The following is a 52,048-nucleotide window of genomic DNA, read 5'->3' as shown; positions in this document are numbered from 1 at the left end:
ATTTTTCAGTGTGAACACACTACTATTTAGGTTTTTCTCACCGACATTCAATGGGAATAACAATTGAACACTTTTTAGTGAGAAATTTCAGTAGAAAAATAGTAATTTTTAGTAGCGAGTAATTGATTTAATAAAGTGAAAATATGAAGCAGTTAGCCATAGATAAATGGTAGAAATTTATATACAAACACATATGATGTATCTATTCATCAATTCATTTGAAGTGAACGGTCGATAAAGGCAACTTTTTACCCTTAAGACTGAGGTTAATGCAGTACCCTCCAAGATAAACAGTTCCTTGCTGAGGCAGTAAACTACTGAGCAACAGGACATAAGCATACTGACAAAGATTCCAATATACGGAAGTTTAATTAATTACTATACCATATTACTACCATATAAGAACATGGAAAAGGTGACAATATTACCTTTGTCTTCCCATCTTGAATCTCATATTTCAAAAGGATTCAAGTGTATGTAAAAAATAATTCCTACTCCTACCGTTAAGCATTTTATAATGTGATAGTAGATTAATTATCTATTTTTAATTTATTAGATTATCAATCCATGATTGTTAGTATATAAAGTGAGTTTATGTTCTTTGCATTGATGTGGTAAATAAATTTTAGATAATTACCCTATAATAACAGGTAACTTTTTTATATCAAGCTTAATAATAAATTTAAAATTAGTGAAATACTAACGTGTAATAATCGGTTAGATTAAGTTAATAGTATAAGAAAATTTTTACATTGCCTTCGCACACTACTAGAAAAAGTGGATTTTCCCACCAACATTCAATGAGAAATTTGTGCTATAAAACATTATTTTCGCACCTCATTCCCACCGAACAATCACACTGGGAAAATGCATGGTGGGAAAAAAGTTCTCATTGAAACTCTGGAAAACTTCATAATTTTTCCATGTAAAAATTCTAATTACTATTTATGTTTTTCCTTCTGACAGTCAGTGGAAAATAGCCAATGAAAGTTTTTCAGTGGGAAAATAGTGATTTTTTAGTAGTGGCATATAAGTTAAACTCATATAAATATATTTGTAATTACCTTATGATTTTCACGACCCAAGCACATGACACGTATTGTCCAATTTGGCCTAACAGATCTCACAGATTTGTCTCCTATGCAAAACCATCATCAAGCTCATAAGCATGCGTACCATGTGAACTTGTGTTATATATAAACCTTATAAAACTCTTCAATTTTTCTTTCCCATTTCGATGTGGATTCGCCTAATTAAGATATTTTCAGTGCGCCTCTTCTTTAGAAGCTTCTCAACATAAAAGTTTGTCAGTCCTTCTTTGTAACTCGCTCTTGTCGGCCAGCCCTCCATCATGAACGTCACGATAATTAGCGACCCGTTATGTAAATATATTTAGTACATAAAACATAAAATCACAAAAAAACAAAAACATAGAAGTGTTCTTGGGAAAAAAGTTGGGGATTGTTTTCCATGATGAGAAAGAGTAGTACTCAAAGGGTTTCTTATTTGGATCTTAGTGAAATTATAATCTCAAGCCTTTGGGAATATCATTTTTTGGGGATATTATTGTTTTTGTTACTTGCGAAAGTGATCAAGAAGAGTTGTATTGCTTCTTTTGCAACTCCATTGGGCATCTACTGTGAAAAAAACAACGACGTGGAATTATTACCTCGAGAAGCAACAGAAAGAGGAAATATTACGGGAATGGTTACGTAGAGATCTAAAATGCATTATAATAAATTGAAGGAAATCGACCAACGAAGGAGTCATGTGAAGAATATAATTTAGTAAAAGGACATTTAAGGAAGTATTAGGAGTACAGGACCATTTTAACATTCGAGGACGCATGTTCTAAAGGGGGGAAGAATGTTATACCCCGTATTTTTGCACGTCGGATTATTCGTAAGCTAATCGACATAAGTTCAAGACAAGATTATTTTTGGGATATGAGACAAGGGCTTTTAATCCCCGATTTTTAATAAGTGCACGATGGCTTGTAAAATTCAATTGGTGTAGAAATATTAGTGGAGATTAGGGATTAACTAACCATGATTAGATTATTAAGCGGGGATTTATGATTAATTAAGTTAATTACACCTTGAGTGGGCCCCACCCGATTTATTTTTTAAAAAAAAATAGCATGAATGAGGACATGCCAAGTGGAGGGGGTATGTGTCAATATGTTAAGCTACCTATATAAGTCAAGTTGATGACTAATTCATCAACAAAACCTCATTTCATCTTCACACAAATTAAGCTAGAGAGAGAGAGAGAGAGTTCGGCCATGGCTATGGGAGCTCATGAAGCTCACGGCCATGGCAGCTTTTGGAGCAAGCTTACGGCCAGCCCCTCTACATAGATGAATTGATAATTTCTCAAGTTCAATTGGAGAAAGAAATAGAGATTACAACAGCCATGGTAGTTCTTGATCAACTCAAGCTTGCTAAGGTAAGATTTAATTCTCTCCTACATGTTTTAGAGGTGATTTGGACCTTGTATAATTTGGTAGATGTGAAATGGTGTATGTTGATGCTAAGTTGTTGTTTGGGCCGTGTGGGGGCTGTTGTAACTTAAAAATGGTGAATTAATTGTGATTAGGGTGGTCGTTATTGTTGTCATGGGTTATGTGATGAAGGTGAAGGAATTTGATATTTAAAATTGAAGTTGTATTTGTTTTATGGGCTGTTAGGGGCGTGTTGTAGTTCTTGTTTGAATTGGAGGATTAAGTGTAGTTGAGATTATGCGTTGTGTGGTTGTAACGGTTGAACTATTATAAAGTCGTTTCGATAAAGTGTTATGGCCATAGATTATTAAGAGTAACTCGAATATGTCGTAGCCGTCATGTTATCGGTTATTGAATATTGTGATGTGTGGACTGATTGGAATGTTATGCAGGCTATTCGGAGTATTATTGAATCATGTCGTAGCTAGTCTTGATATAGTATTTGAACGTGTGGTTGTTGATGTTGACTTGGTCGTTTATTAGTTGGCTTGAAAGGGAGGGAAGTGAACAATATAAGGGAAATTCCGCCCAATCGTCTAGAAATAAGCTACTAACGTTGAAGTACGTTTTATGTCTTTGCATAGCTTAACCATAGTCTTGACGTTTTAATATAGGTTGAGACACTTCGGGCAGCGTATACGTATTGTATCGTGGATAAGCGTTAAAGGTATGTAAAGCTAACCCTTCCTTCTTTTTGGCATGATCTTTATAAAACAAACAGACGACGTATATATGACTCCAAAGAAGCTCCTATTCTTAGATCCACTAGGATGGCTAATGTTCTTGATTTTCAGAAGCTATTTCATGGTGTCTCAATACGTGTCTATGATTCCAGAAGTTCTATTTTGATATAATCCATTGTGACATTCGAAGAGTACTTGATATGATTATTGTCTTGATTTTCAAATGATAGTTCATCTTGATTATTCTATCGAGTCTCAGATATGACTTAGTTTGCATATGATTGCTCACTACTCTGCTCGTGCATGCCTCAATATATCTTTCACCGAGTCCCGGGCCGGGTATGTTTTCGTGCACAGTTTCACTGCATTGTTCACCAAGTCCCTCACTAGAGGGCCGGGTACGATATATATATATATATATATATATATATATATATATATATATATATATATATATATATATAGATAGATAGATTATGGCACCAAGGATGACTTTATTCACCGAGTCCCATAATGGGCCGGGTATGATATATGATATTGATATGCATGATTTACATTTCATAAGGCAAATGTATTGGTATTTTGAATGTCATATTTGTCTCCTGTGACCTCTATTTCAGTTATGATCCTCTTTACTGTATCACATGCTTTATATACTCAGTACATATTCCGTACTGACCCCCTTTCTTCGGGGGGCTGCATTTCATGCCCGCAGGTATAGATACTCGATTTGGTGATCCTCCAGCTTAGGATTTCTACTCAGCTGTCTTGGAAAGCTCCATTGTTCCGGAGCCTAGACTTTTGGTACAGATCTTTCGATGGATATGTATATATGTTTATCCAGGGGTACGACGGGGCCCTGTCCCGTCATATTTCACCATTGATACTCTTAGAGGTCGGTAGACATGTGTGTGGGTTGCATATAAGTTTTGTTCAGCTATGTCTTTATGATGTGCTTTGAATATGTTCGGCTATAGTGGCAGCCTTGTCGGCTTGCGTATGGTATTGATATGTCGTGACAGCCTTGTCGGCTTGCGTATGGTATTGACATGTAATGGCAGCCTTGTCGGCTTGCGTATCATATTATAATTTGATTAGTTGTGACTCCTCAGGAGACAGGCTATCTGGATACATATATATGATGACGTTATCAACCTTTGGAGTTCTTTTGCAAGTTTCCATATTGTTCTTAAATTCAGTTGACTATATCTAACAGGTATGTATACGGGTGTCCAGCTTGGGCACTAGTCATGGCCCACGGGATTGGGTCGTGACACTCTTAGTACTTGATCCATATAGTACTCTCGGTATATGTAGAAATCGTTATGATATATTTCATGCTGTAGCAATAGCGCCAACGCTGATTTGAACCTTTGGTTCATTAAGCCCAATAAGGACTAACCATAAGTCATCTATGTTAAAGATTTTTCCAAAACACTTGTAGTGACCACAATAGGTCAAGTAAAACTGCTTCGATCTATTGAGTCAGACTTTTATTACCTTCTTAGGTAAAACATCATATACATCTCAAAGATACTGTTGGAATCTTGCAAATTGTGGGATTGTCTCAAGAGTCAAAACTCCACTCCGGCATCCGACGAACCATCATACATGTTGAACACACACTTCTTGATCGTTACTGAACTTTTGATAAAAGGAATAACCTTGCTCAAATGCAATTGTGCATTCACTTCCACATGAGGCTAAGCTTCGATCTGATGAAATCAAATTATTGATGCTCAACTTGACATTTGAGTTCGCTGGTCTTTCTCCAACTAGATTTATTAACACCCTCTTCCCATAGGCATGGTTTACCATAAGACACTTACCCACTTGGGCTGAAGCTATAACAACTCGTCTTACGACTCACTTTCTTTTTTCTTCCTCATAAAGTATCAGCTTTCTGACTATATTATCTTAAACTCGTGCGGAGCGAAGCATAATGCGTATTAGTCAACTATGCAAAAATAATTCATGTTCGATGTCGGTCACTTCACTACCTCCAAATGCAGTAAACATCCTCTATAACTTGACTTTTATCTTGTTAATGCAAAAATATTCCTAAACCCCACATCTTACTCAAACTGAATCGGCATTCATGCCCTGGTGCACTGAGTCTCATGCTCAATGTCTTACTTTATAATTTAAGGTGCTTTCGGCTATAATGAATCTCGCGCTCCACACTCTACCAGTCATAAGAGATAACTAACTGTGGTGGCATAACAACCCCACTATACTAAGCTTGACGCTTAACACAAATCTAACTGTAGTGGCAAAAATGTTAAGCGGCGCTCAGCGCAAATCTAACTGTGATGACAAAAGTGTCCTGTTATGCTGAGCTTGGTGCTCAGCACACTGATGACTATAAGGGAAAGTATGACCGCGCTCTGAAATATAAATCAAAATTAAAGAACCTAATTAGGTATTATATCACCTAACTTGGGTGTGTTCAACATACAAACTTAACAAGATGAAACTCCTTTTTAACACACCCTTTCAAAGTGCAAAATCCTTGAAAGCTTATAGTCACTACTGCTAAGTAGTCCGGAACTCTCCAAAACCCAAACTGCAATATGTTGTAGTAGTAGGTTAATCTGATTCAACCAATGTGCAAGTCATGAAGATTGAAATATCAACGCCGATTCTCCATATATAACATACTTGATAGCCTTACATAGACAACTGAATACGATGAATAGAACTAATTTTCCTCCTTGAGTTGTAGTAGTCAACTTTCATGAATGTGACATAAGAGCGTCATCTTAATTTGTAACTGTGCTAAAATTCCATTGTCTATTACTGTTTACACTTAAGGTACTTCACTTAATTATGCCCACATTCTCTCCCGTATAACATGTATCAACTGTAGTTCTCACTTTGCTCGTAGCCTTGCTATATGTGCCACTGATTGTGGTAGGCACAATTGTTGCTCCTCTGCTCCCACTTCAAGAAACATAAAGAGATCTATTTTTAAAACCCAACTCAAAATTTTAGAGTCTTCTAGATCTGTATAGTAACTCGTGAATACTTCTGCTAACCTTGTAAGCTAGTACTCAACTCCAATCGTCTTCAATATTTTAGCCCATCTTTTAGGCTTACCTCTAACCTTTTCGAACTTCTTTGTAACTCCCGGAGAAACATTCTTAGTCGCTAGCACCTGAATTAGTTGAATGTGTTCCCGCCACACGTGGGGTAGAACACGAAATGTATCACTGTCCATACTTCAAGCTTTATAGTACGAGGGAGGAATGAAAGAAAGGAAGTTTTCCTAAAATGCCCATGAGGTCCCTCAAAGATAAGTACAGGCGTCTCCGTACCGATCCGTAAGGCTCTACTAGACACTGTTCCATGACTCCAAGGAAATTGAAACCTAGTGCTCTGATACCAAGTTTGTCACGACCCAAATCTGGCACTCAGGATGTAACAGGGCACCTGACGAGCTTCTATCCATAAGGCGAACCCTCTAAGCTAATCATGCGAAAATTAAAGAATAAAATGAATAATACTACATGTCTTATAATATAAAGAAAAGTGCAAAAGCGAACTACAAATATTGAGTCTGCCCATAAACCCCATAAAATGTCTAAGTCATGGAACTACTAGTCTAAATACAAAAGCACGAGACATAGCTCGGAATACTACTAAGTCAACTAAAGAAGAAGAGGCTGACATGATCTAATGGTGGCTCACCTCAACTGAACTGGACTTAAGAAAGCTGGAATGATCAAGAATCAGCTACCTGGTCGCCGTTAACCACACCTGCACACATACAAACATCAACAAGCGTGAGCCTAAAAGACCTAGCAAGATCATCGACACTCTGAGCTTACCCTTGGGGCAAGTCCTTGAAATCCGTGATAATGCATAAAGCACTTAAATAGTACAATTATATTAAATATATGCAAACACTTAACCTGAAGATGAAGCTGGAATCATGAAGCATAAACAAGAAAGACATGAAATACACTGAATCTGAATCTATGTTCACGGGACACGGTACGTATTTGTCCATGTCTTACCCCGTCTTCTGGAGTGGGCATTATTTACCCACATCTTACCTGGGTCAATTATAATTCTAGCATCTACCTCTGACCCAATAGGGTCTGTCGGAGTATACCCCTCTCAAGATATGACAAAGTAGAACAAACATCCAATTAATACCAATTCAAAACTCTACATATCTAGCAATTATATATTAGGCGAAATTACGCTAAAGGACTCATACGGTCATTACTTTAGACACTTGAAAATAATCCAATTAGATCATGCTTGTCCACTCACATGAACTAAATGATTTAAATGCATACATACAACACAAACCATATGCTTTTTATGAAAAGCAAGTAAGCTAAGAGTTTAAGTCTCACTTGCCTTATAATCGGAACGTAGACCTCTCTTGAAACACCAAAATCTCTTCAAATGATCTCCAATAGCCTCAATCTATTCAATACCGTAATTAACGAGTCCAAATTAGTCTAAGGAAACTAATTTTATAATTTTAGGTTTAGAACTAAATCTCAACATTCTATACCTTGATTCCCTAATTCTTTTAAAAGTGAAAATTGATTTTCAATTCTCTTAGTAAACAGTTATACAAATATGTTATAGTCCCAAATAATAATCATAGTGTGTAACTAAAGAAATAAAAGAAACTAAAACAAAAGAAAATAAAAAATGAAAACAATAAAGTGACGGGGGTTGAAACAATTTGAGAAGTTGCTGTAGAGTAATTTCACACCTTGAGTACCTATTTTGTCTTATATCCTACCCTACCACTACAACTAGTCATCATTGCTATGATCATTGCCCTCCCTAATCATTAGGTGATCATTAGATCTTCTCTTCATTCTTTTGTTGCAATCACCAATATAATTATACATATCTCTATAAGACTACAATACCAATCTAGCTTTCATACTAAAAGTAGTAATAAACGTACCTGAATATTTGTATTTAACCCAAGAGAATCTTCACTGCAATGTTCTTTAGAGCAACAACGAGAACTGCCCTATGCCGTTCTCTTTTCAGTTTTTTTTCCCCTTATTTTTAAGGCTAAAAATAGAAGAATGCTCTTTTTGTGTCATCACATTAACCTAAAGACGTGATCAGTAGTGAAGTAGTGGGCCTGACCCACTAATATACTCTTAACTAATTCACCATCTCATATATTATATATTATATCATATAAATAATATTTTCAACAATAAATATACGCTCATATTATATGGATATAATTAGTAATCGCTACGATATGAAACTCATTAAAACTAGTAAGCTATAATTAAGTAACTCTAAAATTCACTTGGAATATACCGGGTTGTTACAAAGATATTATTGCATTGGCTAGAGATAACAAGACAAAGCATGAGTTGGCAAAATGAGCTTCATTGGTCCAGGGATCACTGTAGGATGACAATTGCTGCAACTATTTATGCTATGTGGCAGGAAATGAATTTGAGACTATTCCAAAAACAAACAGTGGATGATATCACTAGACAGATTGTGCAGGAGGTGGTTTGTAAAGTAGAAGCGGAGACAAGATTTTTTTCAAGGGGGTTTAAAAATTAAAGAAATTGGTGTCAATGAGACCCAAACCTGCATGCTCTACGTAAATTTGAACTCCCTTTACCACTAAGCTAAGGTTTTGGTTTGTGCTAAGGGGGTTCGACATTTAATACATACACAGGGACAAAAGTTTGACCCAATATACACATTGTAATTGCCCGACAAAGGGAGGTCAGATGAACTCCCGGGCTCAATGTAGATGTGCCCCTAATAAAAATGATGTCTGAAGCCTAGATTAGGAAGGAAGCTAGATTGAAGAGTGCCTGTGATAAATAATTATATATATATATGGGTGTAGTGTATTATGTTTAACCTGGGATGTTTTATAAACTTTTCATCTAAAGTACATAAAATTAAATTTATTTAGTTCATGATTTACGCTGATAGCTTGGCCCAGAGGGGTTTTGAGAATAATTCAACTGAGGACTAACGCTTAAACAACTTAATACATAGTACATGCATAACAATAGATACATAACATTAACAAGCACTGATACAATCACAATACATAGTGATCATGGATGTTTTACTATATCAACCTCTTATTTGCCTCACTCTTTGGCTAGTTTCCTCAATTTAGGAATGACAAAAAGTGAATCCGTCTTAAACATAGTGACATCCAGAGTCTCATCCATGTTAATCTTAGCCGGATCCATCTCATTTGGTAGAATCCAATCAAACTTATGGATCATAGAAGCAACAGCTAAGGGAATAAACCTGGAAGCCAAGGGTTCTCCAGCACATATTCTCCTTCCTGAACCGAACGGAATATACTCAAAATTTCGCCCTTTGTTGTCCATTTTTGAATTGATAAATCTTTCAGGTTTGAAGCTCAAAGGATCGTCCCAAATCTTAGGATCCCTTGCAATTGCCCACATATTGACCAACAATTGTGTGTCTTTCGGAATTCTATAACCCATGACTTCACAGGTTTGCACAGCGCGGTGAGGGAGCAACAACGGACCAGGAGGATGTAACCTTAGTGTCTCTTTAAAACAAGAGTCCAGGTATGGTAAATTCGGCAAGTCAGATTCCTTTATAATGTCCTTATCTCCTACTACTCCTGCAATTTCATCTCGGAGTTTTTTTAAGGCTTGTGGATCTCTAAGGAGTTCAACAAGCATCCATTCACTTGTAGCAGTTGTAGATTCTGTTCCAGCTCCAAATACTTCCTGAAAGATCCAAGAAATTGAAAATAATGTCTCGGTACTACAAAATGAGAGTCAATTTCTCAGATGGTCACTCAACTAATACTCGGTAATTATTATCTCAGAAAGTCAATTTCTTAGTTGAAGGAAACTATAATCAAGAAGACATGTGACTATTTGAGATGATAACTATTAGTTGGATGACCATTTGAGAAATCAACCCTACAAAACGAGTTAGCATGCATAGGGAGTATGGATAGAAATTAAAGCATACGACGCACCACAAGCAATGCATTGATATGTTTATCAGTGAAACTATTTTTAATCAAAGCATCTACAAAATCCACATTATCCTTAGAAGGTTGACAGTCTCTTTTTCTTCTGTCCTGAACATTGCCTGCCCAAACATTACAAAGATTATCAAAAAAAACCATGAGTTTCTTATACGTTCCCTGGAAATCCGAACTGCAAATACCCAATATAGGATACAAATCTGCTATTTCCAGTATTCCACCCGCCTCCGTAAATTTACGTAGGTACTCCCTCAGTCCTGCACCTATTCCTTTGCCTTCAAAGTCAATCAAATCCATTGAAAGAGTCAAATTACCCAATACGTTTAAAGCGGTCACAAAAATCACGAACTTGAATTTAATCACTTGGCCTTGTTTGTTAACCAAATGTTGCATCATTTCCGCGACTTTCATCTCCCTTAAACTTACCTGAGACTCCAGGGCTTTCGTCGAAAACAGGGCTCCCCTGTATATGGTTCGAACGCTTTTCCAATTTTCATCACACTCTTCTAAAAATGCTGTTGACACATTGTGAAGTCTCGAATCCTTGACTCGTATCGGATGTGAAACGAACCGGCCTGAAAGGTTACGGTCATGTGTTTTAAGAACTTCGGCAGCAGCAGCAGGTGATGAAGCAACAACAACGAGTCGTGCTCCGAATTTTATTGACATTAAATCAGGGCCATGAACTTGAGCTAGCTTTGCTAGTGTAGCATGAGGACGTTTTCGGCCTACTTGGAAAAGGTTACCAAAAATTGGCCATGGAAAAGGACCTGGAGGAAGTGGTAATTTTGTTTTTGATGGATATAAATACTTCAATGTGATTACAAAGATGAGAGAAAGTAGAATTGGAGTGAGTAAATAATCCATCAGCTCAATCATAATAATTGCAAGTTTTGTGATGAGTGCATTATGTGCACCTTAGGCTTGGGATATATAAAGGGCAAGGCATACTATGCTACTCTGTCGGTGGCAATAAATTTAGCACTATTTGACTGTACACTATTTATGAAAAGAACAAGACTATTGAAATATATAGTCTGAAATAGTTATTAGACATTTGTTTGGTTTGCCATTAGATTAAAAATGGCTTATCCTTCCGACAAGATGACGGATTATTTGGTAGCGGACTGCTATTGAAAAGATACGAAGATCTCTTAAATATTTGTTTGGTTTTCCATAATTGCGTGTTGCGTCTAATCCTTTTGCATATATCTTGTTTAAACAATACCTGCCCCTTAAGAATAATGGAAATTGTCGGAAAGAAAATTCATTATAGTAGCTGCAAAATCATATGTAGACGATAGTCAGGATACAAATGTTACTTGCAAGTTGCAATAAAGATTTGTGTGTTTCTCTTTTATAACCTGTGTACACCATATTAAGAAAAAGACGTTTACTTCCTAATCACAAGTTATAATGAGCAGCTGTAGGTTATAAACTGCCCATTTGTAGTCATTCAAATGAAGACATACGTTGTACATCTTCTACAAAAAAAATTACTTTCATTCGACGACAACAACTTTTTAATATATATGCGGCTGTAAAAAAACGAAATTTACAATTTCTTAAAGACAAGACACAAATTTTAAAAATGAAACATTTGTAACCACAATCATCCTTGCGCATGTTAACATTTAAACAAGGTGTTCTTGAAATATCAAGAACAACATAAGAAAATGTTTTACCAATTCGATGATTATATACTACAAAATATAGTAGTGATCGAATTAATAGAAAAATAATATTGGTAAAGAGACCTTTTTTTCTCCCTCGAAAAAAAAGGGTATCCTTCCAACTTTATGCGATAACATTTCTCAGTAAAATTGTATTTTACAATAACGATAAATATTGATTGTATAGGCTGTCCATTCACTCTTTTGAGCTTGTACCATTCCCTATCAAATTTCGTATAGCTCATCACACACTTATTCTAATATTATGTATATCATTTTAAGAAATTTGTACCGATTAACTTGAAATCCACACGCAACACACGTGTCAAAAGTTAAGGCTTATAACTGCGCAAATTATCTGTTTCTATTATAAATACATTAAATTGTGGACGTCCATTTAAGTACTCCTATAGTTTTCTGGGTAAGTTTGTTGTCAAGCTGGCAACTTGCAAGTAGCTCATGTAGGCAGCTTGCAAGTATCTCATGCAAACAACTTGTGAAAAACCTCTCAGCAACTTCCTGAAAATCCTCGGGCTTTCAATTCAGTTCATTTGTACATCAATTTAAAGAGCATCAATCTCTAAGCATGCCGACGTAGAAATAATTACGAAGTGACATTATGAATCTTGATAAGCGTAAAGCTTATTGGACTTGCAGTCCAAGCATCAGGTGATATCACGCCATTTAAATACTAAATGGTGTTGTCACAACCTATATGACTTATTTGACAAATTTTACATGATAATTTCTGAAGGATTCGAAATGCCTGAAACATATACAAGTTCTTGAAAAACTTGTTTATAATCCTTACGTGGATTAAATCAATCAAGGTTGATGTATTATAATCTCTTTAACGAATATTTAGGTAGGGTATAAAAATGAATTTGTTTACCCTAATGTCTTTATGAAAATCAGAATCTTTCACATTATTGTGCAAGTTGATTACTTGAATATTAGTTGAAACTCTTGAAGAATTTTCAAATGCAGTAGATTATCTACTAAAACGAGTTGAAATGAGAAAATTATATTGGTCTTGAAGTACCATATATTTATGCAACTGATGCATTTATTTATCTTGCCATAACTTTGGACATGATATAATTTCTCTCCTACAAAGAAAATTTTGAAGTAAGATCAATTACATGTTGCAACTAAAAGCCCTAATATGAATATGTTTATCCTAACAATGATTATCAACTTTTTTGGAAATACAAGCATTCATCTGATTGACATAAGTGTTCGATCCAGACATGTTATCTATTTCTATAATGGGTTAGTGCCATACCATATTGTACTACATGACAATCAAACGATACAAAAGAACAACAATTTATGAAGTAAGCCAGGAATGTACTTGGCGTGATTCCAACAATATTATATGACGCTGATGCAACTCTATCAAAGGAATGAAGATGCAGATGACCAACCAATTAGTCAAATGATCAATTGACAGATCTGATCACAAAGGCATTGCCAACCTCAACATATAATAAGTTGGTATACAATATTGGTGTACGTCATCTTTAAGATTTACGTGATTCTTTAATCAAGGGGAGTAAAATATGCATTCTATTTTTTTGCCTTAATCAAGATTTTATCCCATTTGGATTTTTCTAGTAAGGTTTTAAATGAGACAGCTAGTAATGTGTATTACTAAATATGTGTACTCTTTTTTCTTCTAGTATTTTTTCCCACTGAATTTTTCTCAGTAGAGTTTTAATGAGGGACATTATCTATTAATTAATGAACATCCAAGGAGGAGTGTTATAAATACATTGAATTGTTGATGCCCATTTAAGTACTCCTACAGTTTTCTGGATAGCTTGCAATCAAGGAGGCAACTTTCAAGTAGCTCATACAGGCAGCTTGCAAGTAGTTTATGCATGCTGCTTGTGAAAAACTTCGCAACAACTTCTTAAAAAGCCTCGCATCAACTTCTTTTCTTGTATAAATAGGAAGTCAATTCAGTTTATTTGTACATCAATTTGAAGGGGAAGTGTGGTGACAAGACTCCAAACAAGTTTTTTTTAGAAATCTGCACCTCAAGTTTTAGTTATTATGTGATAGGACCCCATTTAGAATTAAGGCTAATTAAGAAGAGGCAAGTTATTGGGGCGTCAAAATAACCCCCCAAGTTTAAAAAAAATACATTTTCGTCCAAGGATTTAAAAGATAAAATAATAAAATAACAAAATAAAAGTTATTCCAAGCTTTCAAACCAGCCCCCAAGGTTTAAAAATACCCTTTTGATCCAACGTAAGAACTAATAAAATAAACCAAAATAAAAATCTAAAATATATCTTTTACCTTATAAAAAATTATACCCCCCTCTCTCCATTCATTCCCAATTCTTGAGAAAATTACACCGTTGGTCACACTTTTAAATTTAAGCACGTAATTAGCATATCTTAAAAAAGATCATGTTTTATTACATTTATGACACACACAAAAAATCCTATACGAAAAGGATATCCTCTAAATTAGGGATTCACACACATTTTCCTTATTTATCTCTCTCTTCTTTAAATAACACCCCCTATTTTCCTTACTTCTCTATCCTCTTCAACCAATAAAACCCATTATTTTCTGGCTAACACTTGAATGTATTTTAATTTGTTATTTGTTTTAGTTTAAATATAAAAATTACATTATACCATTATTATTCAATTTATATAACATGTATTTTTAATTTATACTTTATAAAAACATGCTTAAATACAGATTATACGGGGTATAATTCATTTTCAGAGGTATAATATGTAGACTAATGTGTGTATTGAGGTATAATAATATATACTTGGTATAATATTTTCTTGAGAAATACTTTGTGTATAAAAGTAACAATATGCGTGATGTTTTATGTTGTCTAATGCTATTGACCCCCAATCAAAATAGAAAGGCTGAAGAGTATATAATGGAAAAACTGTGTAGGGAGGAAATGTTAGAATATATGGAGAAAGTGTAAACGAAAATATCCTAAAGAAAAACAGTTATAGAGTCCACAAAAAATGGGGAGCAGTTTCCTTATACAAAGCAATTTATTTTACTATAAAACTCTTAACCTGTCATGAAATGTTGATAGCATTTACCTGCTATGAATATGTTAATATTTTTATATTTTTGTCTACTTATGTTTTTTATCCCTTTTTTTTTTCCTCCTACATTTGAAATATACTCCATTGGCAACCATTGTTGGAGCTATGAGCTTCAAGCTTGACAAAATGAGTTTCCAATAGAGTGCTTCATTTCAAGTGGGTGTTGATTGGGGATCTTTTGATGAGTTTAAATCTCAAATTTTAGAGATTTTCGAGAAGACTTAAGGTGGTTTTGGATTGAATTTCATATTTGAGCTTGAGCTTCAAACTTGAAAAATTGATTTTATGAAGGAGTGATTTATTTCAAGTGGGTGTTGTTGGGTTTTGTTGGGGATCTTTTGAGGAGTCTAAATCTCAAATTTAAGGGAATTTGGAGAAAATTAAAGGTTGTTTTACATAAAATTTCAGATTTGAGCTTGAGGGAAAAAATGAACATTTCAAATTTGAACTTGAGGTTAAAGATGAACTCTTCAGATTTATAACTAAATTATAGACGAGACAATGTCTATGCATAGACCACTGAACTATTATAGCAGAATGGGGTCCTCAAAAGAGCTATGTCACCACACTTGCATACTCTGTTAATAAGTCAGCTACATGTTATTAGAATCTACAACCTGACACTTGCTTTTGTAACAAAAAAAAGATTTTTTTTTATAAGAACTGAACTAATTTAAGATTATAAAACTTATATTGGTAACAAAACAATATGTTATTACCGTGAAATTATTGAAACAACACTATAATAATCTAAAATAAAACACTAAAGAAAAAAATCTATTCAATTAGTAAAAACGGAGAGAGAGGGATTCAAACCCAGATAATTAATTAGTAATGTTAATAATGTGTTGAGGAAAAAGTTATGATGATCATAGCTATATGTAACAACTTGATATTGGTGACATAACTATATGTGAACATCACATATTTTTTTAGCCATGTTGCAAATGGTTACTATACTAAATATGATCCATATTGAAATTGATGACATAATTAAATGTGATCAATGTGAAATGTTCTTGTCTTTATTGAAATAAGTGAAATAATCATGCGACAAACTAGTAATGTTTAGATTAATAGCGAACGACTAGTATAATTTCATCTTTTGTGATAAAAAAAATATTTTTTTTAATAAGAAGTGAACTAATTTTAGATTATAAAACTTATATTTGTAACTAAATAATATGTTATCACCATGAAATTAGTGAAAAAACACTATAATAATCTAAAATAATGATAATTAATTAGTAATGTTAATAATGTGTTGAAGAAAAAGTTATGATGATCATAGCTATATGTAACAATTTAGAATTTGTGAGATAACTATATGTGAACAACACATATTTTTTTTTCAGCCATGTTGCAAATGGTTTCTGTACTACATATGATCTATATTGAAATTAATGACATAATTACATGCGATCAATGTGATATTTCTTGTCTTTATTGCAATAGGTGAAATAATTATGCGACCAACTTGTAATGTTTAGATTAACAGCGAACGACTTAGTATTTATGTCAATAATGACGTTATCATTTTGTTAATTATTCATTTAAATGCCAACATTGATAAGTTTCAAGAATTAATTCATCAACTTTCAAGATAATTTCATCTAAATTGTAGGGTCTTACAAAAATCACAGTCGTGTCTAATAATGATAGTCGCTTCTTAGTGGCTAAAATGTGACCCTTTTCAGTTCTCATATATATATATATATATATATATATATATATATATATATATAGTAGAAACTATAAAATGCTAACAAAACTTATGTTGCTACATTCCATATGACAACTGTTGTATATGTGCATTATATATATAAGATCTGATATGATTTCGGATCAAATTACAGCAGTTGTTCGTCCAAAAGAAAGAAGACGACACTGCCAGAAATACTCTAACTGAATCTTTACTCAGGTCTATAGTTTCTACTAAGCTTCTGCGTTGGCTATTATAGACCTGAGTAAAGATTCTGCTAGACTATTTCTGGCAGTGTTGTCTTCTTCCTTTTGGACGAACAACTGTTGTAATTTGATCCGAAATCATGTCAAATCTTAACCAAACTGCTGAAGCTCCCCTCCACGTTCTGCTTCTTCTGAGATATCACTCATATGAAATAGAGCTCAATTGCGGTAATCCAAAATTTGAACAATCATCTTTTTCAACCTTGAGAGTTGCTAAAAAATCGATCCAAAATCATGTCAAATCTCAACGAAATTGCTTCGAATTTCATATGTGAATTCTCCTCGATGTTTCATATTTTTTTTTAGGCATTGGCAGCTGCTACATTCCATATATAAATTGTTTTATATATGCATTATATATATATATATATATATATATAAGATTTGACATGATTTCGGCTCAAATTACAGCAGTTGTTCATCCTAAAGGAAGAAGACGACACTGCCAGAAATAGTCAAACATATAGACCTGAGTAAAGATTCTGCTATACTATTTCTGGCAGTGTCGTCTTCTTCCTTTGGACGAACAACTGTTGTAATTTGATCTGAAACCATGTTAAATCTTAACCAAACTGCTTCAAATTTTAGATATGAGCTCCCCTGCATGTTCCGGTTCTTTTGAGATATCACTCATGTGAAATAGAGCTTGATTGCAATAATCCAAAATCTGAACTATCATCTTTTTCAACCTTGAGAGTTGTTATAAAATTGATCCAAAATCATGTCAAATCTCAACGAAATTGCTTCAAATTTCATACATGAATCCTCCTCGATGTTCTGGTTTTTTTGAGGTATCACTCACTCAAAATGAAGCGCGTTTGCGGTAACCTACATTTTTGAATTAGAGCTTCGAAGGTTTGTTAAAGGTTGTATATGGCTTCCAGCTCCTTCTTCACGTTTTTCAGCAACCAAAATATATGTATACTTCAAGTTTAACTTCCAACGACGATTACACACATAGAAGATGAAGAAATGGAAGAATTTGGGAGTAAAGGAATGATTTTCGGGGAAGAAGAAAGAGAAAAATAAAGAGAAAGAGAAAAGTTTTTTTTTGCAAAGGTTAAAACTTAACCCTAAAAATTTTAAAAATACAAAAAGGCCTCCATGTGTTTGCTAATCTCATCATTAGTAATTTCTGGAGAAAAAAAATAGGGGATCTATCACTTAGAAAAATACTTCAGGGGTCCTGCCACCTTAATTGTCCCAGTTTGAAGAGCAATAAATCTCTCTCTCACCCAATTTTTTTGACTATATGTATCATTGCCTTATACTTTTATTATTATTTCATAACAGTTCCCTATTTCTTTCTCATTTTCTAATTCTAAGTATGAGACTTGCATGCTAAGATAACAAAACCATTCAACAAATAAAGTTGAAGCATATAATAATAAAGTGTGTAAGAACAAATTCATATTTGAAGTAATATTTTCAGATCAGTTGCATCATCAAAATGCTTATGAAGGTTGAAATGAAAAAGTGAAAACCTGAAAATCTTAGGGACATCAAGGAGATGTTTGGATTCTAATATGAAAATTAAACGCTACAATGGTCTTGCCATTTTTGTTCTTCAATCACCAGCCACAAAGATAGCAATGACCATGGGATATATATGGTCCAGGACAAAGCTCTTTATTTTCTTCTTCTTTATTGTTTTGGGGATATGAAGGGGCAAACTTTTGAGTAATTATTGCAGATTTCAATTTGTAACAGAAAAGACCACATTGTGGAATCATTAAAAATATAAAATACAAGTTAATATAATTATATGAGAGAAGGTAAATAATAAGAAGGAACCGTATATATGATTTTGCAGTAAAAGGAATATTGGTACAAATACTTCAGTAAAATCAATTTCGAGTCTAATCCTACCTGGAAAAAAAACCAAAGTTAGTAGAACCCTCATCTTTCGTTCAATCAATATCCATGGACATAAGTGTGAAGTTTGAATATGACAGGGATATTTTTATTAACTTTTACTAATGGAGGGTATATTTAACTAATAAAACAAAGTAGAGGGGTATATTTGACCCTTTTCCCTAATAACTAACCTTTTCTTCTTCATTTTCTAAAGGCCTTTTTCTTGATTAATATTTTGTTCCTTAGTAGTATGAATTGTTGACACTTATATTTCATATTAATAAAATAAAGACTAAAAAGGATAGGGAACAAAAAATGTTATAGAAAAGGAAAGGAAATCAAGAAAAAGGAAAAGATCAATGATTAATTAAATGTATTCTATCATTGATGCGATCAAATACACTCGTCTCTAATACTTTCTTTCCCTTTTCTTCATTTCGTTTGTAGATTTTCATTATTCCAATCTTAACTAAACCATCCAAAACTCCTGACTCGATGAGTATTGTAATCACTGAAGTCTTAAGTAATGAACATTCCTCAAAAGTTAAAATAACAAACTTAAATCTGTCACCTAAGTGTGATTAAGGAACTTAATAAACTCTGTTGGTTAATTTGATTTTCACTTAAATTTTTTAAATATACCACATAGTTCCTTAAACCTTGTTTTACTATAGCCTCTAGCGCCCTAGAAATATCTGAGTGGATGCTCTATATTGTTGGCATCAAAGAAAATCACATTTTTTATGTAACTTGATCTTAATTTTTCTTGGCATGACCATGACATTTGTGGTTTTGTCTATTCAACGAAAAATTACCCGCGCTTTGCGCGGTTTGATATAATATTGGTTAAGAATTCTATGTCATCATAAAATTTCCTATTTATCTAAAATTTCTTATAAGTTACATAAATTACCTGATGGCAATTATATTAGTCAAAACATATATATCAACTCCTGCATCACGAAAAACTTTTTTTATTTATATAAAAATTGTTCCAACACATATAAAGTACCAAGTGATAAAAGATGAAAAGTAGAAGAGGGCTAGAAAAAAAAAGCACCAATTACTCATAAGAACAATAACTCTAAAAATAAATTAAATGACATCATCAAAAAAGAAGACATGGCAGTCGCATATGATGCTTTCCTTCAAATAAGAAAATAATGGCTTAGCAAAAGGGTAAAAATCATTTGGCAATTCACAGGTTATAATTTCATATAATTAAAAAAAAAAAACTTGTTGTATATATTAATCAGAACTTTCATATCTCATTGTGAGTATTTGAGTTTCTATGATCACCCTTAAGCTAAAATTAAAAAAAATCCTTTTAGTAATGTTAGTAATATAAAAAGCATTATAGGAGACTTGCAAAAGTTAAAAAATTTAACGTCTCTAGTTAGCAACTTTGATCTGCTTGTAGTTTGAAAAAAGAAATACAAGAGAAAAAAAAAGTGTCACATAATATTTGTAAGCCGCAATTGAAAATTGGTTACTTCATTTACTTTGGATGGAGAAATGAAGCTACAACTCCCTACGTGGAATGTTGCCTGGGTGAAAGATGGTTACTCCATTTACTTTAAAGAGAATAATCATAAGTTCATATGTTTCAAGTCTTTTGGGGTCCAAATTAATTAGGAAAGAAATTAATGAGAATAAATTTTAGAGAAGAGTTACATATAATATCTTTAAAGTAACACAAAGGTGAAAAGATTGAAGAAGAGAATGCCAAAAAACTGTAAATTCTTGGCCAAAGAATTACTATCACTGTTACTCTCAGCACCTAACATGAAATATGTTCCCATTGATAACTTTTAGAAATATTGGACTTTCAATTGCAAATCAGACCAATCCATGATGATAAATCAATCATTTACATATTATCAGGAGCGGAGACACGATTTTCACTAAGGGGTTAAAAAATATAAAGAAGTAAACACATTAAAAAAGTCAATGAGATTCAACATCTACTGTATATACGTTAAAAAAAAAAACCTTATACCTACAGTGTAATATTTTGTCGAAGGGGTTCGGATGAACCCCCTTGTCTCTACCTAGGTCCGTCCCTGCATATTATAAAGTGTTCAGACATTTGAGGGAAAAGGAAAAAGGAACTTATATTACACAAGTACAAATAACAATATTTAGATGAATAAGTGACGTGTTTGAGATAAATGCTCACCATGCTTCAATGTTAATCTTGCATAAACATTAAATTGTCTCCAATAAATCAGAAACATCAATAGGAAAATAGAGTGTCTCTTTACAAAGAATTTCTAATCTATAATAAAAGCCAAAGTAAATTGAACACGTCAAACTAAAAAGCTATACTAATATCTCACTACTACTAATGGAAACAAAGCACAACATTGTTACCAAAAATCAAAAGATATATAAAAATACATCATATATATTAGACAAACAATATGATATGATTACAAATTATATTATGTGAGCCTTGAAAGTAATATCATTATTCCAAGAACAAATAATTGCCATTAACATTGCAAACCGGAGTCTTTTCTTTACTTTGTGTGATGCAAAGCCCTTTTACCCTAGAAGAATACATTTCAAAGTTAATCACCGAATTGGAAAACGTTTACTTCCATAAAAATGCACACTTTAAAGAAAACAAAGGAAAAAAATCAAAAGGAAGTTGTGACAGGAAATGTTGGCATTATCATATATAATATTAGTATCAAGGAGGAAGATAGTAGTAATTAATTACTATGAGATACCAAAGGACACAAACTGAAAACGGATAAAACTAAGATAAGAAAGGATCGAAACGCATATTGGCAGTAATGTATGAGACTTTAATTAGGGGCTGCTTTAATATTAGGTGACGTCGTGGCCTTGTTTTCTTTCCTGACTTGTGTTATTGGCCTTTTAGTATAACACATTAATTAATTTTAAAATGAGAAAAAAGATAAATAGGATTGGAGGCCATAGAGAGGTGTCACATCACCTTGTCTATGCCTAGCTTTATATTATATATAGATTAGATGTAGCTTCTAATAAAAACTTTTACAAAACATCTACCCCTCCTTCCTTTCTTCTTTTTGCTTCATCCCGTGATATGATACTTTAAACTGCTCACCAAATTTATGCCGAATCCGGCATAAACTTGTGAAAGAATTACCAAAGTTATGCCGGACCCGTCATACTTATGCCAAGTCTTCCCATAAGGCATAAGTATGCCGGGTCCGACATAACTTTGGTAATTCTTTCACAAGTGTATGCCGGTGGGGGCATAACGAAATTTAAACTCTGCCTTGCGATTTTTTTATAAAATTTTGACTGTGTGAGGGTTCAAACCTGGAACCCATGGGTTTTAGCCGAAGGGCAAAATTTAAAAATTTCAAATATGAGGGACAAAATTTAAAGGCCACCCCAAAAGCAGAATTGCCCCCAATGAGTTGGAATTTTTGCAGAACCCTTAAAACAGCTTTTTCCGTTTTCTTTTCTTTTTTATCATATGGTATCCGGAAACTTATAAAATTCACAAACAACCACTTTTCAGTTCTTATAATTAAAAAATAGCCATTATTATGATATTTCAAATTTCAAAGGTGAAATTATAAGATGAATTTTAAACTCATGATAGTGACTAATTTTCAATTACAAGGCCGAAAAGTGGCTAGCTAGCGCATGCTATTACTACTTCAAAGCTCAACAACATATCCACTGTAATCTCACAAATGTTGTTTGAGGAGTGTGGTGTGTACACAACCTTACCCCTACCTCGTAAGGGTAGAGAGGTTGTTTCCGGTAGACTTTCAGCTCAAGTATTACTACTTTGAAACCCACTAGCCCAATATCCTGGAATTCACCTCTAAAACATATAAGCTTCGTGACAATAACTATTTTTCAATTACAGGATCTAAAAATGGTTATTTGTGGATTTCACCCCTAAAATTAAAGAACAACAACTACTGCTACTATGCATCAGTCTCAAATAAATTGGGATCGGCTATATAAATTCTCACTTCTTCATTAAAACACATTTCGTATCATCATCATACTAAATAAAGTATAAGAAAATACAAAATGTGAATAAGCATAAAGGAATTAACAAAAAAAAAAATGGAACAACTAGAGAGGAGAAGAAAGGGAAGGGAACATACCAGCCAGTAATCCAAGCAGCAAATGGGCCAAATTTGTTTCCAGCCAATTTAGCACTCCAATAGTAAGGCCCAGCTGAAGTTGGATAAGCTGAACATATTTCAGCCATAGCAAGGCCCACAATAATTGTCATTAAACCAACTACAGGCCATCCACAAACAATGGTTACAGGCCCACCAAAAGTTAAGGCCTGATTATACAATGTAGATATGCCAGTTAGAACTGACACAATGGAGAATGTAAGTGAGAAGTTGGCAATGAACCTGTCCAAACAACACAAAACAGAAAGAGTGTGAGTTTCTTTTTCTTGGGATCTTTACACAAATAGTAGATCAAATTTTTCCGAGCCGGTATATATAGATTGCACACTGATTATACACGATCATACACATATTATACATGAATTATACAAATGTTATTTTAAGCGATTGGGTGGAGCCATGGAGGGCTATTTGGATTAATATTACTTCTCTTCTTTTCTTGAGGGTGGAAGAGGGAGTGCACAAGTATATTCTATTCCAGAGGCTAAAACATTTACATTTATAATGTTGGACTATAGGTTAAATTCAGTGCATAAGATAAAGAAGAAGCAAAAAATAAAAAAAGGTCAAAAAAGGAAAAAAAAGATAATTGTGTTTCTAAGTCATAAAAAGGTGTCACAACACCTTGTCTATGCATAGTTTTATATTATATATAGATTAGATGTAGCTTCTAATAAAAACTTTTACAAAACATCTACCCCTCCTTCCTTTCTTCTTTTTGCTTCATCCCGTGATATGATACTTTAAACTGCTCACCAAAAGCTTTCTGATTCCTTTTTGTTAAGTCCATTTGATTGACGTTTGTTGACTCGAAGAATGAATGAAGAGCTAATATGGTACAATGTTGATTCCTTGAAATTACCAATGGCTTGAATTGTTAATGCCTTGATTCTCTAGCTCTGTTCATGTCTGTATTATCTGACCGATTTTTGGCTAATGCATATTCCATAAGATTTGGATTTGATATGTGAAAAAGTGAGATGGTGAATGCATATGGTGTAATCTCATGAATATATATATATTTTACAAAAATTAGGTGAAAAGCCTAAAAAATCAGAAGAAAAAAAAAGATAAATAGTAAAACGGATCATAGAAAGGTGTCACATCGCTTTGCCTAATTTAATACTTCTTTAAGCATGATGCACGTATATTACCCCAGCCAATGTTACCAACCAAAATATTATATAAGTGCTAAATTAGAAGTATTGGATAAAAAAGGTTTGATGCCATAAAAGACAAGATAAATGAATGTTTTATTAATACAAAATAAATAACAATTACTCCAAAATTGTAGGGGAGAGTCTCAATTACCTTACTGAAGACGAAGCAACCACCAAAGGATGTGGTGCAGCGGATGGGGCTGCTCCTCCTTAATCAGAGGTTTCGGGTTCGAACCATGGGTATGGAAAAATCTTGGTAGGAAGCCCTTCCCCCGAATGAGGCCCTAGGCGCCGGGAATCCGAATATAATCAGGCTCTAATGCGGGTATCGGATACCGGGTGAAAAATCAAAAACATAACTAATAGTGTGTACAAAAGTAAATAATATTATACACGCACTCGCAGATTCCATCATGGCCTTCAAATTAAGAAAAATGCTTGCTAAATTTGGATTTATTTGACATCTTACGAATATGCAAACTTACCATCATAAACTACATAAATTCGCCGGTTGACAGAGTGTGAGAGAGAAATGAATCACACTTACGGAAACAAACATAAATGAATCACAAAATTATCGAGGTTCCACCATGGCCCAAAAGAGAAAATATTTGGGAGATGCTCCGATCTTGCAATGTCCTCATTGTTCCACTATGAAGAGGAAAATGCGTAAAGGATTGGTTGTGAAGAGGCAGTGTATTGCTTTGTTACTACTTTAATAGCTATCATTACATATTTACATTCAATGTTGTAACCTTCCAATAAGGCCATAATCAGGAAATTGCCCATTCAAATTGCGTCCGTTATTAGAATTAATTGTTGCAACTGATCCACTCTTTTGGAGGAACACGATATTTGACAACATAAATGTCAATCTTAAATGGAAGTTTTCTTTGATATATTAATATTTTTATTACAAAAAATAAGATAAAAAGCCAAAAAAACCACAAAAAAAGATAAATAGTAAAGTTGGTCATAGAGAGGTGTCACATCACCTTGTCTTTACTTAGCTTTATATTATATATAGATTGTGTTCTTAATAACTCCATGTCTTGTATTTCATGGGTTCTTGCATGCGTGTTTTTCAATAAAAATGATTAGTTCATGAATATCCTACATGTCTACAAGTTTTCATGCAACTATATTATATAATTACTTTCGTGCCATGATACAAGATACATACATGCTAAATACAAGCTATTTCATGAAACCATGTTTACAAGTTATTTTGTGAAATCATAACTACAAGTCAAGTACAAGTTAATTCACGAAAATCATGGGCTTCTTAGCCAATTATATCATGTTCATGTTTTTGGGAGTTGCATGAATTACCGAGAAGGCTCAGAGAGCCTGAAACTACGTAGCCACCGTAGGACAAGGATCACTCCGCCCATTTAGGATGATTCCTTAATTTTATACTGAATGGATCCATCAGACACGTTACCACCTTATACCTCGGCAAGGTATGGGGGTTCTGCTGGTCCGGCGAGGTACCAGACTCCACGAACCCACGTGGTGATATCATGTTGTCGGTTTATGAAGTGCTCTCCCTACTTACCATGTTTTACTCATGTTATGTATATATATGTATCCATGCTCATGCTCATGTTCATGTCCAGGTTTCAGTTCTTATCATGTTATCCCATGTCCCAGTTATTTCTTCAGTTGTTTTACATACCAGTACATTCAATGTGCTGACGTCCCCTTTTATTGCCCGAGGGCCTGCATTTCACGATGCAAGTACTGATTTACAGGACAACGCATCTGCTTAGTAGGACAGCATTCGTATCAGCTTATTGGTGAGCCCCATCTCATTCGGGGTTTAGTCAACTCTTTATTTTATGATTAGCTATGCATCTAAGGTATGCCGGGGCCTTGTCCCAGCGAGTATATTTTCCATGTTCAGACTTATGTTAGAGGTTTCATAGACTAGACAAGTCAGTTATGTTATGTCAGACTTTCAGAGTCGTATAGCCATTTTGGCTCATTAGCTTGTTATTTCCGCACTCATGTTTAAACAAGTATTTTGATTAAATATTTTGACTTATTGTGTTTTATAAAGGCTCATCATGCATTCACATTATATTCCGCTCATGTTATGCCTCATGATGATTCAGCAAGTCATGTGGTTCGCTCGGTCACATGCAGTGAGGCACCGAGTGTCGTGTTACGCCTAGGCCATGATTCAGGGCGTGACATCAACAGAGGCATAGTTGACCTAAAAACGTAACAGAGGATAAACTCAACCTATTTTAAACAAGTTCATAGATATTTTTGAACCTTTTTCCTATAAATAATATTGCAAGGTGAGTTGGATGCTTGGATGATCACTCAACTTTGGGTAATTGACCACCATAATCATTCAACTTTGTTTTGTCTTCCAAAAGTCACTCAACTTTGAGTTAGAAGCTTCAATGGTCACACAACTTTGGGCAATTGGTCACACAACTTTGGGCAATTGGTCACCCTAGTCACTCAACTTTTGTTTGTCTTTCAAAAGTCACTCAACTTTGACTAGTTAGTTTCAATGGTCATTTTAGCCGGAAATCTAATTTCTGGTACCTATTTAATGATGTGACAGCTATAAATTTTTAGAAAAAAATATTTTTAAATTAAAATTAATATGTAAATTTACTTAGGATTCAATTCATTATAATTATAGCATATAATACTAAATTTTAGAATATTATTCATCAAATGGATAACTATAATGAACATATTAAAAAATTGCCTTCTGGGTCGAGCTCATAGCATGGGGCTTGCCTAGTGCGGTTTATCTCTCCTGTGTGGTTTGCGAGCTGGGTTACCCTGTGCGCACCTGGAGGGTAGCAGCTGCGGGTTCCCATGTCATAAAAAAATAATATATATATATATATATATATATTTAGATTGAAAAAGCAACTTTAACACAAGATTAAAAAAACTATATTAGTTAAGTAACTAATTAATTAGAGCATATAATACTAAATTTTAGAATATTATTCATCATTTAATACATAAAACAATGAAATATATACTTGTACGAGATGTCTCAAGTAATATTGTAAGACATAATAATACAAGAATTTATTCTAACAATATAAAATTCTATTAAATTAAATAACTGAGCCAATAAACCGAAAATAATTCCAACCTCTAAAATATGCAAATGTAATTATGCAGTTAAACTCAAATTTGGCTCAGTTGTTTAAGTTAATAGAATTATATATACATACATGATACACACACACACATATTCATTTTATTCATTTTATACAAGTATTTATTAGAGTTGAGATAACTTTGCTTGGCAATAAGGATCTCTTTAAGATAACTTTGCTCACAATTAGGATCTCTTTACAAAAAAAAAATATGAATAGCAATCATAGGTATCTTACCAATCCAATTGGGTTTTTTCTAAACGGAGCCTGAATACTTCATTTGGGTTTTTTCTAAACGGAGCCTGAATACTTCATTTTTTTGGTCCAACCAAGCCAACCATAAATTATTCTAATTGAGAATAGTAATATGAATCCCTTTAAAAATGGATCTAATTGTACTTCAAGCTCCAAATTTTTGATTATTCAATTTATATATATAGAATAATTTCTCTTATTATTTATGCATTACAATATTACTTGAGACATCTCGTATAAATATATATTTATATGTTCATTATTTTTATGTATTAACAATGAATTGGATCCTAAATAAATTTAAAAATTTATTTTAATTTTTTAAACATTTTTTTCTTAAAATTTGTAATTGTCACATCATGAAATAGATACCATTGAAGGTAACTAGGCAAAATTAAGTTACTTTTGTAAAACAGAAAAAATTTCCATTCATTATGATTGTAACCACATCTTTTTTTATTTTGTATAATCAAATAATTGAAAAAAAACACAATTAATTCCTCAACCAATCCATTTGCCAATTAGTTCGCAAAGAGCAACGCTGACACGTGAATGCCATCTACAACATTAGGCTCGTGACATCCATTACATTCCCCCACCACTTTTTATTTTATTGATAAAATATGAATTAGTGGTCAAAATAATGAACTATCATTTTTTTTTTCGAATTACACATCTCAACTAAAAATTATAATCATCTGTGTATAAAAACACATCCTAGCCAACTATTAGTTATTTCCTTTTCTTATTTTAACTATTATCATTTATTCAATAGGTGTATTTTAATATAAATGGTGATAGTTCAGGTAGAAAAAAAAAACAATTCATACTCGGGGTGTGAAATTAACAAAAAAAAATTATAGTACAAGTGTGTTTTTATTCCACAGATTTTTAAAAAGTGCTTGGATCTTGCCATATAGTACTCAACAGCTAAGTTTGCAAATCCCGTAACAAATCTTGGCGTCTTCTCCTACAGCAAATCAAGCCAATGATACCTCTACAAGATTGACATTGTATAGGAAAAACGTTATAAAAACAACAACATATATCTGATAGTTAATGGGAAAGTTGGTGAGGGTATAGCGACAGCATTTGGTGTCTGATATTTGGTTTTAATACGTGGATCTTTGGTACTTCATCTTTTCCTTTTTATTTATCTTGATTGTGGGTGTCCAAAATAAAGAATTACTTGTGATGCAAAAAAATTATCAGTATATAGATATTAGTGAATCAGCTTATTATAAATAAGAATTTACATGGATGAGTTTAGCTGAATGAGTTGAATAACCTCTTTGGTCAAGGTTTTGGAAGGATAAAAGTGTTTTTTTCCTTAAAAAAATTGTCTTAATTGGAGTGTTTAGCCAAAGCTTTTCGGGAAAAAGTAAGTGCTTGTGAATAGCTTTTGAAATTTTAACCAAGCACAAATTATTGCGTTAAAGTAATATTACTAAAATATTTTTTAAATTAATTAGTTTAATACAAACTCCAACTCTCAAAATGATTCTTTCTTAAAAATATTTCTAACGAAACATATTTTTTAAGATAAGTAGATTTTAAACGCTTAACCAAACAAGTAGAAGGCAAACATTTTTTTTTTTGCACAAGAAAACAGAAAAAGACATCTAGGTGGCTTCTAGGTCAATTTTTTTTTTACATCTTTTTTCCCTTCCAAAGTCCAAAACGCATATCCAATCGAGCTCTATTTCTACTGCCAAAGGATGTAGCAATGAGAGTACTTTTCTCTTAATCAAAGATCTTGTGTTTGAGCTCTGTATATACAAAAATCTTTGGTAGAGAGCGTTTTCACCCAAATAATGTCCTACGTATAGTCAGGCTCCAATGCGGGTATTAAACATAGGGTGAAAAACCAACCCAAAAAAAAATCTAGCTCTATTTTTTTCTTCATTTATCCTTTTTTTTTCTTTTCTTCTTAGTTCCCCCTTTCTGAGGTAGTAGTACACGTCATTTTCACCTTACAGAGATAGGTTATAATTATAATTAAAAGTTAAAACAAATTTTGAACTAAAAAAGAAAATAAGGAATTTGATTCAAACAGTCGCAAAGAATAAGTAATAAACTAATAAAAGATTAAAACATAAGCTAAATAGAATAAAAGATAAGAAAAGGGGTTCCGAATAAATTATGTGAAAATCATAAATCACTTATTTACATAGCTTAGTTGCGTAAAAGATATTTACACGATCAAATTAATTTAAAAGGTAATAACACTTTTAGTCCCTAAATTATTGATAAATTTTAATTTTAGTCCTTATGATATATGATTAATACATTTGAGCATCAATTAATTAAAAAACGTACACATTTGATCCTTTTACTTGTGAATATTCACTAATTTACCATGATGATTGTCAATTTTTCCACCATTAATTACTCGTATATTATGTTAATTCGCATTATTACTCTATATTTGACGGTAATATAGTTCTAAAAATAGTTTAAATAATAAATATTTCTTACAAAAAGGGACCAAAAACACAAATTCAGTCTAAAAGTTAAATATGCTTAATAAGGTATTACAAAAACTAAAATCATAATTTACTAATAACAGAAGGACCAAAATTGCTATTATCTATAGTTTAAATTATGTGAATTATTCGTGTGAGATTACATTTTGTTATGCGGCCAATCGATTACACATTTTGTTATGTGGCCAATCGATACTAGACAACACAAGTCAAGTTAGGCACTAGCCAATATTAGCACACTCCAATAAAAGCAAGGGTTAAACTTAAACCTCATTTTAGGGACTGAAACCCTATAAAACCCAAAAAAGCACGCAAAACTCCCACATTACATACATCAACTCCAATGGAGCCATGGATATCATCTCCATCAGCTTCAGAAATGCAACTAGCAATAGCTGCACTTTTCGGTGCATCCGTTATGGCTATCTCCGCTTTCTATCTCCACAAACGCAGCGTCGATCAAGTCCTCGATAAACTCATCAAACTCCGCCAACGCAAACGTCAAGACGACGACGCTGACGGTGATTACAACTTGTCGATGCAAGATGATGATGAGATTCATGAGAATATTACAACTACTAGGAATTTTGTCTACGTTGATAATATTGATGACGACGACGATGATGATGATAGTAATGTGTTGAGGAGTTATAGACTACTTTCTTCGTCTATGCCTAATGTGACTGTATCTAATGAGTGGATGAATAATGAGAGGCAGCCGTCGTCGAATTCTGTGGAGAAGCTTAATTCGATTCCTTCCAGTTCATCGTCTCCTCTAAATAAAAGTAAGAATACTGTGAGCTATATACTTAAGTTTATGTGAGCTGGCTTGAATTGCATTTCCTAAGCCCGGCTAAGGTTGATAGCCAGCTAAGTAGGCGTTTGGCCATACATATAAAAAAAAAAATTCACTTTATTTTGGAATTTTGAAGTTGGAGTTTTGTTTGGTTATAGTTTCTGCCAAGAATATTTGGTTGTTTGAATGTACTAAAAGTGAAAACTAGGTTATACATGTTTCAAATTCCAAATGTAAATTCAAGTTGTATCTGGAATTTTCATGGCCAATTAAAGTGAATAATTCTCATGGCCAAACTGTCCTTGTGGTCTTAAATTAAAATATGTAGAGTGTACCAAAATGCTCTTTAATACTGTGGCCTTAAACATGTCACGTGGAAAGTAGCAATTAAAGGGCAGCTCAGTGCGGGGTCCGGGGAAGGGCCAGACCACAAAAAAGAAAGTAAGACAAACAAATTGAAATAAAGGGAAAAAATTGTTTACTTTTTGCTCTTATATACTTAAGCTTATGTGAGCTTGCTTGAATTGCAATTCCTAAGCTCAGATAAGGTTGATAGCCAGCTAAGACTAGTTAATTTATGATGGATCCTTACAATCCTCACAATACAATGATACAAAACATATTATTTGTTGAACTGGAAAAAAATATTACTCCCTCCGTCCCAATTCAAGTGTCTTAGTTTGACTGGGCATAAAGTTTAGGGAATAAAAAGAGACTTTGGAATCATATGGTCCTAAATTAAAGATATCCGTAATGTACTAAAATGTCCTTTGAATCTTGTGGTTTTAAACTTGCCACATAGTTGAATCGTCAACTTACTAAATATAGAAAGAGGCGCTCTTTTTGGGACAGACTAGAAAGAAAAGTAAGACACTTAAATTGGGACGGAGGGAGTATGTTTTATTGTGAGGATTGTAAAGATATGTAACTTCTAAAACAAGATGCCAGCTCTGATTTTTCTGGATTCTGCAGTTCTAACTTCTAACAGTAGCAACAGATGCTTTGAATATGTTCTAAGAAAAAGAAAAGAATATAAAAAACTTGACTTTTATTGAACATTAGAATTGTGAAAAAATAAATCTTGTATGAGCGTACCACCATCTTAGCATCCGCATCTCTGCGACGTCCATCTTGTGGACGTGTTGGACTTTAGCAGCTCAACATTCATTCTCATCATGTGTATAGTAGAAAATGTTTTGAAAAAGCTTATGTCAGGGAAAGGGAAAGTATCTCCACTGTAGGTGTATTTATTTTACGCTATCTTATACTCCCTCCGTTTCAATTTATGTAAACCTATTTCCTTATTAGTCCGTGCCAAAAATAATGACCCCTTTCTATATTTGGAAACAATTTACCTTTACACAATGATCTATAGCCACAGAAAATATATGTGACTCATCTAAAACCACAAGTTTAAAAGTTTTCTCTTCTTTCTTAAACTTTGTGCCCAGTCAAATAGGTTACACAAATTGAAACGGAGGGAGTAGGTTTTTTCTTGAAAAGTTTCATAGAGGATGATCCGAGATTTGAATTTTATGGATTTTGGATTCTAGGACGGTGAAATGCTAGCAGGACCGGGCACATTAGTCTCGTGCTTCTGGGGCTGTTACCGTCGGTTTTAACAGACAATCTTGTGGCATAAAGTTACGATAACCTCTAGCTTATGTTCTGTATAGATTTGAATTTCTCTTTATAATTGGTCTCCTTGTGCTGGCAATATACCTTACTACATTGATTAAAAAAAAATATGTAAGTACCTTGTCTAATAACTGTAGAACTAGAGTGATCCTAGATGATGCTTAGTTGAATATCTGAGTCATCTATTATGTAATACTGGGTGGTTCCTGCCCAGGTAAGAAGGTGAAAAGATAAGACGTAGACTGTTAGATAAAGGTCACATGCTCCTCCTTTTTCTTTTTCCCCTGAGGTAAGTGTTGCTTGTAAGAGCATGTGACGGTCACACAATCTATTCTCAGAAGTTTGCTTTGTTGCCTAGATAGTGTAACAGGTAGCTTCTTTAAGCTAGGAGGTAGAAACACCTCTCTCTCTCTCTCTCTCATACTTAATAATGTGCTTCAGTAGTCTTTTTAGTTTTCTAATATGTAGGGGAATTCTGTGAGATATTCATTATATATTCCAATTTTGTCATATTTCAGGTGAAGAAAGAGTTGTGAGTAGCTTTAATCCGCTGAATCGAGTGGAAACTGCTGGGAAACCAGGTGATTGTGCATTTGAAAGTGTTGGCAACTCTAATGAGGACAAAGGCGAGTTTGCTACTGCTGCAGAGGATGTTGTTTTCTCCTACGATAATGTAAATTTTTGAACTGGATGCTCAAATGTGAATTCTGACAAGCCTCTGCCTTTTTTTAAAAAAAATTAAATTGTGTGTGTGTGTGTATATATATATATATGCATATCTAGATGTAATCTCATCTGACGTTCTCTTCCTTACACCTACTGCCTTTTTGACGTTTACATATTTAATAGCTGACAATTTTTATGTTGATTAAACAAGCCTGGAATTCTAGGTATATGAATGTAATGTGACACTTCACTGGATTTATAGGAGTAGTGTTTTTTATAGGTTATAATTTTATTCACAAAGAATCAACTTGAACTTTCCATTTTATTCACAAAGAACCACAGCACCAATGGGGCACTGACTGTATTCAGAATAAACTGGACTAGTCTCCTTCAAGTATGCAAGGAATATAACATTGGTCTTGTACGAAAACTTTAAGTTTGTGTCTAAACCACTGGATTAAGGTATTGTTGCAGGTGCGTTTCATGTGTTTAAAATAAGAAAGGAAAAAAGATAAGAATGTCAAACCAATCTCTCTATTGTGTGGCATGTGTGCATTGATGCATGATGAAAATTGTTTACCATATTGCCAAAAGAATACAAGAGGAAGAGAAAGAAAAGACTGCATATGGTATATGTCATCTTGACCAAATTGCTATTTGAGCTGCTTCCAGTCAACCTAGCATTCTCTCCAATTTCTCAAAGCTTCGGATGTTCTACTTGTTATTTCCTCCTGCCATGGATATTTAGATTCACTCATCTCGATTCATCAAATGTTAAATTGCATGTCTTTAATTTCACCAGATTTGGTAGATTGTTTGGTTCAGGTTAGTGAATAAAGATTGATCAGCTACATTGGATTGCTATCCTCCCACTAGCCACTATGGTTTTGAGATTAGTACAATTAGATATTTTTAAACTGAAAACGCTCATGAAGTTACTTCTTTTGCTCCCATTACTTTGTAGGATACCGGTCCAACTGAAGAGGAATTTTCTATCTCTGCCTTAACTGAAAGTCGTATTCATATTCAGCATAAAACAGTCGCACCTGAGGCAAGATCTAACATAGATCATGGTGTTGGAGAGGTAGACGGAGCATCTATGCACATTGTGGAAAATGATCCTAGTTTATTCAACAACATTTTGCCCCTGCCAGCTACAACACATGGTATTTTGCCCCTGCTGGCGATGCATATATAAGCTACTAAGGTTTAAGCCCAGGAGTATCTAGAAGTACAAATGAGTCATAGCCTTTCCACACACGAGTTCTCCCTGACTCCTCTTTTCCGTGATTGCGGCCTTGTTCTCTGTGATCACGGCTGCACCAGGTCCTGTCCACCAACACTGTATTCCAATCCTAAACTGATCCAAACAAGGCCGGACCTCCTCGGGGCTCAACCCAACCATACCAATAAGTCATAAACAGTTTAAGCAACATAAGCACATTTGTTACATTGTTTGGAACCCAAAAACATAATACAGGGAGGGGGTGGTCGGGTTGTTACAATGTATTCTCATGCAATATTATGTGGTAAATTAAACCCTCAGGGGTTGGCCTGGTGGCAATTGACTTGAGCCTTGGGGTGCTCCCTTTCAAGGTCTCAAGTTCGAAACCCGCTGGGTGCAAACAATTTCTGAGGGCCATCGGACTGGGGAAACCCTGAATTACCCGTGGTGCACTTGCGGGAAACTCCTTGCCGAGGGCCTGTGCACCCCCGGGATTAGTCGGTGCTCAAAGAGACTCGGACACCCGGCGCTAATCAAAAAATTATGTGGTAAATTAATGAGGGAAATGGAAACTACTGTAGTGAGATCTCTCAAATTTAAGGGAGTGTCTTTGTGTGATGGTGATCTTATTCATACTTAGTTATTCTTTCTATTGCTATCATTTTTCCTCAGATCCTGTGAACGTTGAGGAGGAAGAAGTACTGAAGATGATCCGTGAATGTTTAGATTTGAGAGAGAAGTATGTTTTCAGGGAAGAAACTGCTCCATGGATGAAAGAGATTACGAGTGAATCAAAAGCGTCGGCTAGGAACCATGATCCATTTAGCTTTGGCCAATGTGAAGCAACTTCTGTGAGTTGTGATTCTGAAGTTATTTATGACCATAAAGGGTTTGATTTTTAGGCTGCCGTATTCTCCGTATCTCAAAGTGTGGATGTTGTCTCAAGCACAATTTCTAATAATAATATTTCTTGGATTGGACACAGCACCATTTTAAGATGGAAGATGGAGTTGTACGTGTTTATGCCAGTGAAAACGGTAAGTTTGGTTAAGAAAGTGGAGCACATTTGATTGAATGGAATAGTCTGACATTGTTTCATCATTATCTTTCGTCTGCCTTCCTAATGGGATCTTCACGTCCTACCGTGCATGTTGTAGATATTGAAGAGCTGTTCCCTGTTGCTAGCGCAACAACATTTTTCACTGATATGCACCATGTCCTCAAAGTAATGGCTGTAGGAAATGTTCGTTCTTACTGTCACCATCGTTTGCGATTTCTCGAAGAGGTAATGTTTTTTTGGGCAATTCTCATTGATTCCCCATTTGTACCATTTTCTTGATATTGTACCATTTGTTAATTCTCTTGGTTTTTCATAGCATTTTCTTGATATTGTACAGAAATTTCGCCTCCATTTGCTAGTAAATGCTGACCGGGAATTTCTGGCTCAAAAGAGTGCACCTCATCGTGATTTCTACAACATCAGAAAGGTTGACACCCATGTGCATCATTCTGCTTGCATGAATCAGAAGCATCTTCTGCGGTTCATCAAGTCGAAACTGAGAAAAGAACCTGACGAGGTAAGAAATTTATTACTTCCAGGGAATGATGCTTTCACTTGCAGATTTCTGTGGGCGTATAGGCATGCCTATTTTTTGGTCTTAATCACAGGAGTCTTCGCAAAACAGGTAGTCATATTTCGGGATGGACAGTATCTTACACTGAAGGAAGTCTTTGAGAGTTTGGACTTGACAGGGTTTGCATCAACCTTTCCCCTGCTCTCTTTCATTATTCTGCATAACTTCTAATATTCTGCTATATGTGCTTGGGGTGGGAGGTCTGCTATTTGTTCTTTCCCTTCTAAGCACTTTATTTGCAGGTATGATCTTAATGTTGATCTTTTGGACGTACATGCTGATAAGAGTACATTTCACCGGTTTGACAAATTCAATCTCAAATATAATCCTTGCGGACAAAGCAGACTCAGAGAAATCTTTCTAAAGCAAGACAACCTTATCCAAGGTGTGTTCCTTGGAGATGTAACTTTTAATAGTAAATTACCGTACTGTTTTTTCAACCGACAGCAAAGTTTCTCACTTCTTTTCTTCAATTTTATTTTAGAACTCCTGTAATACAACTGTCATTAAAGCGTACGTTTGAATTTTCTTTGGTTTCAGTTGACCACATTCTGCAGTGGTTAACTTAAATTTAGGTTTCAATTAAAAAAGCTCTGTAGCGTGTTATTTTATTTGGAACCTCCATCAAGGCAACTGTTACTACACTGTTAAAACTGTCCTTTTTTTTTTTTTTTTTTTTTTTTTTTTTGTTGTTGACAGCCGCTTGATGACACCTTCTAATAATTGTTCCGGATATTCACCAAAAAGCAAAAAAAGAAAACAGAAGTAGCTAGATATGAAAATATACTTAACTGCACAAAGCATGCATATGCAATATCTGCTTTCCTTCTGTATATGAATATATATATTCTACTCTCAATGTCACAGACTCACAAGATACATAAACTTGCTGTTTAGTGTGTAAGGAGTAAGGACCGACATAATAGGTTCAGGACCATTGGGATAATAGACTGACTAGGAGACCCTATTCATTTCTCGTTAGCTTTGCTTGAAGTGGAAGTAGTACTTGGGTTGAGTGGATAACGATGTATATGGCACCTTGTCAAGCTTTCATGTCCTTGTGGAGTATCACCTTCTTTATATCTGTGGGATATCCTGACCAATGTCAAATGTACTCGGTTTGCTCCATGTTAACGCTGTATATGCTTGCTGACAGTTTGCCACCTTTAAATCTGTTGCTGTTTCATATGCTTCTTAGATGTGGTTTTGGTAACAATAAAACATATTTCTTCGTTTTCAAAATATTGTCTTATTCAGGGCGCTTCTTGGCTGAAGTCACGAAGGAAGTCTTGCAAGATCTTGAAGCAAGCAAATACCAGGTAAAACAACATACATTAATATGTTTGAAGTAGTTTCTTCTACTTCTCTTTTTCCTTCTTTTAAAAATTATTTTGATGTAATTGTTTTTCTCTTATACGATTTTACTGATTGATTGTTAACAATATTTAGAAAAATTGATATATTCACTGTGGCTGTTAAATATTTCCGATAACTTTTAAGCATAAGATATATTTTTTCCTAGAAGCTCCGTAAACTCTTAAAATAGCGGAAACTAATGTGGCTTCCTGTCATATGTCACAACTTTTTCCCCTCATTTTTCAGATATGTCCCCTGCATTGCAATTTTAGTTAGTTTTGAACTCTTTCTACCTCAAAATCAACATTGTTAGCTACTTATCAAAATCAACTTTGTTAGCTAACTAATTGATCCTTGCCCATGTTGGGCTAAAGTTATTTTAATTTACATTGAGAGTGAGAAGATGTACTACTACAAGATTCTACCTAACCTAGGAGGAAACCTAAGAAAAGAAGGAAAGTGGATCATTGTTCAGGAGCAGCATCAACAGATGCGAAGCAAAGGTTTTCCGCTTCATCGGTAAGGCTAAGCGATCTTAGAAGCATGTTGTTTTTGTGAAGTGCCAAGCCATCCGAGTGAGAAGTGATCGCTTCTTTGAGTCTGACTTTCAAAGATGAAAAAGGAGTCCCAGGGATGGTTGAGTGGTTGAGGCATTAGAGTAACAACATAAAAATCCAGTTCAAATTCAAGCTACAAAACTCAGTGTGAGTCCATCTACTTCTGCATTGGTGGACAGGTTGACACTTGTGCCTGTAGGGGCTATAGCAGTCTGTCTGGTGGATTAGTGGAGGTGTGCATGTTGGTCTAGACATTACCTTCATCTATGAAAAAGATGAGAAAAGGGTCAAAACTCAAAAGTAGGAACAAATAGAGCCTTCTGCCATCTGAGTGGTAGGAAGTCTCTACCCTCTCCCCCGTTCTCAATTTTTTGTTCTCTGATATTATAAACACGCTGATTTTTTTTTTTTTTTTTGAGTAAAAGGTAACTTTGTATTCACACAAAAAACTCATCATATGGTGATGAGGTATAATCTTACATCCCTTGGTAGGCTGAAACTACCCTGAAACAACAAAAAAAACTAGAGCTTACAGATGTCCTATAAAATCAACTAAAGATTCTACTTCCCCCACCATATCCTGTTTACACCAAAAATAAAGTAAACTAAGGCACTTCATCTTGATCTTTTGAGTGCTGCAGCCATTATCATGAAAACATCTTGCATTCTTTCTTTCCATAGTGTCCACCAGATGCATGCTGGTATATTCTCCCACCAGTTCTCCTTAGATCTTCTTTTTCCAATTCCTTTCCAGCTGTTCAAAAGTTCAAAAGTGGTCTTTGGCATGACCCAACTCACTCCAAGTAAACATAAGAACATGCTCCGCAGATTTACAGCTGTTTTTGAATGTAGGAACAGGTGACCATTGATCTCTGTTTCTTGTCCACACATAAAACACCTTGAGCAAATCTGAGTACCTCTTCTTTGTAAAGCTTTAAAATGACATTTGCAATTAAAGCTAACTATTGGTACAGTTCCTAATGCAATTGGATATGAAAGTCGATATTGCAAATCAATTCTTTTCTATGGTTAATTAATTGAAATCTGATAAAGGATTTTTCTAGTGAAGTTATGTGGAAGTTACATTTTTTTACTGATAATTAGTTCGAGTAGGTGGGATCACTGGAATGTCTGAATTAATGAAGTTCCTGCAATTTTGATGTTATAAATTATAAGTAGTAGTTACTAAATTCTCATCTGTTTGGTAATTTTTATTTTTTGTAAATTTGCGCATCACTTCTCGCTTTTAGCTCCATGAGGCTTGTCGATTTTTTGCATTTTCACTCTTGAAAACATTGATCATGAGTTGTTGGTGCTTAGCATGGTCGAGTTGACTCATTTTGTAAAACTTTCTTGACTTTTAGGATCTTGTCTGCTTCTGCACTAGGGAAGCCACTTAGAATGACAGCGATGCGGATTTGAATCTACATCTAGTGGAATTTGGGTTGGGCTGTTCTTATTTGTCATCTCAAGCCGCCAACATCAAGCGTAGGATTTCACCTTGTAAATGGGAACATTTGCTAGAGCTTTATACTAATGTGAGGTGATAAGAAGCAAAAGAATAAACCCTCAGGGGTTGGCCTGGTGGCAATTGGCTTGAGCCTTGGGGTGCTCCCTTTCAAGGTCTCAAGTTCGAAACCCACTGGGTGCAAACAATTTCTGAGGGCCATCGGACTGGGTAAAACCCTGAATTACCCGTGGTCCACTTGCGGGAAACTCCTTGCCGAGGGCCTGTGCACCCCCGGGATTAGTCGGGGCTCAAAGAGCCTCGGACACCCGGTGCTTAATCAAAAAAAAAAAAGAAGCAAAGGAATATTGAGAAGTGTACAATCCAAATTGAAGTATGCCAAAAGCAAACTAAAAGGGATGTCTAAATGATGTTGACCCTTAAGTTGAAGAAGTTGGTGATGGAGATGACGAGCTTTCTGCACTTGAAATATATTGGGGAACTGATCACTTATCCTGAGTAATATGGTATCTTTTAAGTCATTCAAAAGGAAGAATCTTGGTAGATCAACAAACTCCATTTGTTTAATCAAATCTTCTCTTGTTTCCTCTGAAGTTTTTTGGTACTTGAAATGAAATAATTGAATGAAATCAGATACTCCCTCCTGTTCACAATAAGTTTCCAGTTAGCCTTTTTATTTTGGTTCAAAATAAGTGTCCACTTAATTCAAGAAGGATTTAACTTTTTTTTCCAGATTTGCCCTTAAGTGCTAAGTGACCAGATCCCAATGTGTCAAGTTAATAGGGGAGTTAGTATTTTCTTAAGGTGTGTGCTAAAGGCTAAGTGGAAGTGGACACTTATTTTGAACTGGGAGGGAGTTTGTTTTACAATTCTAGGGTTCTAGGTGTTCATAAACTCGAGAAGGATGGATCTGGGATAATATAGAAGACATGCTAATTTTGTTCTGTCAGCTTGTATAAGTGTGCGCATTTGGAAAAGTTTCTGGATTGTTCAGTCCACAGAATTGAAAACTGTGAGCTACTGAAGACATGTCGATCCGGTTTATTTTTTAAACAAACATATTATCTCTTTTTTTGAGTAATTAAATTTAATTTGAGCTCGCTCACTCAAATAAAAGAAAAATGCAATCCAGTGTAACACCATTATTGCATTGAGGCAAAATTGAATCTACTGGGAAAGCCTGGCCCATTGAAGGGGCTTGAATGGAGTCTACAGTGTGGGCCAAGGAAATGGAATGTAAGTGTAAAAATGGTGGGGGTGAGTGGTGGCTAAGAGAAACATAGTAACAACTGGGAAAAATGATGACAAAATGCAAGAGGAATGGGAGTTGCGGACTGTAAAAGGATCTGGGATCAACGCTGGGCAGGGGAAGGGGTGATGGGATTTTAAAAGTTGAAAAAGTAGTGGGTCATATGACGACTTAAGCATTTGCAACTCATGTTTTCCTAACATGAAACATGTTTATTTTCTGAAAAGCAATTTTTGACTTACCTTCAGTCAGTTCAGTAATATTATGCCAAATAGGAACTGAAACAAATAGCCAAAACCTTTAATTCAAAACCAAACTGAACATAACGCCATTTTGGTCATTCAGTTGTTGTCCCAATTTCCCTGAAATAATTGAACAATGATCAACTCTGCTTTCTTCTTGCTGAATAAAGTATATTATATTAAATGTTGTGAGACTACTAAAAAACTTTACTTTGCTGGACCTTGTATATGGGAGAGTTTACTTTGATTGGTTTTGAAAGAATACCGCCAATTGTCAATACCATTTGTGCTCTGATTGTCTTGGTTTGAACTTGAGCTAATAAGAGCTTAACATTTGCAAGAGCCCAAACTGCTGCAGTTCTGCCTTAGTGAAGTGTGATTCCCACATCTAACAACAAATTGTTGAATGGATTCGATGACCAAACTTGAAAACAAGTTGTCTGTCAAAGTTAAATTAGCATTATTAACTCGGGATAGGGAGAATTTGACACAAATGGCTTCTTTTTCGGAAATGACCTACAACATGCCAATATATGACTATTGCTGACTGAATATTTGCTCCAGTCTTTATCTCTTTGCAATGATAAGCCTTTCATGAGAAATTGGTTCTGTTATCAAAGTCTGTAACTTTGTTGCTCAGTTGCTCTACTCAGAAGCACCAGATTCATGATTGTCATTCTGTTGATGTGCAAGTTCTTGTTTTTCCGGGGACTTTAGTGGAGCTTCTTGCTGATTGGAAACTTTTGTTTTTTTATTAGAAAAATCTTTGGGTTTTGTTTGTATCTTAAGATTTTTTTGATAATGGGGTGGTCAGGCTACCGTCTACATCGCACCAGCACAAGAATCAAATAACTCTATCCACTGAGGTTTAGAAAGATGGGTAGAAATCACCTAACTACTATTTCTTTCTTCTCTCTCTCTTTTTTTTGGGGGGGCTTCTGCTGGTGTCTGAGTCCTGGCTTTCATGGTCCATTCCCGTTTTGTTGACCGCTAGGAACACACTTGGGTGCTTATTTGTATCTTACGATTGCTTGCTGCATGTGCCAGTAGTTCTTGCAACTTGTGAGCTAATCGCTTGATGGGCTTAGGCAGTTTATAGCCCTCAAGAGCGATAACTGCTTCCAATAGGACCATGGATACTTAAATAACACTCTAAGATAACATGTAGCTATCACACTAGCATCGTCTCCCAGGTTGTCTACTCTAGGCTGTCTGATTGTATTGTATACCTTATTTGCGAGTACTATTTTCATAGTTCAGTATGGTGATAATTCGCCATAATAATGTATGACATTATCCTTTCGTCTTTTTCAGTTGGCTGAATACAGAATCTCCATCTATGGAAGGAAACAAAGCGAATGGGATACACTGGCTAGCTGGTTTGTGAACAATGAACTATATAGCCAAAATGCAGTATGGTTGATTCAGGTGGGTATAATGCTGATAATGTAATATTCTTGTAAATTACTCCCTTCTTTTAATTTTATATTGTAGTATTTGGCTGTAGGCGGAGCTTAAGATGTTAATTTGACATGTTTATTCTACAAGCAGTTGTGGAAGAAAATATTAAAGTCATGAGTGAATATTAAATAGTTATTTTATAGTGAAAATATTAAATCAAAATTTTAAATTTTGGATAGTTCAAATGTATTTGAATTTGTCAAAAGTTTTGAAAGTTGTATAGAACAATATTATTCACCATTGATTGGGTCACAATGTGCTTGATGGAATATGATGTTTTTAACCCTAAGTTCAAACTTTTCTTGACTTGCTTGGCATTACCATGACAATTTTACTTCAGAAGCTTTTTCTTTCATGATCTATCACTCCCCACTATTGGCCATTCTTCTCCACTTTCATTACCAAGTGTAGCTGGCTGAGTATTGTGGTTGCAATAGGCTTGTGTTTTCTGTGCAGCAGTTTCTAAGTTCTACATAAAGGGAATATTTAATCACATAATCAATTCTCCTGGACAATTTAGATCCTTTCAGTGATTATGTCAGTATATTTGCTTATGGATATACGATGCATTTCTCACTTTTACTTTTTGCAGCTCCCACGGTTATACAATATCTACAAGAGTATGGGAACTGTCACCTCCTTCCAGAATATTCTAGATAATGTGTTCATTCCACTATTTGAAGTCACAGTTGATCCAAAGTCTCATCCTCATTTGCATCTGTTCTTAATGCAGGTTAAGTGCCCTTTTTTTATCTTCTGTAGTTATGTTGTTTACCATTAACACCGTAGCTATATTTTGAAATTTTCTGATTTCTCTTTTTAAATCTTTGTCAATTTCAATTTTGTGCTACCAAAAAACAGAATTTCCTTTGCCCCTCATTTCTTACTTTTATCTTTATGTTTTTGTTCTGATCTGCTACAAATGGTTTTACATGAAGTTTGTCCAAGATAATATCTGATATAGACCTGAAAGAAATCCATAAGGGCTTAATGCAGCACTGTATGGCCTTACAATTTCAATCTTGGGAACAAGCATGTTTAACAAGTGCAGCTTTGGAATTACATATATGTAATTTATAGTTTTCCTAGATGAATTATGTGGTTCTCTGTGATTTCTATTTCTTTGTATAAGTCTACATGCATCTCATATGCCCAAATTTATGTTGTGGCAATTACCTAAAACGCGTTGGTAAAGTGCTCAGTTTAAGATAGCCATGACATCATCCATGATGCATTGATTAGAATAAATACTAAACGGGTCCTTTAGGGATGGTCTGGAAACTACTGATTTTCACGTGACACTTTTTCTTACAGTCCTATAAATAGGAAAAGTTCAAGCATTATTGGTCGATCAAGTTAATTACTTAAATTACAGTGTTCCTATCTAACAAGTTTTTCAGAAACTTCTACATTTAATTGCCTTTGTTGTCTTCTAGGACTTCTACCCTTAAATTAAAATAAGCCAGTAATTGCTGTCTTGAGTTTCTGTGACATGCACTGTAAGATCTTCTTTTATGTGTAGGTTATTCTCTATTGAAGGCCACTGTTTTCCATGTTTCTTGTTATTTCACTGCTAGAATGCCATCATATAAGAACCAATTTTTTCAATGCATTCTGTGCATGCATACCATTGGAAATTCTTAGTCAATTGAAGGAGCCTAAAGTTCTATAATTTCGATGACAGGTAGTAGGTTTTGACATGGTAGATGATGAAAGTAAACCAGAGAGACGTCCTACCAAGCACATGCCGAAGCCAGATGAATGGACAAATCAGTTCAATCCAGCATTTTCTTATTATGCTTATTACTGTTATGCAAACTTGTATACACTCAACAAGGTCAGTGGTGCTTCACGACTCCAAATATTAGCAGTACTTAAATGTGCTACATATTCATCAAAGTTTGTCCTCCTTGGCTGCCTAATTTTGTTCTGGAGAAAATTATCTTTACAGTGGGTGTGGTTTAATTGAAGAACCTTGAACTCGAAAGTCGGAACTGAAGAAAGTGACTGTCCTAGGGATGGCGATGGAGCATATGCAGACTTAATCCCATTCAATAAACTTAATCAAGACCTAAACTTCTTGTCGAAAACTCGAGAAATTAACGAAAGGAAAATTGAATTGAATTTGGCGAAGACATTTAGGGAATGCATGTACAGACCGTTTCTATACCCAGATGGTCACTCTGCGTTACCTGCATACTTTGTCCTTTTATTCTCCTCTTTTCTCATTCTTCTTCTCTCTGTTACCAAATTTGTCCATGAGCAAACTATTCTCTGTCTTAATTTGTTCCTTCCCAATAAAAAGAATTAATGTTCAAGACGTCGCGGTTCGACTTCTTGCCGTAGACTAAAGCTTGATATTTTAGTGGAGAAGGGTAGAAAATGGGCGGCACGTTATCCACTGAGTTTCAAACCGTGGCCAGTAGCCCTCAGGGTTTTCTTGGTTATGAAAAAACAATAAAAGAATAAATGTTCAAGGTCGTTAAATTGATAGTGCCGAAGGTGTTTATATAGTTTTATTGGCTGGACTAACTGTCATGGTAAAGAATTTCAATCATGTTTGAAACTAAAGTTGGTTGTTCATTAACTGAACAAAGAGTAGGAGCCTAGGCAAAGCTCTATCCTAAATAACGGGCTATACAACAAAGATACCAGTGGTCGAGGGCCTTGGACCAAAAGTGTCCTGCACGTGAGTTCTACAAGAATTTTTACTGCCCCACGCCCAAGAAATTTGTTCGTGTGCCACAATTTCCACCCCTAGACGATCTTCGCCAGCAGCTGAAGAGTTGAGAGCTGAAAAATAAAGGAGTTAGCGCTTGACTAATAAGATAGAAAGAGCCTTTCTTGCTTGTTTAGTAAAGTCAACCTTTGGCGGTAGGGTTGGGGTGGCTTGCTGGGGCATGAGCCACTTTTGAAGAACATGCTTACGAGTTTTTCATATGATGTTTATCAACCTCTTTCATTGTTTATGTTTGCTAGCATACTTGAGCTTCTTCCTGTCTACTGCTGCCCTATTTTTTCTTTGTAACGGAGAGGACATCTTTTCCGCAAGATTGTGTGGACTGTTGTCTCTCTTTCCTAAGCGTAAGACTATATCTTATGTATTTATTATTTCTTATGTCAGCTTCGGGAATCAAAAGGGTTGCGAACAATCAGATTAAGACCACACTGTGGGGAGGTTGGTGTTCACTTCTGGTGATCTTTCTGTTAGCAAAATATAAGTGCGCGAAATTTATGTTCTCAAGTTCATGCAGGCGGGTGATGTTGATCATTTAGCTGCTGGGTTTCTTTTATGTCATAACATTTCTCATGGCATCAATTTGCGGAAGAGTCCTGTACTGCATTATCTTTACTACCTTGCACAGGTGTCTCTCTTAATAACCTTTATCTCATTAACTGATAGATGCAGTGAGCATTGTTTAGATCTATTTTGAAATTCCCTGCAATTAGATGACATTATTAAATCATTTAGGCTGGTCCAAGGAAGATTGTACTTACGAATGCATACAGTGGAAAGGTTGTAATGACCTATTGGATGCTTATTAAAGTTTATGAGGCCTCGCTGATATGATTATATTTCAAAACTTAAGAGGGTGTAAAAGAGGAATTCACACACTGGATTAAGAAACATCACGAGGAAAGAGGAGAAGAAAAACTTATGGGTAAATTATATAGAGTAAACAAGTCTAGATCACTAGTGCGCCATGTGCCAATACCCTTGGACATTGAAATAGAAAATGTTTCTCAAGAATTGCTCCTTACTGTTCTTGCTATTTTGCATGTTCACTTTGTTAAACATTCCCCAGAAGTGCTGCATCTAGCTTTGGCCTGGGACCTATCTTCATCATATTTCTCTATTTTTTTAAACAAATCTATTATTTTTATTGATATACACTAAGATGGCGGCACTAGTGCAATTCAACTAAATTTTATTTCTTCAATATGCAGTGTGCTTCATATGTACAAAAAACTTCCCAGAAATTTGGTCCTGATGATGATTTGATTTATTATCATGTTATATTTGTAATGTTGAGCTATGCTGAGACGCATCATATTTTTCTATGGAATATTCCTCTGAAGTCATCCTTATTTGTATATTATGTGCCACACTCTAGCACTCTCGCTCGCTCCCCTTTGTTTTCCTGTTTATTCACTTTATTGCCACTGTTCTGTATAACTATTCAGGTTGGACTGGCAATGTCTCCCCTGAGCAATAATTCACTTTTCCTTGACTATAATCGGAACCCATTCCTTATGTTCTTCCATCGTGGCATGAATGTCTCACTCTCTAGTGATGACCCCTTGCAAATTCACTTGACAAAGGAGCCCCTCGTGGAAGAATACAGTGTTGCAGCTAAGGTTAGTCGATTTTTCTTTTTATTCCAATCAGTAGAACTAGTTGCTGGAGGAAACCCAAAATATCAAAACAATAATTTTTTGCGCGGATTGCCCTTCATATGGACTGGTCTTTGATTTTTGTCCCTCAAATTTGGTCTTTAATTTTTGCCCCTGCTTCTCATTTAATGAAAATTTTTGGGTCAAAATAACCTTATTCGCTGGTCTACGAAATCAGAGATTCTGAGTTTAATCCCCAGCAAAGTAAAAAAAAAAAAGTTCGCAAGGCCAGCATAAATGAAGTTATCCGGCATAAGTTGTGTAGTAACTAATTCGCTCGGCATAAGTTTAAAGAAATTTTGCCTTATCCGCATAAGTTTTGTAGAAATGAAGTTATGCCGGATAACTTAAATCCTACAGAATTTATGCCGGACAAGGCAAAGTTTCTTTGTAACATTTAAAAAAATTCATTAGATTATGACATAGCTTAACATTGAGCAAACATATAACATGTGTGTTGAACAATAAATAGTAGCCTAAAGAAATGCCCAATAAATACATTTTGGGTTATTTCTTAATATTAAAATAGTTTGGGTCATAGAGATAGATTTAGTCATTTCACCATGGGTGCAAATATAGAGTGACTATATTAGTACATAAATATAACATTTATATAATTTTAGATATATAATCCTATCTCTTGCTCTATATTTTTAAATGAGAGGTACGCAAAAATTCATTGCATCGGGCCAATTGAGCAAATATATAATGAAAAGGCTTGAATCCTTCTTAGATTATGGCTGCAACTTAAAAAAATATAAAACAGAAAAATAAAGAACAGTGAAAATGTAGAATTATGGAAATTGGGAAAAAACAGAAAATATGTGCATGTAGTAGAGTAATATGTGGACCCTAAGCAAACTTTTGGAAAGAATTCAAGGACATTTGTCAATTGTTTGTTGCTTCTTTGACACCACCTTTGTTGCCTTTTATAATTGCCATCAAACTTTCAAAAATTTACCAAAACACATACATGATAGCCATGCAAATAAAGGCCAATACAAGGGCAAATCTGACAGTTCTTAAGATGTGAGGACTACAAAACTCATGGATCCTCACTTATATAGTATTATTTTAGTGAAAGTTTTTGAGAGTGAAGTCTTTTACCTTATGTTGGATTAACTTCATTTTTTTTTTTCAATTAAACTTATATTGGCAAACTCAGTTTTTGCAAAAACGATTACAGTATCTAAGTAATATCGAAATTACTTGATGCTACAAATTATTGTATGATGACGTCAATGAAGTTAATTTATAAATAAGATAGCATTTTAAATTAAATAATTAAAAGTCTTGATATGGAAAAATACTTTTATAGATGTTCCTTCAGATTAAATCATACTAAAAGAATTGAAACCTTAAGGAAATCATTTGTTTTTCTTACTTTAATCTTTCCTTTTCCTTAAAAAATTCATATTAAGAAATGATGTATTTTTTACTTTTTCTTAATTTAAGTTACTTTTTACGGAAATCTATATTGTAATTTCTTAAACATATAAGGAACATTAGTATTTCATGTTTAACTTAACCATTTTCTCCTAAATTATATAAAACATTGGTTATCCTATCTCTTGTAGAACATTGCAATATTAAAAAATGTGAAAAATCATATTCATTATTATTTAATATTATTTTTATTTGGAGAGTTAAACTCTAATTTTTAAATTGTTTTTTTCAAACATTTTTAGCTATATATAAAAAATATTTTTTAGTTTAATAACTTTTTTACTTGTCCATAATAAATTTATTTAAAAAAAAGAAGATAATTTGACACAAGCTTAATAACCATTTTCGAATAAAAGAAAGACAACAAACTTTTGATCAATTTTAAATTTTGTTGAATAAATAGGTCTTTTGTGGGGTCACTATCACATTTTCCGTCACATCATCACTCCTTATAATATTTAAGAGGCCCATATAATTAATCAAATTTGCCAAAATGGGTGAGAACTTGCAAGATCATTAAAACTTCAAATAGGGGTAAAATGGACAAAAAATATTTTTGTGAGAACTACAAAAATTGAGTAGCTTTTGAAAAGTAGACCATATTTAAGGACAAAAAGTAAATTTGACTTTAGAAAATAATGTCAAGACCTAAAAGTAATTAATAGAAAAGTTTGAGAATATGTTGGAAATTTTTGTGAGGACTACAAAAGCCCTTTGATTGTCCCTTATATATAGTAGTAATGACAATGTGTCCTTAACCAACTTTTATTTTTCAGGTATGGAAGCTGAGTTCTTGTGACCTTTGTGAGATAGCTAGGAATTCGGTCTATCAGTCAGGGTTCAAGCATGCAGACAAGGTGAGCAATTACTGCATTCAGGCCTGATTTATACGCAACTCTTTTAAAGATCTTCTGTGTGGCCTAAGTGATGATTCTTTGGTTGAAAAATCGCAAATTTACTACACTTTATAGCCGTGGTTTCTCATAGGTTAGTTCTTTCACATCAGAGACTGAAATTTTTTAGTTGAACTTGTATTCCAAAAGATTGGGAATGGATTTTTGTTTGGAAAAAGTGTAATTTTTGATTGTCTTCTTCCCTCACCTCTTACATCCAACTATCGGCTCCAAATAGTCCTACATTTCATCTTAATAGAAATATGCATCTCAAGGTTTTATTCGCTACATATGAAAATTGGCAAGGAGAAGATGAACATACTTGCTGTATCAGTCTGGCCTTTTAATAGATGTATCACTTTTGATCCCTTAACGCATTCTTACTTCTGTTGGAGAGTTAGGGGGGGGGGGGGGGGGGTTTAGTAATTCTGGTGCTTGAACGCTACAGAGTAATATTAATGACTTCATTTTGATTCCACTTGTGTTAAATATCACATCTCTGAGAAACTTGTATGTTATTTTCCTAGCCCGGATGTTGAAGGTGATTGTAAATCAAGCAACATAGGCTTAGAGGTTAATGGAAGCATTAAACTTAGTGCGTTCAAACATATGATGAAAAAGAGGTTTGGGTAAGGGGTATTCTGGAGAGCACTTTGTAACACCAATGCTAATTTACTTCCTATCATAAATGTTGCAGATGCATTGGCACGGCAGTAAATACTATAAGAGAGGCCCTCAAGGAAACGATATTCACAAGACAAATGTACCCAATTTGAGGATTTCCTTCAGACATGAGGTAAGCTTCCTTGGGTTCCCTTTTGTCCTTTCTCCTGCTAAGATGATAACACTCGAAAGATGTTAGTGTTCCGTGAAAGTTCCTGCTATAGAAAATCAGAGTAACTAATTGCACCATAGTCTGTACTATAGCAACAATGTAATTTAATGAAATGACGCCTGATGTACTGCAGACATGGACGGAAGAGATGCAGTATGTTTATAGAGGAAAAGCAATCCTGCCTGAAGATGTAGAACATTGATCAAAATGTTATCAACGATCTTTATCTCACTGAGGCACATCATGATTCAGGTATCATCCTTTTTCTTCGCCAGATTGTTCCACAAAAATAAAGAAAAGTGTGTGTGTGTTGGAGTGAGGCCTTGCTCACTGTTTTCATGTGCTTGCACAGATAGCCAGAAGTGAGGCTCCTACAGTGGCAAGGTTTAATAGCAATGAGGACGCGGTTCCATTAATATTGCTGCTTAATTTATACCTCGGTGGAAGCAAGTTTGCTTTTGGGAGTCTGGTCTGATGAGTGATCACCATCATGGTGCGTATTTAGTGCCTTCATTTCTAGTCCTATTAAATCTATACTATTGAGGTTCAGGCAATCAAAAGAATGTATCTGGCTTATTGCTGCGATATGTAGTAATACCAGGCTTATACTAGCTGGAGCAGCTTTTACCCTATAATGTCTTGGTTGAACCATCATGCTTTTTATTCTCTTTCATTATGGCATTTTAAGCATCTACATTGCTTTAATGAGACTATTATTACTGTAGTTTCGGTGCAAGTAGTGTTAAGAAGTTGGGATTTTCACTAATTAAAAGAAATTATGAAAAAAGAACCAAGTCGCAGAAATTTGTAAAAGACAATCGAGTATATACTAGACTCTATGGTTTCTTTTAAAACAAAGATGGAGAATATTTACAAGTGGGAACGAAATAAATATATGCGACTCGAAAGATTTTAGTTTTCATTTGTTGACATGATAAGAGTGTGTTTTAGTTATTTTTTCGTACGATTGATAAAGATGTCTTAAATTTCATACCAATCTAATGAAAACTAATTTGTCCTGCCACACTTAATAATTCTCTGATCAAATCAACTTTATTGTCAGTCTTTGGAATGTGTTGACTTAAATTCCATTTCCATCTACTAAATAAATGTTTGTGGAATGTAACTGTGTATGAAACTCGATCGAATTTCACTTGCATCAGCTAGAGATATGATAATCAGGTCATCGTAATTCTTCTCGTTCACTTTATGATAGATGAAGTAACTTTTGGCCCTCCGAGAAAAATATGAGATTGGTTATGTTGGATTTTATATATTCAAAGATAAGTGGATTATGTGCCACTTTTTTAATCAATATTCTTGAATAAAAGATTGCAAATTGAGACTGAACTGAAAAAAAAATTAGGGGGAAAATGTCAATGAGACTGGGGAAATTGTTAAATACTTTCCAACGCTAAATAGCAGGGCAATACAAAAGGGAAGAAAACATAAATGGACAATATTTATAAAATTGTAGCAGTACATTTCGTAACAGTTAGTAATATACATCTCATATTATATTATATACTCATAAAATTATTGGTATAATTAGTTGTATGTTATGAAATAATATTAAAAGTACACGACACGAGATATAGTCAAAAAAGTTGGGTGAGAGAGATATTTTATAATGAACTTCCTATTTATAATAGGAAATTCTTGATGGCCAAGTTTAGTGAACTTGGTGGCCAAGTAATTTACTTGGTGACCAAGAAACTTCCTTGCTTTCCAAGTTATTAATTGACATACAAAAATATTTACAATACTCCCCCTTGGATGTTCATTAATTAGATGATGTGCCTCGTTAAAACCTTATTAGAAAAAATCCTGTGGGAAAAAGTCCTAATGAAGGAAAAAAGAGTACACATATTTAGTAATACGCTTTGAGAGTTGTCTCATTAAAAACCTTGCCAGGAAAACCCAAATGGGACAAAACCTTGGTCAAGGAAAAATAAGTACAACGCGTATTTGCTCCTCTTGATTAAAGCATCACATAATTCTTGAAGATGATGTACTCTGATCTTGTATATACCAACTTATCATATCTTGAGGTTGGTACTATGTTTGTGATCAGATCTGTCAAACGACCTGGCTGATAATCTACATCTTCATTCCTTAGATAGAGTTACATCATCACCATATTATATTGTTAAAATCACGTCAAGTACATTCTTGACTTGCTTCATAATCTATCTGAT

The 52,048-nt window shown here is 34.4% G+C and overlaps 2 protein-coding genes across 2 annotated transcripts; one reads left to right on the top strand and one right to left on the bottom strand.

Annotated features, from left to right (window-relative positions):
* Positions 1–9,017: 9,017 nt before the first annotated feature.
* Positions 9,018–11,189, bottom strand: LOC132641499 (probable (S)-N-methylcoclaurine 3'-hydroxylase isozyme 2). Its single transcript, XM_060358524.1, has 2 exons — positions 10,181–11,189; positions 9,018–9,923 (listed from the first exon to the last, which is right to left on the bottom strand). The coding sequence occupies exons 1-2, from the start codon at positions 11,069–11,071 to the stop codon at positions 9,303–9,305; spliced, it is 1,512 nt and encodes a 503-aa protein (XP_060214507.1). The 5' UTR covers positions 11,072–11,189; the 3' UTR covers positions 9,018–9,302.
* Positions 11,190–30,246: 19,057 nt separating this feature from the next.
* Positions 30,247–50,558, top strand: LOC132641498 (probable AMP deaminase). The gene is made up of 20 exons (XM_060358522.1): positions 30,247–30,774; positions 32,942–33,096; positions 34,054–34,255; positions 34,987–35,165; positions 35,300–35,351; positions 35,472–35,599; positions 35,712–35,891; positions 36,000–36,067; positions 36,191–36,333; positions 37,206–37,267; positions 42,135–42,248; positions 42,874–43,014; positions 43,966–44,118; positions 45,406–45,459; positions 45,536–45,646; positions 46,467–46,640; positions 48,899–48,979; positions 49,713–49,811; positions 49,984–50,102; positions 50,203–50,558. Exons 1-19 carry the CDS (start codon positions 30,333–30,335, stop codon positions 50,050–50,052), a joined length of 2,607 nt encoding a protein of 868 aa, XP_060214505.1. The 5' UTR covers positions 30,247–30,332; the 3' UTR covers positions 50,053–50,102; positions 50,203–50,558.
* The last annotated feature ends 1,490 nt before the right edge of the window (positions 50,559–52,048 follow it).

This window comes from Lycium barbarum, chromosome 5, assembly GCF_019175385.1.
Source record: "Lycium barbarum isolate Lr01 chromosome 5, ASM1917538v2, whole genome shotgun sequence".
Lineage (NCBI taxonomy): Eukaryota > Viridiplantae > Streptophyta > Magnoliopsida > Solanales > Solanaceae > Lycium > Lycium barbarum.
Note: the sequence above shows the minus strand (reverse complement) of the source record. Positions and strands in the feature narration are given on the sequence as shown.

Excerpts from the sequence above, each read along its gene's own strand:
- LOC132641499 (XM_060358524.1), bottom strand. The coding sequence starts at position 11,071 with ATGATTGAGCTGATGGATTATTTACTCACTCCAATTCTACTTTCTCTC. Across the intron at positions 9,924-10,180 it reads ATATCAATGCATTGCTTGTG|GAAGTATTTGGAGCTGGAAC; the intron begins GTGCGTCGTATG and ends TGGATCTTTCAG.
- LOC132641498 (XM_060358522.1), top strand. The coding sequence starts at position 30,333 with ATGGAGCCATGGATATCATCTCCATCAGCTTCAGAAATGCAACTAGCA. Across the intron at positions 43,015-43,965 it reads TGCATCTGTTCTTAATGCAG|GTAGTAGGTTTTGACATGGT; the intron begins GTTAAGTGCCCT and ends TTTCGATGACAG. Across the intron at positions 48,980-49,712 it reads GGTTCAAGCATGCAGACAAG|ATGCATTGGCACGGCAGTAA; the intron begins GTGAGCAATTAC and ends TAAATGTTGCAG.